Here is a 72,089-nt window from a genome sequence, read left to right as displayed (position 1 = left end):
ATACTGTGATTCATTGGTTGAGCCAAAATGGGTACCAAATAGAAACATTTTCTTAGGAAAACCACCCAAACTACAGGAAAACAACACTATTTAGTTCCTTTATTTTCAGTACTTCATTCCTTTAGCTTAGGACTCTGATCTCTCATGCTATCAAGGGAGACCATCTTCTAAACATTTATCATAATTGTCCTTTAGTATAAATGAAGGCTCTAAAGGAAAGTTTTGATAAAGGAGGCTGGCAAGAAAGTTGATGCCACTGAATGGCTGAGTGGAAATTTATGGATGGAAAGGATGGACATGGGACAAAAGAAGAGACCTGAAGAACACACATATAAATCGCCTTAAGTATTGGCCTTGAATATCTCATTTATTACTTTTCAATTATCTGTCTGACATCTGAAATTACAAGCATGTGTGCTAACGTTATTCTTAAGGAAAATGTAAATATTGTAGTCCCTAATTAGTCCCTAATTCTTCTATGGGGAACACCTTCTATAGGGTGTTCATGTATCACACACTAATTTCATAAAAGATAAATTTGGTAATTAGAAGTTATCTTTTTTATGAGGTACTTTTTAAACAAAGGTTAATTCTTAACTAGTTTCATTTATAATTAAACTGAAAATGTCACAATTTCCTTCTAAAATAAGTACACATATTCAAGTAATCACAGTAGTTGACTGAGATTAATAGAGATCAAGTTGTGGTCTTTATTATACCTGTGATGGTTAATTTTATGTCTCCATTTAGCTAGGCTATGATGTTCAGATAGTTGGTCAAACATCAGTCTACATGCTTCTGTGAAGGTGTTCTGTTAATGTGATAAACATTTGTATTAGTACACTTTGAGTAAAGCCAAATTTTCCATAATGTGTGTTGGTCTCAAGCATTCACTTGAAGGTCATAAGAAAAGAATACTGAGGGGCTAGGGGAGATGAACAAAATGGGTGAAGGGGAATGGGAGACACACACTTTCAGTTATGGAATGAATAAGTAGCTGGAATAAAAGGTGCAGCATAAGGAATATTGTCAATGGTATTGCATTAGCATTGTATGGTGACAGATGGTAGCTGCATTTGTGGTATAGCTTGTGTGTATACACTTGTCGAATCTTTACATTATATACCTCAAACTAATGTAACATTGTGTGTCAACTATACTCAAATTAAATTTTTAATGTTTATTTATTTTTGAGAGAGAGAGACAGAGCATGAGCAGGGGAGGGGGAGAAAAAGACCGAGATACAGAATCTGAAGCAGGCTCCAAGCTCCGAGCTGTCAGCATAGAGCCTGATGCGGGGCTCGATCTCAGGAACAGTGAGATCATGACCTGAACCAAAGTCAGATACTTAACCATAACCAACTGAGCTACCCAGACACCCCAACTATACTCAAAAAAAAAGAAAAGTAAAAAAGACTGAAGTTACCCCAAGAAGAAGGAATTCTGCCTTTATGCTTCCTTTGAACTTGATATTGCCACATCAAATTCTCCCTGAATCTCCAGTCTGCTAGCCTGCCCTGCAGATTTTGGAATTGCCAGTCCCTACAATTGCACAATCAAATTCCTTAAAATCTCTATTTCAGTAGATGATAGATAGATGATAGATAGATGGATAGATAGATAGATAGACAGATATAGATATGGATCTCTATAGCAGAATAAACTATTTGTACTCTTAGACTCTATTTCTTCTATTTAACAGAAAAAATAACTCCTTCCAGAGTTTTAATTTTCAACTACAAATAAATAGAGGGACAAAAATAAATGCACCCCACTATCTTTCAGATATAAAACACATACACACAACATACACACACTGAATACAGTGTTAGGGTAAATACATGTCTCGGCATGACTCTTATGCAATAGGAAAACTTTAAAAGTATGTATTTTATAATTCTTTTAATTAATTAATTTATTTATTCTGAGAAAGAAAGCACAAGTGGGGGAGGGGAAGAGAGAGAAGGAGAAAGGGAATCTCACGCAGGCTCCACACTGTCAGCGCAGAGCCCCATGAGGGGCATGAACTCACAAGCCATGAGCTCAAGATCTGAGCTGAAGTCAAGAGCTAGCCTCTTAACCAACTGAGATATCCAGGTGCCCCAATTTTATAAACTTTCTTAATGTTTATTTATTTTTGAGAGAGAGAGAGAGAGAAAGAGAGAGGGGAGAGGTACAGAGAGAGAGAGGAAGACACAGAATCTGAAGCAGGCTCCAGGCTCTGAGCTGTCAGTACAGAACCTGGGCTCAAACCCACCAACCGTGAGATCATGACCTGAGTCGAAGTTGGACGCTTAACCAACCGAGCCACCCAGATGCCCCAAAAGTATGTATTATTTTAAATGTACTTATTTAAATAAAAATAAGTCAAGCAAATAACAAAAATGTAAATTTCTAGATAGATGCCTAAAAGCAAACATAAAGTCCACTTTGCCATCCAAACCATTTCCTCCATTTCCTGGAGATGCTCCCATTAGAAAATTTTGGTGTGGGGCGCCTGAGTGGCACAGTCGGTTAAGCGCCCGACTTCAGCCAGGTCACGATCTCGCGGTCCAGGAGTTCGAGCCCTGCGTCAGGCTCTGGGCTGATGGCTCAGAGCCTGGAGTCTGTTTCCGATTCTGTGTCTCCCTCTCTCTCTGCCCCTCCCCCGTTCATGCTCTGTCTCTCTGTCCCAAAAATAAATAAACGTTGAAAAAAAAATTAAAAAAAAAAAAAGAAAGAAAATTTTGGTGTATCATTCAAAGAATGTGTGTATATGGATGGTCCCCAACTTATGATGGCTCAACTTACAATATTTAAACTTCAATTTAACATTTACTGCTATGTTGTAGGACCCTCTCTCATGATTCTTCAATACTTTATGCTAAAATAGCCTTTGTGTTAGATGAGTTTATCCTATTGTGGGCTAACGTAAGCATTCTGAGTATATTTAAGATGCTAGGCTAAGCTATAATGTGTGGTAGGTTGAGTGCATTAAATACATTTTCTATTTATGATATTTTCACCTTATAATGAGTTTATTGGGACATAACACTTTCAAACAATGTAGTTTTACAACATTGTTTTAAATGTCATATGGTTTCAGAGATATTTTTAAGTAAATCATCTTTTCATAAATTATGGGATGAGTATTTAAAATCGATGTCAGCATCCCTATGGCAGAGCAGTAGGAATGAGATACCAGCCAATAAGCATATCAAGTTAACCTTCTATCTTTGTTAAAATTGTTCTTAGTTAAATCTATCATCCAAATTAATGAAATTTCTGAGGTAAGCTCTCTCCATAAACTTTTTAAAAATAACGGAGTTGAACAAGATTTGTAAAATAGCAAGATCTGCCTTGAGTCTTTCAAGGTATACAATTGGATAGTGGGTCAGTGCATCCACACTTGAAAGTGTATACCTTTCAAGGTATACAATTGGTTGGTGTTGTATTACTATTGTTGTGGTTATCACACTCACCTTTTCAAGCTAATATAATAAGTCTATTTCAAATTAATCCCTTTGGCCGACTGTTAGCTCTTTCTGAATGAGATCTCCGGACCAAAATCCTAGCTATGCAGTGACAAATTGTGGATAAAGCTATTCTGGACATCAGGATTTTTCTTCACATGAAGGCTTTAAGGAATGACTATTTTTAAACATTCTGTCAAACATTTCAAAACCAAGTCCCAAGGTTACTCTCCCATCTCTAAAGATACTTACCGTATCAGTGATCTTTGTTCTGATAAGAAAATGGCATTTATGTTCCTTTTCCTCTACAAATGAGAACAAGCCAAATGTTACCTTAAAATTTACTTACAGTAAAGAAAACAAACCTTTAGGCAAAATATCATGTGTATAATAATGCATACTGCCAAGGCTGAGATAGTTCTAACAAAGCCAAATGGATTCCCTAGCCTGTCCTCTCCTGGATGGAGAGGGCTACAGGCATCTCACAGAGGAGCTGAGGAAATAGACCGTTATTGCCAATTACCACTTTCCATGGTTCATTTAATTACTACCAGATTTAATAAAGGAATAAAGGAAAGTTACTCTCCAAATTGAGATTTAAAAACAGTAATTGTATCTTATATTTAAACCCTTGATAAGTTGAATATTAAATGTATAAACTTTTGTCTGCATTCTCCAACATTTACTTCCCTAAACATATATTACTTTCATAATTAGAAATACTCACCTCCACACAAATGTTTTCAAGTGTTTTTTTAGGGGTGCCTGGGTGGCTCAGTCAGTTAAGCATCCAACTTTGGCTCAGGTCATAGTCTCATGGTCTCGTGGTCCATTGAGTTCAAGCCCTGGTCCGTTGAGTTCAAGCTCCGTGCTGACAGCTCAAAGCCTGGAGCCTGCTTCAGATTCTATATCTCCCTCTCTCTCTGCCCCTCCCCCGCTCTCACTTTCTCTCTCTCTCTCTCTCAAAAACAAATAAACATAGGGGCGCCTGGGTGGCGCAGTCGGTTAAGCGTCCGACTTCAGCCAGGTCACGATCTCGCGGTCTGTGAGTTTGAGCCCCGCGTCGGGCTCTGGGCTGCTGGCTCAGAGCCTGGAGCCTGTTTCCGATTCTGTGTCTCCCTCTCTCTCTGCCCCTCCCCCGTTCATGCTCTGTCTCTCTCTGTCCCAAAAATAAATAAATGTTGAAAAAAAAAAAAAAAAACAAAAAAAACAAATAAACATTAACAAAAAACTTTTAAATTAAAAAAAAATGTTTTTTTAAGTGATATGTCCCATGGTTAATAAATAGTTTAAGAATGTTTAATTTTGCCTTGTAAACAGCTATAGGGATATCTAATAAGCAAAAGCATATTTTGATTTTGATAATAAATTTAATGCACATACTCCATAAGTATAGTTCAAAGCTGGAGAAAACATGTTAATTTTGTTTTTATTTTTAAAATGTTCAGGTAATAGAAGTCATTATTCTAGAAGACACACTAATGTTCCTTCTACTTCTCCTATAGTTGTGTATAAACTTGTTTACTTATGACAGATGAATATTATGTAGGAAAAAATTAATATTTAAAAAAATTCTTTCAAGTTAAGAAAAATATTTTTAAATACTTTTGAGTATGACTTACACACAATGTTACATTAGTTTTAGATGTACAATAAGTCTATTTGTTATGCTATCCTCACCACAAGTGTAGCTACTGTCTGTCATTATACGACACTATCAAATTACCATTGACTATATTTCCTATGCTGTACCTCTTATTCCTGTGATTTATTCACTCCATAAGTGTAAGCCTGTATCTCCTACTCCCCTTCACCCATTTTGTCCATCTGCCATCCCACTCCTGTCTGGTGACCATCAGTTTGTTCTCTAATTATAAGTCTGATTCTGCTTTTTGTTTGTTTATTCATTTGTTTTGGTTTTTAGAGTCCACATATGAGTGAAGCCATATTGTATTTGTCTTTCTCAGTCTGACTTACTACATTTAGCATAATACCCGCTAGGTCCATCCATGTTGTCACAAGTGGCATGATCTCCTTCCTCTACAGCTATATAATATTCCATTGTATATATATATATATACCACATCATCTTTATCTGTCTGTTGATGGACATTTAGGATGTTTGAATATCTTGGCTACTGCAAACAATAGTGTAATGAACATAGAGATGCACATATCTTTTTTAATTAGTGTTTTCAGGATTTGTTGTTGTTGTTGTTGTTGTTGTTAAAAACCCAGTAGTGGAATGACTATATTGTATGTTATCTCTATTTTTAATTTTTTGAGGAAATTCTAGACTGTTTTCCACAGTGGCTGAACTAGTTTGCATCCCAACTAACAATGTATAAGGGTCCCCATTTCTCTACATTCTCACCAACACTTGTTATATCTCAGTATTAGAAAACACGTCTTTGTGTTTAATCTTTGTGACTGGTGTGAGGTGATATCTCATTGTGATTTTGATGTGCATTTCCCTGATGACTAGTGAGGGTGAGCATCTTTTCATGTGTCTGTTAGTCATCTGCATGTCTTCTTTGGAAAAATGTCTATTCAGATTTTCTGCCCATTTTTAATCAGATTTTTTTGTTATTGTTTTTTGGCATTGAGTTGTACAAGTTCTTTATATGTTTTGAATATTAACCCCTTATAGGATATATCATTTGCAAATATCTCCTCTGATTCAGTAGACTGCTTTTTGTTTTTGTTGATGGATATTCTATACTCATAGATTGGAAGAATTAATATTGTTAAAATGTCCATACTACCCAAAGCAATCTACAGATTTGATAAAATCTCTATCAAAATACCAACAGCATTTTTTGGTAGAAGTAGAAAAAATCATACTGAAATTATATGGAACCACAAAAGATCCCAAATAGCCAAAAGAATCTTGAGAAAGAAAAACAAAACTGGAGGCATCACAATGCCACTTTTTAAGATATACTACAAAACTGTAATCATCAAAACAGTATGGTACTGGCACAAAAATAGACACATAGATGAATGGAACCAAGTGGATAATAGAGAGTCCTGAAATGAAACTACTTTATGACAAAAGAGGCAAGAATATACAGTAGGGAGAAGACAGTGTCTTTAATAAATGATGGTGTGAAAACTGGACAGCTACATGCAAAAGAATAAAACTGGACCACTTTCTAACACCGAACACAAAAATTAGCTCAAAATGATTAGAGAAGTAAATATGAGACCTGAAATCATAAAAATCCTAGGAGAAAATACAGGCAGTTATTTCTCTGACATTGGCCATAGCAACATTTTTCTAGGTATGTTTCCTGAGGCAAGGGAAACAAAAGCATAAATAAACTGTTAGAACTACATCAAAATAAAAAGCTTTTTCACAGTGAAGAAAATTCCTTATCCAATTCTCATGTATTCTTGAACTTTCTGAATGCTATGCATTTCTGTATAAAATTTAAGATAACAGATAAAATACATATTAATGGTACACTTTCCCTTTCAAAAGACTTTGTATCTGAAAGGAGAATATAAGACTTTCAAAGAAATGACATTTTACCAAAAAGCTTGATCCTTCATGACATGTCATCTAACTCTCATAGTGGGTGTAATTTACCAAATTGGTTTGAAGGCATTTCAGGAAACTACAGGAGCCATGGTCTGCATTACTGATAGATTTATCCAAGTACTTGATAGTCCATTAGGAGAATTATTTATCTGAAAGCAAGCAGACCAATATCCACACAGTGCTCCAAACACACAAACCAATTTGAAAAGCAACCAGGCAGCTGTTACTTACTTAGGGTCTGCCTATGGCCACATAAGTAATGTCTCAGCTTCCCACTTCTAATAAGATTATATTTGCTACTTAAAAAAATTGCTATTTTGTTTTTGCCTTTGAATAGATGAATGCCACATATCCTATAATTGGAAGGCAGCTAAAGAATATCCAATTCAATGAAAAAAGGTATGGAGGTGGGGAAGAAGAGCTCTATTACAAACAGGAATATTTGAACTAAAGAATCAAAATTCTTAGGTGTCATTTGTTACGTGTCTTAAATTGTAATATTCTAAAATCTTTGTGCCTCCTTTTTTCCTGTTCCGTTATCCTCTAATGTCCCTGGTGATTTCATATAGAAGCTCAAACTTTCACTTTTCTAATATCCCATGATCACATCCCATGATCAGGTGAAAAACACTTAGGTGTTTTCGTGACTTATTTTGTGTTAAGTGCCAAAATATTCTTCAGGCTCAATGGTTACTAAATCATGACGATATAATGTAAGTACCTTCAAATTTCATTTTTCTCTTTTTAATTCCAATTTTCAAAATAATTTATAATTATCCATTTTTATCTTAATGATCTAATTAGCTTCCTTTTTTTTTTTTTTTTTGCAAATTAATAATCCCTAGCTCTATATCCTAAAACCTCATACTACAGGTATTTATGGACTCACTTCCCACATTTTCTCAAGTAGTTACAAATAGCTTGACTACTTACTTTCAGCAGAACCCTGGACTGCTGGGTTGCACAATCCAATAGGTTCATTCATGTAAGCTATATGAACAATGCCCCCTGGACTTTTGCAAGGCATAGTTGTTCACGTGGACTACAATGGGAATTTGCCTTTTGGAATTATGCACTGCAGTAACATGGCTAGACCCATCACACTTTTTAAATTATCTGTTCCTTTGCTTTTGTTTCATGTTAGGTGCCAGTAAGCCCCACTCCTAACCTCCAGGCTACCTAAACGAGATTAAACCCTCTTTGTATTTCAATGCCTGATTTAAAGGTGTCTGTGAACCTGGTGAATTTAAAGTTGGTATGTCCTCCCCTGTGTCCCCATGGACAATTTGTTCTTATAAGAGGTCAGCATTCTCTATATTGCTTGTGTGTTTGTTTGCCTTTCCTGCTTGATAATTAGATATTTAAGGACAGGGATCATGATTTGTTAATCTTTGAATAAGTATGCCATAGTGCCTGCTACACAGTTGGGCTAGAAACTGCTGAACTGATTTCAAAAAGCTAGAATTCTTATATAACTCCAGAGAGTACTTCAAAAAACCTATTACCTTTTAGGGTTAAAAACCAACGACCCCAAACCACCTACCTAAAATTTTATTTTTAAAAATTATTCCAACTTTAGAAAAAGTCAAATTCCCTTTTATATGTTTTATTGAAATCACTTCTTGTACAATACCAAATACAGAATTACCAGACTCATAAGCAGTTTCCCTGAAGCAATGCCTTCCTATTTCCCTGCTTGATTATTCCTCTAAGCAGTCACAGCAATACAAAACAAAACCCACAAAACTTACATGTTTCTCTTTTTCAGTAATCCTTTCAAAGCCTAAGTCTGTTCCTTGTAATACAAATTAAAACCTGTACATGAGAAATTCAGAAGATTACCTTGAAGACTGAAAAAGCAAAGAAAACGATGTTACCTTCCACTAAGTATAGATATTGGCTCCTGTTTTAAACAGTTCTCTATGATTAACTGTAAGACATACAGATACCACTATCCTACTTTATGCAAGAATTTCACCACGGTGAGAGCAAATAGACAGTTCAGGTAATGGGCCATTTTAAAATTAAATTATCTACCGGACCAGGCTGAGAGTAGCTCTAAGAAAAAAAAAATATGCCAGGACAAAATACCTAATTGATCTTTAATTATCAGACATCCAGAAAGATCTTAGAAGTCCATATGAGTACACTTCAGGTTGCTGGCTCCATAAAACTGATACATGGACAAATGTATACAATAAAGAAAAAGCCAGGCCTGAGATACAGGTAGGTTACAGGTATTTAACAGATATTTACTGAGAACCTATTATACACCAGCCTTCATTATAGAACTACAGCTAAAAGTGAAGAAAATAGACAAAAATCTCTTCCTACAGTTAAGTAGGAAGAGAAATTAACCTGAAGAAATAAGCTTGATTATCAGAGGGGATTTATGTTACATGTAATTTTGTTCCTTCGAAGCCAACCACATTTCCATCCTTTTAACAGAAGTTGGCATTTATCTTATTCTAAGGAGCTGTCAACCGGGACTAGCAGAGGTGCCCATGCTTCCTGGCACGACAACACTAAATCTGGCTATGCTGTTCCAACTGTAGCAGCATCATGTGACAGCATGTGACGGAAGTGCTGGTAGACCCTGATAGTTTGTGTACACTGTGGAAGCCAGTGTCAACATTTAGAAGCTGATCTGGCACAAGATCCTTCCCTAAAGACCCCTTCCAACATCTGAACATGCAGTTTTCTAGATGCCTGCACCTTTTCACACTACAAACACAAGCTTTCTGTCAAACACTGGTGTTAAATAATCAGCATCCTTCCCCAGCCAACACTTACGTGTAGAGCGGAACATGCCAGAGAATCTCCCAACACTGATTACTAGCCAAACCACTTCCAAAGAAAACAGGGATGTTAACCCTTAGAATTCATTACTTGTCTCTTAATGCTGAATAAGCTTCAGAGGTTACCGTGGGATTCAAACTCAAAGACACTGTCACTAGCATACAGAAACCACTTGGGTTATAAATTCAATTAAATAAAAATAATAACATTCTTAACAAAAACTATATTGAAATTGCTTCAGGGTCTGTTTCTGCATATGTAAAGAACAAAGGGGAAAAAAAGATTTGTTTTTCAAGAAAGTGTGAGCTAATTAGATTTAACTGTTTCTGAAGACACTGAAAGTTTCACTCATTTAAGTAACATACAGTAAACAAAAGTGACGACAAAGCACCAAAAACCTGGTTACTGTTCCATAAGTTTGCATGACTGCTTAGACTTGCCGTGTTTCAGCATCCCTTGTTACCTACTTTTTGGAACATAGCTAGGACTAGAGATATAATTATCTTGATCTTCCTAGAAAATTTTCTTCCTCTTATGAGATTTCAATCTCTTAGAAATATAAAGCAAGCCATAAATGCATTTTTAAATAGGGTAATGGCCAAATAAAAGTAACATACATTTTTGAAATATTTTATTTAACCCAATCTACCCAAAATATTTTCATTTCAATAAGCATTCATTTAATGAGATTTTTTTTTCGATATTGCCTTTTTAAATTCTGGGGTGAAATTTATGCTAACGTCTAAATCCAGACTAGCCACATCTTAAGTGCTCACTTGCCACATGTGACTGGTGGTTACCATATTGGACAGCTCAGTCTTACGCGGTGAGACTATATGTCACTGGGTGGCACTATGCACTGGACAAGTTTGTGTGCATCTCAGGGCCTAAAAATAATATATTATTATGTTAAGAGACGTTTGTAAACTAATATATAATGTAGAAATATAGGAATTCATCACATCATACCACAGTGTTTGAAAGTATTGATTCACATTCCAACAGTAAGCAATTGACTCCTTGTTTATGTTGCCAAAACTACTTGTTAACAATTCAGAGAAAATGGTCCTCTCCCTGGTGGCTACACGCCCTAAGGTGATGTTGACTCTGACTTCTGTCTAATACAATTCCTATCAAAATGGCCACTTTAACTTATGTCCACAGCTTCTCAATAGTGGGTCAGATCAGTTTCCTGGGGCCAAACCAGTTATCACAGATTCTCCTGTCTTCCATTTCCCAAGAAAGCAGTCTATGTCCTACATGCACAGCTTGCTAGGTCAGTGCCAGCAAGGGAGCCAGACTTAAGAGTAGGCAGTTAATATTTTGAATGAATAAGTGTTTTACTTTTTATAATTCCGTTTTTATATTCTATCATACAATAATTATTTAAAATTTGAGAATTGAAATATTTTTAAATATTATTTCACATAAGTGGTTTGGAGGGGTTTTTGTTGTTGTTGTTGTTGTTGTTGTTGTTGTTGTTTGGGAGAGAGAGAACACAGGGGAGGAGCAGAGGGAGAGGGAGAGAGAGAATCTTAAGCAGGGTCCACACCCAGCGGGGAGCCCTAGGAGGGGCTTAATCTCATGACCATGAAATCATGACCTGAGCCGAAATTAAGAGCTGGATGCTTAACCAGCTGAGTCACCCAGGTGCCCTAATCATTTTTTTTTTCTAAATAAAAACAATTTTGTTATTTATTCTGTCTATAAAAGTAATAGAAATTTATTGTAAAGAATAAATCAAGCTATAAGGATTTCTATAAAATTTCTTGTAAACCCTAATAGTGAAAATTTCTGCAGTGGTTTGTTTTAAATCCTTTCAAAATTCTTTGTGCTTCCTGTTTCTCTCAAAACTCATATGATACATATTGTATAGCAAATCATTTCATTTATTTATATATACTGGATATAATATCTACCTTGGAGTTTTTATTAGATGTATAATATTCCATTTCATGTGTGTACCATGATAATCAACCAGCTCCTATTGGTAAATAATTTAAATTGTTTCTAATTGTTTTTCATTAAAATCTTACTGTAAGTGATACATTTTATATATAAGTTGAAGTTTGTTTGCAATTATATTCTCTTGAGAATTCCTTCAGTGTGAAACTCTTGTGATAAAAATTATCACATTGTATTTATTTATCCCTTCCTTTTAAATATATTGTTTAACAAAACATTAAATCACATTGTATTTATTTACCCATTCCTTTTAAATATGTTGTTTAACAAAATATTAAAATAATACTTAGATTTTGTCATTCAAAATGGCAAGCTTAGAGTATATATTTACCCATTTTGGTATCTTAGTCAACTAAATAATTAACTCTTAAAAATAACAACTAAAGGAGTGCCTGGGTGGCTCAGTCGGTTGAGTGTCCAACTTCGGCTCAGGTCATGATCTCGTGTCTCATGAGTTCAAGCCCTGCGTCGGGCTCTATGCTGACAGCTCAGAGCCTGGAGCCTGCTTCAGATTCTGTGTCTCCCTCTCTCTCTGCCCCTAACCTATTTGCATTCTGTCTCTGTCTCTCTCAAAAATAAACAAACGTTAAAAAAAAAATAACAAGTAAAAAAGAAAAAGAAAAGTATGCATACCCTCAATAAATTTAAAAAATAAGCATTTGAGTAATATTATATATATATATATATAAGATAATTTATTGTTATCTTATACATATAATAAATTTATATAATAAATACTATAGACTGGTCATGTCTCAATATAGACACTTGTAGATCTATCTAATTCTTTTTGATGACTTCATGATATTCCATTCTATACATCTAACTTATCTCCTAATAATTAACTTTGAAAAGATTTCTATTTTATAATCTGTTAAAAACAATAATATCTCAATTTACATATATTTATTACTTTGGGTAAATATAACTGTAGGATATATACTTAGCAATACAATTGTTATATCAAAAACATAATGCTTTTTCATTTTTTTCTTAATACTTTTTCATTTCTAATGTATATTGCAGACATGTCCAAAAAAAGTACTCACTTGCCAAAAACACGAGTGCCTATTTCTGTGCACCTGAAAATTGAGAAAATACCAACTTTTAAAAATATTTACCACATAGGTAGGTGATAAATAATATCTCATTCTGACTTTGGTTAACATTTCTGGATAGAGACTATTTTAGTGTATTTTATATTTCTTTCCCTAGTTTTTAAATATTATATATGCCAATATTTGTATTATTTAATTTTATAAATTCTTGAAGTTTAAATACTGACATCATACTAAATTAATTCTTCTGTGATTTGCTTTATTTGGGCAACATTTTGCTGGTGAAATTCAAACATGAAGTACGCATTTGGATAGTTCATTAGTTTCCCTGTGTCATTCTGCCTCATTGTTGTGTAGACTACACTGGGGTTAATACATCCCCTTGGTGTTTTACATTTGGGTTCTTTGCAGTTTTTAGCTACAAGAGATAATTAAGATGTGAAAATTGTTTTATTCCCTGGTGCAAGTATGTAAGTAATGTATCAAATAAATATATATTTATGAGTAAATAACTGGTTCTTAATATAAGCACATTTTAAAAATGGGTACATAATTCTAAGTTGTTTTATAATTGGTTGAAAGGAGTACAAATTAGTAGTAAGAAATAGCCATAACTATTTTCTGACTTTTCAGTTTTTTCCAATTAAGTGATTGAACTGGCTCATCACTACCTTAAAACAACAACAACAACAACAACAACAACAACAACAACAATGACAACAATTATTTAAATACAGTTGACATAACGATGCCATATTAGTTTTAGGGGTACAACATAGTGATTTCACCATTCTGTACATTATATAATGCTCACCACAGTGAAAGCAGTCACCATGTGTCACCATACAACATTTTTATAATATTATGGACTATATTTCCTATGCTGTACTTTTCATCTTTGTGACTTATTTATTTAATAACTGGAAGTTAGTACTTATTAATACCTTTTACTTATTTCAGCTATACCTCACCCTCTTCTCTCTGGAAACTACCCGTCTGTTCTCTGTATTTATGAATCCATTTCTGGTTTGTTTGCTGTTATTGTTTGTTCATTTGTTTTGTTTTTAAGAGTCCAAAAATAAGTGAAATCATATGGCATTTGTTTTTCTTTGTCAAACTTATTTCAGTTAGCATAATATCCTCTAGATCCAGCCATGCTGTTGCAAATGGCAAGATTTCATTCCTTTTCATGGCAGTGTAGTATTCCACTGCATATTTATACCTTATCCATTCATCTATTGATGTGCATTTATGGGTGCATCCATATTTTGGCTATTGTAAATAATGCTGCAATGAACATAGAGGTGTACATATCTTTTTGAATGTTTTCATGCTTTATTTGGTTAAATAACCAATAGTAGAATTACTAAATCATATGGTATTTCCATTTTTAATTACTGGAGGAACTCCCAGACAGTTTTCCACAGTGGCTGTACCAATTTACATTCCCACTAACAATGTAGAAGAGTTCACTTTTCTCTACATCTTCATCAACACTTTTTTTTTCTTGTCTTTTCCATATTAGTCATTCTGACTTGTGCGAGGTGATAGTTCATTGTATTTTCGATGTACATTTCCCTGATGATTAGTGATACTGAGCATCTGTTAGCTATCTTTGGATAAGTCTACTTAAGTCTTCTGTATGTATGTCTGTATGTCTTCATTGGAAAATGTCTATTTAAGTTCTCTGTCCATTTTGAATCAGAATATTGTTACTTTTTCTTTTGGTATTGAGTTGTATAAGTTCTTCATATATTTTGGGTATTAACCCCACTGTCGGATAATTATTTTCTGGTAACTTCTCCTGTTCAATAAGTTGTATTTCCATTTTGTTGATACTTTTCTTTGTGGTGCAAAGGTTTTTATTTTGTGTAGTCCCAATAGTTTATTTTTGCTTTTGTTTCCCTTGCCATAGGAGATATATCTATAAATATATTGCTAAGGCCAATGTCCAAGAGATTACTGCCTGTTTCTTCTAGGTATTTTATAGTTTTGGGTCTCATATTGATATCTTTTATCTTTTTGGGGTTTATTTTTGTGAATAGTGTAAGAAAGTGGTCCAGGTTCATTCTTTTGTATGTAGCTGTCCAGTTTTCCCAGTACCACTTTTGAAGGAACTATCTTTTCCTTATTGTATATTCTTGCCTCCTTTATTTTAGATTAGTTATACATATAAGCATAGGTTTATTTCTGAACTCTATTCTGTTCTATTGATCTATATGTCTGTTTTTTGTGCTAGAACCATACTGTTTTGATTACTACAGCTTTGTAGTATATCTTAAAGGTAGAATTGTGACACCTCCAGCTTTGTTTTCTTTCTCAAGATTGCTTTGATTATTTAGGGTCTTTTGTGATTCCCTACAAATTTTAGGATTATTTTTCCTAGTTCTGTGAAAAATGTTGTTGGTATTTTGAAAGGGATTGCACTGAATCTGTAGATTGCTTTTGGTGGTATGGACATTTTAACAATATTAATTCTTCCAATCCATGAACATGGATTGAAATCACATCAAATCACATCACCTACCATGGGTTTTTGCAATGCTTCATTTAATGAAAGACTCCCCTGCCAATTCTAATCTGTACCAATTCAAATCTGTACCAATTCTAAGTTGGGTGCCTGTAGGAAATGCCTCTTTTTTCATGTTTTGTTAAAGTGTCTTGAATTTTTAAATTTATTTTTAAATGTTGTACATGCTGTATATTGGCTTATTGATAATATCTGGCAAATATCTTTTCCCACTAAGTTACTTATCTTTCACTTATTTCTATTTATGAAAAAATAATATAATCAGTTTTATTAATGTTTTACTTTTTTCTCTATTTCATTTAAAAGCATCATAATATTATTTCTGACAAAGAAGTATTTACTTCACATGGAGAATGTTATATAATAGAAATTCTATTTCATTGTTCCATGTGGGTAAGCACTGCACCAGTACCACTACTAAATATATCATCTTTCCCTACTTATCTCACTGCTGTCAATATTGAGTCTCCTAAAGTTTGCATTAATTTGCTGGTAAAGTTCTATTCAATTCTGCTCTCTTGGTTTTTACTTGCCAATACCTACCTTAGAATACTTGTTATATGACATTTGCTATTTGATAACCATGTGCCAATACCATCCTATGTTTATTAATTTAGTTTTATTATGATTTTTCTATTTGTTAAGGCAATGTCATTTTAATCTTTTGCTTCAAGAATATTTTGACTCTACATTGCCTCTGCTAACTCCACAGTTACTTTGGAATTAGTGTGTCAAGAGCCATAAAATTATTTTGGAATTTTAAATTGAATTTAATTGAAACTATCAACCTATAAATCAAGAACAATTAATATATTTACTGATGCATCATATCCCCCATGTACATGGATATATGCTTTCATATTTTTAGCTCTTTTACAATTTTACTCATAAACATTTGACATGTTATTTGTTAGATTAGAATTTTTAAATTTCCTTTTTATACCTTCTGTGATTATTAAATTTTATAAAAATAATATCTGATTTCTAAAATTATTGAAGTTTTAATTTTTTTTTATTTTATTTTATTTTATTTTTAATTTTTTTTTTCAACATTTATTTATTTTTGGGACAGGGAGAGACAGAGCATGAACGGGGGAGGGGCAGAGAGAGAGGGAGACACAGAATCGGAAACAGGCTCCAGGCTCTGTGCCATCAGCCCAGAGCCTGACGCGGGGCTCGAACTCACGGACCGCGAGATCATGACCTGGCTGAAGTCGGACGCTTAACCGACTGCGCCACCCAGGCGCCCCTGAAGTTTTAATTTATATTTTAATTTAACTAAAATTTAATTTTTCAAATTAGATGTGAATATTTTCTTTGTGTGACCTTGCATGCTTTCAGTATTTTTCTTGATAATATTTGGATCACTTTTTTCTAAAATAATGTTCTCTGATATTTTAATGAATAGAAGTGAAAAACAATTAATAATCAATTATTGAGCATCTGTTATGTTTTGAACAATAAATTTATTACTTGATTCATCTTGGCTAAAATTCTCCAAAATTAAAGTAATTATTTATTTTTTAAATGGAGTGATAGGAGACAGCAGAGGCAAGACAAGTTAAATAATTAGCAAAATATCAAACTCATAGTATGTAGGATAGCCAGAATATAAAGCCAGGTCAGTTTGATTTCAAAATCTGTGCCCTCATCACATGCTATGATGAACCTATAACAAAATTATAGCAAACATATAGCAAAATAAACATATAGCAAAAATATAATATTAAAATTCTCAGTTTTACCAATGATACCACCCGAAATGAAATTAGAGCCCCTTTAATTTTATAAATTCAATATCATATTTTATGAATCCTTGTGAATACTTGTGATCATGGACACATTCTGTTTTCTTGTCTGATTTCAGAAAAAAATTTATCATGTAATAGAAGATTTCTATGTGGACTTCTAAACTGTGGTATACAATGAAGGATACTTGCTTATAGAATATTTTTGTTAAGTATTAGAAATAAGAATTTGGAGCCTAAATACTTTGTTACAACTAATGACCTCGGTGATGTTGCTTATTTTAATTTAATGGGATATTGAAGTGAGAATAAATTAATGCAGTAACAATGAAAGAAATAATTTTCAATTAATCATATATGATGATAAAAAGCTGAAACAAACTCTCTATTATATTTAATTTAATCTCATTGATTAAGTTTAAATATACTCAAAATTCTTTCTTCTTCATTTAGTAGCAACTCAAGAAAGTCACTAGGCATGTTGTTAAATGTGCCGTTAGATATACAGGATAACATCAGAGATGAATCAATGATGTTGTTTCTCTGGGGAAGTTCCTTGTTTTTGGCTACTGTGATTTGTCATCTGTAACACTGAGTTACTTTTCCTTGATAGAGCCTATTGTCAGACATGAAAAAGTACTTAAAAAATAAGTGGTTTGCCTTATTTCTTATGAGGTAAATCCCAGGGGATACAATTATTCACTGAAGTTAGTGTTTAACAGTAATAAAAAATTCCATAAGATTTGTTCACAAGTTAATTAAAACCAGAGTGTTAAAAAATAGCATCTCACACAACAGTAGTAACACTAGTGAACAAGAGAATATCACTGTTTAGTAGTCCATAAAGGGAGAGTTTTATTCCACTGGCACCAGAAAGCTCTGAAATAAAATGACTCTATGTGCCATAATAATTTCTTGGCACAGGGCACTAGTTCTTTGCCATCTGTACAGCAAACCAACACTATATAAATCAGGTATCACAAATTCAAATGCCTTTGGGTCCTGGCCTATAACATAAATGAGAAAGCATCCAGGTATGAGACAAAGGAGGTAACTTCAGAATGCCCTGTTTAAAGGAGCTGCCACAGTTCAGCCAGAGCAGATGGTTATCTTGCAGAAATGTGGGTCTGGTGTTGTCAGACCTTGTCAATCTTCAAGAGAAGTTGCTAACCTGAAATTTTTAATAAAATGTTTAATTTTGAAAATGATCTGCTGAAAAAATAGACATCTATAGGCTGTATGATATTTATATATACTATATAATACTATATATATAATACTATTTATACTATATATGTTTTTTAATTTTTTTAATGTTTATTCATTTTTGAGAGGCAGAGAGAGACAGAGCATGAGCGGAGAGGAGGGGCAGAGAGAGAGGGAGACACAGAATCTGAAGCAGGCTCCGGGCTCTGAGATGTCAGCACAGAGCCTGATGCAGGGTTTGAACCCACGAACTGTGAGATCATGACCTGAGCTGAAGTCAAATGCTTAACCAATTGAGCCACACAGGTGCCCCTATACTACATTATATATATATAATGTATAGAATACAAGTAATGTGGTATACATAATATATAATTTATATACTATAATACTTATTCATATATATAATATTTATGCATATAATACTAGATATACTATATATACCATATATGTTATGTGTATACACTATATATAGTATATATATAATGTGGTATGCATAATATATACTTTATATACTATAATACTTATGCAGTCTATGGATGTATTATATTTCAAATACAAATTCTTTACATGAGAATAGGGAGTGAAAAAAAAGGATATAAGAAGAAGAGAAAGAAAATACTTATGGCAGAGGAGTTGAACTCAAGGATTTAATATTTGTAGTGAAAAATGACAAGAAAAAATAAGAATAGAATTTTTGGTAGAAAACCTAAGTTAGCACTCTGTATAAAATATGAAACATAATTTTCTAGTAAGGTTGGTTATGTTATTATTATTCTCAGGTGTGATTTTTGCTTGGTTTCATTCACATATTTATTCTTTCACTTATTTAAGCAATATTTTCTAAGTTTGTATTACTATGCTAGATTCTGGGATATAAAGACAAAAAGAAAAAGGAAAAAAAGAAAACCTAAGTTAGCAGATAAAAATGCAATTCTTGAAATTATACTTTGGTAGATTTCAGGGTCTAATAATTCTGGCTTACAAGACTCACTGGGATTTTTTTTCTTGGACACCTTAGCTCTATCACCAGAGGATTTCCTTATCTTTAAAATGAGAATGATTACTACAACTTCATTGGATTTATGAAATTATTAAAATGAAATGTTATTAATACCTAAAAGTAACAAAAAACATATCTGCTACAGAAGATAGATCTTATGGCTTTCAGTTTCTCTTTCTCTTTCTTTTCTTGTTTGTTATTATTTAAAATATGGCTGGGATTATGGAAGGTGGTTTGCAAGAGGAAATATAAATCAAAAATTTAGGTTGTACTCAAAGAGGAATAAGACTTCAGAGGGGTTAGCAAGACAATATTCATATCTAATCATACTGTTACTTTCTCACACACAGCCATTCAAATAAAGAAAGAAGAAACAGACGTTCAAATGATAATCTCAGTGTTAACTATTTGGACAATAGCAGTAAGGACAGGCGATAGGAAAATTAAAGTGTGAATTCTGACTGTTTCTGAAACTTATTTCAAGCTTATAGTGCTATTTTCACTAAAACAAAATAAAATAAATTTTAATTTAGAGAAGTTATTTGTTTCTTTTTTCTACATTCTGGAATATATGTCTTACATTAAATACCAAAAACTTAGAAGATTGTATACAAGATTACATGAGCGTTCATAATAAACATGAAATAGTCAAAACAAGAAACCATAAAGTTCTACCTCCTAGCTTTGAGGTTCTCCCCCCACATACAAGGCCTCATCCTCTTATTGGTCATAGGCAAGACCTCCCAGGATTTGGATTTAACTTTGTATGTACTTCTATTATAATTCAACTGATGATCGACATACATATATAGCCCCTTTCCTTGACCAGAAGGCTCTGTGGACCAAGCACTTTGCTGAGTTTAATGTTTACTCTTTGATGCTATGCATGGAATCAGAAAGTAGGGACTAAAGAAATGTTGCTAAAGAGGTTTATGTCTATAAAACATATGTGATATTTATTTTTCATTGTGGAGAGAGAAAAATATGTATTGAGAAATTCAAAATGCTACAAATACTGAAAAGTTGGTACATTTATCTTAAGATAATTGAATTATTTATTAGAGAATATTGGGGGACATTACTCAGTTTATGCATGTATTGCGCAGGCTCTATCACGTTACTGCAAATCTTGTGAGGCACTGACTCTCTTTATTTTGAGTATATTTTCAAGAATGTTTGTATAGTGAACAGCTCTGGAAGATAGAGATAGTCTCTCCCTCTGGTCAAAGGGCAAATATGTTTACTGTGCAGTATAATAAAGATAATGCCTCCTCTTAGGGCAAAGTTCAGAGAGGTTACTGCCCATTATAAAAGATTTGGGTCCCCTAAATTTGGGCTTCTTATCTTGTAATGCAGTCATTGTGTGTTCATGTATTACTTGGTCCACTTTTCCCTTCATGTATTATTAAAATGAAAAAAAAAGTAAAGTAGTAGAAGTGCTCAGTTTTGCTTGGGAGGTGTCTAAGTGTACCTTTACCCAGTATTGCAGACTCCAAGTTTCTCAGAGGAAGTGAATTTTAAACTGTGTTTTGACAGATAAGTGAATTTTTAATAAGTAGAGACAGAAGGAGAGAGTAGAAGAAGATACAGGCTATGGAAATAGATAAGTCACTTGGTAAGAAAAATCCATGGCATGCTAAGGGATATGCAAGTATCTACTGTATCTAGAACATAATTTAGATGTGAGAGAATAAAAATGTGGAAAAATATGCAAGGTAAAATCATGAGTGACACATTCCATTCTAAGGATTTGAGCTTAGTTGCAAGACAGTAGGAGCCAATAAGAATTAGGAAAATATATTAGCACTAATATTTTTTTGTTCCAGGAAGAATGCTGATTCCTCTTTCTTTATATGAGTGGCCCTTTACCCAGAAACATACACTTTAATAAAAATTATAAGCAAGTTTTCTTAATCTTCTTGGCACCCACTCTAAGAACGTTATAGTGAATTCTGATAGCCAAGGAGAATGAGAAATTTGCTTGCAATTGTCTCAAAACACTGATTCATTCACACATGGGCAGAAAAGGTGCAATTCTTTTGATTTCTGATAATACAGCAATAGCACTCTCTTGGGATGGGAATAGGGGTGGTAAGCCCAAGAGTAGAGTCTAATTGCTTCATATGGGTAAAGAGTCTATTGTCAGTTCCTCCTTTCTATAGGGTTATCTGAGTGTATTTATGCCTCCTATATTGGAGTGGCCAGGGAAGCTAGGGTTTAATGGTATCAAGAGTGATAAGGTGTTTAGAGTTTCTTTACTCAAGTACATCAAGTGTAGGCAGACATTCAGGGTCTCAGGTTCTTCCAGGAAAGAAGAAGAAAAGAAAAGAAAAGAAGAGAAGAGATGAGAAGAGAAGAGAAGAGGAAAGGAAAGAAAAAACACAAGAAAAAAAAGAAAAGAAAGGAAAGGAAAGGAAAGGGAAGGGAAGGGAAGGGAAGGGAAGGGAAGTGAAGCGAAGCAAAGCAAAGCAAAGAAAAGAAAACTCACCCTTTAAAGCACATCCTTAGAAAAATACTAGTTACCATTTTTGAGTGCATTGAATGTTCCAGATATTGGTATAGGAGTTTCACATGTATTAAATTTAATTATTAAAATGACCCAATGATGTAGGTAGGGTTTTGTTTTGTTTTGTTTTACTTCTTTGTTTACAAATGAGGAAATGGAGACACTGATGTTAACTTCTTCAAGGTCTTAAAGGGACAAAGTCAATATTCGCTGAAAGACAGTCTACTTCCAGAAGACATACTCTTTTTTTTTAATTTTTATTTTTAAGAGAGAGAGAGAGAGAGGGAGCGCACAAGCAGGGGAGGGGCAGAGAGAGGGAGACAGAGGATCTGAAATGGGATCTGCAATGACAGCAGCAAGCCTGATGTGGGACTTGAACTCACAAACCATGAGAATGAGATCATGACCCGAGCCACAGTCCGATGCTCAACCAACTGAACCACCCAGACACTCTAAGAGGCCATAATCTTGGAGGTAGTTATATACTTACACAGAGGACAATTACCAATTGGGTTTTAAAAAACAGGCTTGATACCTGTATTACAATCACGTTGACCAGCCACTTTATTTCTAAACTCTATAATCTTTAACTTTTGTAAGGCAGAACATAAGAACATGAGAAAAAAAAAACATCATTTGAAAAAAATCATTTAAAAGTGGCTTTTGCTTGGGTATTATATGGAGACCTCATTACCAAGATGAGTGGGGATATAGTGAGCTGTTTGATTTGGGGAAGATGTCCCAGCTGTACTGTGGAATCAGGTTTGATAGGGGTGAGAAATATTAGACACAAGGAGATAGGATGGTGTCAACTGAGTAAAAAGAATGTGCATTTAAACAAATTAGTGGTAATGAAAACAGAGAGGGAAAAATTATAATTGGCACTTTGGAGCTAAAGCCAGAAGATTTAGTGATCCATTAAGTAATCAAGTTATAAAAGGAGTAGGTTGATTGTAAAATGACTGGGGTCTTCAATTTACAGAAGTTTACTCAAAAGACAGAATAATCTTTAGGGACAAAGTTTTAGGTATGCTGTATTCTGTTGCCCAAGTAGAGATCCAAGTAGAGATGTCCAGTAGGTAGTTTTGAAACATGTGTTGAGTTAGGAGTCAATTCTAGGACAGGTCTGGAGTGCATAGTTGCAAGCCTGTCTTGAATATTAAGAGCCATATGAATGGAAAGATTAGGAGCCCTGGGAAATATCAAGTGGCCAGAGAAAGATGGAGAATAATCACTCATAGAGAAGGGAATGAAGACAACATACTCTCTTTGAAAATGGAGGTGGCTCAGTGGCAAGAGTTTGAATCTGATAGATAAAAGGCAATCTTTTTCTACAAGTTATGTCAAATAAAAGATTTTTAGTAATCTTAGCAAGAATCATTTTAAAGGAATAGTAGGAGATGAGCTCAATTTGTATAACTATGATTAAGACAGTAAGAAGAAATTAAATGACTTTTTTCAAGAAATAAAGCTATAAACTGAGGTAGAGAGGTAGACAGCTGGTGGGACACAAGGTCAAGGAAGATATTATGTTAGTTTTACAGACAAATATGTCTTTGAATATTTTCAGAGAGGGGGAAAGGAACTAGTATAAAATGTTAGTTTCAAGTTAGGAAATCTGTGATAATCTTTGAAGCCCAAAAAGTCTGAGGAGAGAACTAGAACACTAATATTCTATTTTTAAAAGACTTTATAAATTATTATTTTTAGTTTAAAGATGGGAAAATAGAGAGATGGAACACAAATCTCTAACTACAGAACACACAAAAAAAGGAGGAAAAAGAAACCAAGTTTGACTTAAATCATCAGGCTTTGTTTTTCCATTGTACAATGTGGCTTCAATAAAAACATAAGATTGCATGAATCAAGATTCCTATACTGCTATATTTGCATGCTCACAAATCACAAGGTCGCTATAAAAGTTCACTTCAATAAACAGTATTTTGTTCAAGCCATACTTTAAGAGGAATCAATTGTTTCTCCCTATTTTTTTATGTAGCCCACTATGCTTTAAATTTTCAATCAACTATACTTGCTCAAATTCAAGCCTTTGGAATTTAAACATACTTAAGATAGTTTGCCTCTGTGGACTCAAAAAACAGATTTTTAAGTGATCACTATTTATTTTAGTTCATTTGCAGTAGAGATATTTTTATTGTATCATAGTAATTCACCCAACAACAAAAAATATATGTAGATGTGTATAACACTACACTGAGAAGTGTAAGGAACAGAAAGAGAATAATACACTCCCCTCCCCTCAAATGGCTTGCAAACTACTTTGAAAAAAATCAGCCTCAGCATTTGTAGTACATTCTTTTCATCCCATTTTGCTTGCAAATAAATTTATCTGGGTGACTTACTCAACGCCAGGTGTAAGCACTGCTGATGGATTTGCATTGATTTATTTAAAGCACCTTTCCTTGTGATCAGATGCAGATGTTTGCAAGGAGGCTAGCTGAGATGAAAAATCTATTTGTAGCCATGGAACAAAGTGAGGGAAGCCCACATCCATGACTTTGACCTTATTAGCATGATGTTCTAAACAACTCCACTAACCAGCCACGGAGAAGATATTGATATTTATGCACATCTATAAAGATAGAGTACTTAATGCAACGTGTCTTATTCATGCGCTCAGATTCTCTTGTGAAGCTATTTGCATTTCCTAAAATACATGAATCCATTGTTTTGTTTTTTTTCAGAATTGATAAGAAGAGCACCCCCCTTAACTTTCTACCTAGTTAGAGTGCAAATGTAAATAAAGTATGGGATTAAAATAGAATTGTAATCTATGTTCTTTGTATAGATAAAATTTCATCTCCATTACAAAACACAAACACCAGATTGCTTGTGAATTATTTAAATCAACTGATCAATACAAGGGTCAGAGTTTCAGAGTCTGTCAAGCCCAAATACCAGAGTGATAAATGACACCAAGCATTGTCAAGAGGCAGAATGAGTTGCTTCTTCTTGAGACTCCCCTATCACTTGGTTTGCATGTATGCTAGCAAAATTTTCAAGTTGTGATATAATTTACCTGCTTGCTTTTTGCTTCATCAAGGCATGAGTCCCTGAAGAGTAGTATCATATGTTTGTCATCTTGATATTTCTGTGATTAAACAATGTTCCTGCTCATAGTGCACTTTCAGGTAATATTTATTTTATAAGGTGGTGGATTCAGTGTTTATTCTTTCTCTTTATTCCAACTATCTTCACCTTCAATTAATGTGTACAGGTATTACAATATATCTTATATTTATAGAAATTATTATAAAAATGTATTACATAGAGTAAAGATATATTTATAGGTCCAGTTTCAGTTACTAACCTGGTCTGATTTAGAAATTAATAGTTGTTTAGAGGTGACTCCAGTATATTGTTTTTTTTCATGTTAAGATATCTAAGAACAGGTATTCTGTTTGTTGTACCAGTTGATAAAGTTGTTTATTTATTGCTGTCCCCAGAATATAACAAATTGATAACTGAATACTTATCAGTTCTATATTTTTCCTTCCACTGAAGGATTAAGATGCCTTACTAAGGTGCCCTTGTTAAGATGTTTCTAATTGTTGCTTTTGTTTCTTTTCTGCTTTTTTTTCACCTGATGTAGTAACATGAATCAAAAACAGAAATACCTAACTATTGACATTCACCTAACCAATTCGTGTAAAGAAAAGAAATACACTTCTGTCTTACTTTAGTGATTAGAGACATTGAGAAGAGAACAAAGATTATTTCATTTAATTTTGGTTAGTACACACGAATTACTTTTTCTTAAGGCATCAACTGTCATAATAAGATTCTCATATTGCCCTAAAACAAGTCAGAGTAATTCCATTTTGTGCCACAAATGACAGGAGATTTCTTAGATTTATTTTGATTTCTTATGCACATAAGATCCCTGTACGTTTAGGACACAAAATACCCAAAAATGAGTCATGACACAAGGCAAAAGAAAAAAAAATAATACATCAGAACAATTATTTGCATCTCCATGAAACCCCAACGTTGCTTGGTCTTACAGGGTTCCTGCAATGGATAAAGAAATTAAACTAATTCTCTAAATAAGCATACTTGTCAAAGAAGTCAATTTACTCTGCCTCCAGCCCAATTATCTAGCTTTGGCTTTCAGGAGCTGATGATCAGCTAATTAAATTGCCCTTGAAAGATCAACAAGAAAACAGCTTCCACCACATTAACTCACCTCTTCTTCAGCAACAGTAATGCCTTATGACCTAACATTGATGTAATGGCAAGATCAGAGAAAATCCCTAAAACGGTCTCCACTCAAAGTTCATTACTATAGATTTTTCCTTTTTTTACACTCCTGAAGCAAGGATAAAAATCATTTCGTTAGATTCACAAGGTGAGTGTGAGGCCAACAGAAGAAGGCTTTCAGAAGGAAAGGAGCCATCCAAATTGAAATGCATCTTTGACCTGAGAAGGGGGAAATGATAGAATAATGCTCACTTTTCCTCTCTTTGGAAATCAATGAGAAGTGAAAGATAGAAGGGTTATTTTTCCCCTTCTACATAGTAAAAACAATACACTAATCATGTTTTCAGCACTCTACCCAGATCAAAAAGATCGAGTAACTAGGAATCTATGATTCTTAATACTATAAATCCTTTGCTTTTGGTTGCTTTATTTCTGTTCACTTTTAGGTATTGTCACCATCATCATTATCATCATAATAATCAATCCAAAATATAATATTTATTTTGTACTTATGTGCCAAACTACGTATGCTAAATTATTCAAATGCACTGACTTGGTCCCTACTTTACCATTGTTTTCTCTACATTTCTCTACATTCTGAAGTAATGGACACATATGAAGAATAAGTCATAAATCTAGAAAATGGTAGAACATGACCTTGAACTCAGATCTGTTCAAGATCTTGCTATTAACCACCTTGCTATAAAATGGTTTAAATGGCTAGGCTATATCATGAGGGAAGAAAGGAAGTTGCAATTACACAGCTAGAAAAACCGTGTCTTCATAATAAGAACTTATCAGTAATAAAAGGAGCAATAATCCATTCTGTGTGTCTTTGTTTCAGCCTGTGTAATGGCGTTATGCATCTGTCACTTTTGGCCAATTCTAATGAGAAGTTAAAATGATCTGCAATAGTAAGAAGTCACTGGTTAACACAGATTTCTTTTAACTACAGAAGATAGAACTCTCTAATGCTTTGCACTATTATAATGTGTACCCATATGTTATTTTAAGGAGGTTTAAAGGATAAAAACTGATTTGCTAGGGAAAAGTACATAAAGATTGCTGAGCAGGACACACGTGCCTTGACTCTGGAAGAAAGCATTTCCCAAGATATGTTTCTGCTTTTTAGCTAAATGCTAAATATTCTCTATATATTCCTCCTAAAAAGGGAGATTTAAGGTGGTAATTAATGTCTATTCTAGATCACATAGTGTGGTCTATAGCTCCCAGGTGATAGCCAGAAAGTGCAAAATTTATTTCTGCAGACCCAGAACACACTGAAAATACACTGATGATTGCAAATGTGTCTAGAGGAATGTGGGCTAGTTGTTTAGAGTAGCAGGAGAAGTGGAGGAGTATCTGAGATGATCTTCTATGTGGAAAAGTTGTGTTCTTTCTAGGGTAGAGCTGGGATAATTTTTTTTCTTCTATAATTTACTTCCAAGTTAGTTAGCACATGGTGCAACAATGATTTCAGGAGAAGATTCCTTAAGCCCTTTACCCATTATCCCATCCCCTCTCCCACAACCCCTCCAACAACCCTCTGTTTGTTCTCTATATTTAAGTCTCTTATGTTTTGTCCCCCTCCCTGTTTTTATATTATTTTTGCTTCCCTTCCATTATGTTCATCTGTTTTGTATCTTAAAGTCCTCAAAGGAGTAAAGTCATATGATATTTGTCTTTCTTTGACTAATTTTGCTTAGCATAGTACCCTCTAGTTCCATCCACATAGTTGCAAATGGCAAGATTTCATTCTTTTTGATTGCCACGTAATACTCCATTGTATATATATGCCACATCTTCTTTAACCATTCATCCATCAATGGACATTTGGGCTTTTTCCATACTTTGGCTATTGTTGATAACGCTGCTATAAACATTGGGGTGCATATGTCCTTTCGAAACAGTACACCTGTATGCCTTGGATAAATGCCTAGTAGTGCAACTGCATGGGATAATTTTCAATAACAACCAGGAAAACTAGTAGAAATTGTTAAATCTAACAGAGAAGTCACTCTAAGAAACAACGTTTATGTGGCATTTAGTTCATTTGCATTTCTAATAGTTTAATTATAATTATTTATGATACTCTTCATAATGTAGTAATATAGGTTCATCAGAGTATTGTGTGAATCAAATCAACCCTCAAAACTAGGAGTAGTTTATTTAATAATTATATCTGAAATTGAGTTAGCATCTATTAGCAAATAGTCAAGCACTTCACACACATTTCACATGCACTATCTTGAAACAGTTTCCACATAGGTGCACATACACACACACACACAAACTCAAACTCCCACAGGTACACACTCACAATTTAAGATAAAAAATGCATATATAATTCCCATGTTTCAGATTAAGATATTAAAAGAAGAAACACAAATAAATACATAGCCATCTGGTAGCAGAGTCAGTACTATGACCCTAGGTATGCCCTGTTCTTTGGTCTATGTGATTAAACCACATTTTTTTTCTTTTATTAGTTTCAACTATTAAATCTTTCAAAACGGCAACAATAAATGTATATGTTTAGTTGAGAGTAGTGTTATTTTGTTTAGAAGAGTGAAAGCAGAGAGGTTTTATCATGCAGAATTAAAAAGAGACAGACTTGAAACTTACAGGAAGTTAGCAAAGAGCTCTGTTTTAGATAAACTTCTACTAAAAGAGTGTACAGAAATGGATGCAGAAGATTTCTCAATATACATGGGACATATTCTTTCTTGTTATTTCCATCCTTGACAATTCTTAGTGTTTCTGAAATCTCAAATGTAGAAATGAGATTTTTAGTTATGTAGTGTAAGTCTCAAGGAAAAGTATCATTTAAAATAAGGGAAGATGACAGGGAAGTATAAAAATAGATAAAATATAGCAAATTAAATACTTCTTAATCTAGCAGCATCCATAGGCTATATTAAGTCTCCCTAATTTTACTTTTTTTCCCAATGATTTATGTATTAACTGAGTTATATTTGAAAAGTCATTTCCTCCATTTTAATTTTCTTCCAAAAAGTCCATGGTCATATTTATTTATCTATAATCAGAAACATTTTACTTTTGCCTACTAGAATTGGGAAATTCTCATTATTTCTATAAGTTGCTTGGAAAAAAAACATTAATGAAGAAAAAAGCTGGCTATTGGCCTAAGTATCTGTTAAACCCCAATCCTCAAGAAATGTCCACACATCCTATAGTAGAGTTAAATTTTTAGTCCAAAGAACATGAAGGAAACCAGGGGGATGCATAATCAAGCAGAGGTTGGAGTCTGATCTATGAAAAAATGTACACCCACAGGTACTTGTGAACACCCAAGGTAAATCTTAGTTCTGAGTATTTCTCCTTAGAATTATTTGGGTCTCTTATAGACCCAAACCCTAGACAACAAATTAAAATTCACACACAGTACTTCTTATTCATAAATCAGACTTACAGAATCTCTGACCCAGAAGGATCATCAAATAAATCATAATTCTATTTTATTCACTTACTGTCAATTTTCCCTTACTTTTGAAAAATACATTTCCCAACACCCTTTCTATCCTTTCCAGGTTCCACTGATTAATTCCAAATTATCTTTCATTCAGAAGTCCTTTTTCTTAAATTTATTCTAAAAAAAAGTGATGGGGAAAATATGTAGTGATGTTTCACAGTGAGAAAGTGACCTTGAGGAAGTGCCCCTGTGTCTGTGTCCATGAGTAGGGAGAGCTAAGCTTGAATAGGTAGGAGCTGAAGCCCAAAATTCATTTGTTTTTAAAAAGTACCCTTTAGCCCAATGTCACTCCACTTTCCCACCTTTCATTTCTTCATAATGTTTCTTCCATAAAAATCACAGTTGCTCAAAACACTGTTATACTTCATCTACACTAATTGCCAAATGAATCAAAAAAAGACATGCTATTGACTGTAACCTGAATTCTGTACTTTTTATAAGAGCCCAAAACTTAAATTTACTCCAGAACTCCATGTCAAATAAAATGAACTAAGAAAAGAACCTATAAATTTGACATGATTTTCAGGTTATGGCAAATACAGAACTGGTTATGCCTGGCAAATTGCTAAGCGTATTTACTCTAAGATGTTTTCCAGAGACTTTCAATGTAATACTGCATCTTTTATTTATATTTCATAATATTCTATGGTATTTTATTCTTTATAAACGTCAGTAAATATTATATTGCTAGCTACTCAAGGATGTTCTCATTATCTAATGACATAAAATATATATAAATGGATGAGTATATATAGGTACCATAAATGATTTTTGTACATTCTCTAACACAGTTTATAAATTATTTTTTAAATTGTAACAACAGAATGGAAATAAACTAGTTTGAGCTTCACCAACCAAATGCCAGTTTGAAGAGAATTTGTGTTTTCCATAATAAAGGCAATGACATTCATTTATGATTTTAAAAGTATGTCATAAACTTGTGAAATCAGTGAGTTCTCCTTGAAACCTACTCAATTTATTATGGTGAGCTCTGAACTATTTTATTAACAGAACAATAATTATACTAACATTGAATCATTTTACTTTTATTCATGTATTTCAAAGCACTTAGGAAACATAAAAATGTTTCCCCTATTTATAAAATACATATAAATAAATAAATGTGTTGACATATTGAGTATAAAAGACTGCCTCTGACAGAAGCAAAGATCACTAAAATGAATTATCGCTTAACTTGATATTCAAGACTACTCATTGACTTATCCATTGACCTGCTATCTCTATGGCAATGAGAGCAGTAGCATAGCATTATGAGCAAGTATCCGTTTAGGAAAATGCTTCTAGCACAAGAAATCACACCCAACTCCTATACATATTCTGATAGAAGGGACCTCAAATGCTTCTGAAAATTGCCTTGTTTACATTAAGTCAAACCATCTCTAAAGTCGATTCACTGAACGCAATAAGACAACTTGTACCCAGATATGGTGTTTCCACCTTTTGAAAAGTACATCTAGGGCCTTGTAAAGTATAGAACCATATGAAAATGGTTCACTTTTATTCCTATGGAAAACTAAGATTGAACTTTAATGAAGGTTGCAAAGATACCAGTAAAAGTGTTCATTGACACGTTTTGCTATCCTGAAAGACATATAATCTTTGAGGAGATCGATCAAAAGACTACAGTCAAAATGAACACTTAGGATCAGCTCAACTACAGCCATTAAAAATACATATTCTCAAATCTTCAAGTAAGTAAATAGCAAATATTTCACATCTAAAAATACAGAAAAGCAGAGATTAACCTGTTGCATACACAGTAAGCTATGCATTACCATAAATAATCTCATTATGCTTTGAAAACTTACCATATCGTAATTATATTTAAAGACTGTCACATATTATGTATTTTTCAAAAATCCAGCAACAGTAAAATTTAATGTTGTATAAATTAACAAAAACATATTTTAGTATTATTGTGAACTATCTGATGGTGAAACAAACACTGTCTTACTTATGTATCTTCAAAGTAATTGTTTTCTCTTTTTTTGGTAAACAATAAATTTTATTTCAGCCAATAGGTTTAAATGTAAAGCACACACGTAATTTCAGAATGTTCTGGTGGTTTTACTTGTTTAAATGCTAATCTCATAAGAGTTAAATATGATAATTATTAGAGAAAACACCCTTAAGATTTTCAAGTACATTCTAAAATTCTTAAAATTTGTATATAAGCTTACCTAAACAAAAGGTATAAAAGTTGGTTTAAAGCTATTGAAGTACCTGAATGGGAAAGAAGGGTTATATAAGCCAAATTTTAAATGATCAAATAAATATAGAGACACACACACATACACACACAATCCACACATATTTGATATCTAGGTAGCCATTTAAAAGTCTGTCAGAGAGATATTCATGATACATTGTTAAATCATAAAACATGTTACAAAAGGCCATGTGCAGATGGTCTTCCATAAATTAAAATATTTGGCATATATAGAGACTAATCACAGGTATAATATTTTTAAATACTTTTTAAAGTGCAGTTCTTTGTTGTCTAATTCAACTCCATGTCTTTCCATACAAGCAACAAAACTGGAAGCTAAAAAGTTTTGGAATTTTAAAAAGATTACAAGAAATAGGGGTGCCTGGTGGCTCAGTCAGTTGAGCAGCCAACTCTTGATTTCGCCTTAGATCGTGATCTCCCGGTCCATGAGATTGAGATCTGCCTCAGGCTCTCCGCTGGCAGCACAGGACCTGCTTGGGATTCTCCTTTCCCTCTTTCTCCGCCCCAACCCCCCTTCCCAAAATAAGTAAACATTAAAAAAATTGCAAAAAAAAAATATTAAATAAGTAAGGATGTAAATAAAGAATTTTAAAAATTGGAAGTTGATGCTGAGATATTGCAGAGAAAGGATGATACATATGAGGTACTTGTATGAAATAAGTTAATTGATGGCATTTAAATTCTAGGTATGCTTTGGAATTCTAGTTATTGTTGAAAGACAAAAATTTGTACTGTAAAAACATGAATTTTTTTTAACTTTAAGATTTAAAATGTTGCAAAGTGAATAGCAAAGTCTATATGAAGATGTAGTATATGCTACCACATAAAGATGTTCTTTTTAAATCTGGATTTAGGAGGAAGGAAAGAATGAACTGAGATGTCCTACACTCTATGCCCATCCCCCACTTCCATCTCGCTTCAGATATGAATTACTGGGGGAAGGATTATAGAACAAGTAGATGTGTTTGAATCTCTACACACAAAAGAGATGTGCATCTCACTTCTTGAGGAAATGCATGTAATTAAAGTATCCAGAATAATCTTCCTCTGCAAAGAGTACCCAACAATCTAGTTGATGTTCTATGAGTATAATAGACATAGGGGCATGGAGTACCTAGATAATTAGGTCAAAAATAGTCCCCTATGACTTTAGCGTCCTTGAGTGACATAGGCCAGAATTTAAAATTTTTATACACTGAAGAACGAATGGAAAGCTTAAGACAGAAATTAATCCCTGATATGGAAAAATAATAAAAAATAGACCAGTTGCCTTCTTTAGCTTGTGACATGAGAAATTAATGTTTGTGTGTGTGTGTGTGTGTGTGTGTGTGTGTGTGTGTATTTAGAAACCTGGAAAAGCTACTGAAAGGTAAATACTGAAATATTAACAGTGGTATTCTCTGGAGAAGTAACTGTGTATGCTTTTTATTTTCTGCTTGTTTATATATCTGTATTTTCCTATATTTTGTCTGTAATAATTATAAGTTGATATGAAGCTAAAGAGAGAGCTGCAAAGATTGACTTTTTGTGCTCCTTGTTACACACACTTCTTTTTTGATAAAAACAAATTAACAAGTAAAATTAAAAGGAAAACCTGCAACTGACATGAAGGAAAACAGAAGGAATGAGCTTCTTTTCTTGTAATAATTTACCAGAGCTTAGATAAGTTTATCTTTTCCTATCATGTGGGGAAAAAGAGAAAAAAAGACTGGAGTAAGTTTTTACAATGTTTCACTAATTAATAAGGAAAAAATAAAAAGCTCACCCAATGAACTAACTTTTTCTTTGGAGCAGTCTTTAGGAAGTTGTCAATGAATAAAAAGTAACAAGTGTGGGTGATAACAGAATAATATCAACATTTTAAGGATAGGGACCTAAACAAGTTTATAAATTAATGCAGGTTTAAAAAAAACATTTAATAAGTATTAACTTCAGTCCAATAGTAGTAACTTACTATGTTTTAATTTTCACAGTATTATGCAACTTTCTATATCTGTAATGTCTGGGCTTTGTCAAGTCACTGAGTACACACATATGGAGTATCAACATATTTTCACATATTTTTAAAAGATGAGACATTCTTTATTCCTAACCTTCTCTAGTATCGTGTTATGCCCTCATATATCCTTTCCACAGAAAATAAGAAATCTTATTTCCTGTCTAAATGGTTCATATTAAAATCTTTATGGTATCTATTATTCCCTTTTAAACTCAATTATCTCTTTTTGGTGATTCCTGATAAATTCATGCTTTCTCTGAATAAAGAGGTTAATGTTCTTATACATTAAAGTAGAAAACATTAGAAAAGCATAGAGAACCCATGGTTTTTATTTTTTATTTTTAATGTTTATTCATTTTACTTTTGAGATGGAGAGAGAGAGCAAGAGCAGGGTAGGGGCAGAGAGACAATGCAAGTCTGAGAATCCCAAGCAGTCTCCGGGCAGTCAGCACAGAGCCAGATGTGGGGCTCACACTCACAAACAACAAGATCATGATCTGAGCTGAAATCAAGACTTGGAGCTTAACTCACTGAACCACCCAGGTGCCCTGAGAATACACAGTTTATATAAGGTCACTGCTGAACAAAAATGAAAAAAAAGCCTTACTGATAAAGAACTTTGTTATTTCAAGTTTTCTGATTATATAGTAGCCAAGATATGTATGTGGTCAAGGTATAAATTTGAGTGTTCACACACCTTTTGGTGGAAATGTTTCAAGAGGATTTATGAAGATAAACATGGTTATAATAAATAGAGAAAATAGGAAAATATGGAATTTAAGGCTTTTTACACTTTGTCTTTGTGAAAATAATTTAATTTCTCTGTCTCAATCAGATACAATGTAAGTCATGAAAATATTGTTGGCCTTAAAGATCTCCCTAGGTTGACCCATGGTAATATTCATGAATAACATAAATAGACATACACAGATTATAACCACCAAATGTTCTCCATTTTGAAATGCATACATCAAGTGTGCTGAAATACTGAATGAAACCCTTTGGGAGCCAAAAATAGAATCATCGTTAACTCTGCTTTGTTTTTATCATGCCACTCTGCACTTGTTTTGGTTTTTTTTTTTTCAGAAAAGACTCAGAAAACTGTTCTCTGAATAGCCAAGAGTCATGAGGAAATAAGAAACAGAAAGATCACCAGAATATCTGTTTTAGTGGCTCTTGGTCATTTTTTTTTCTCACTTGACAGCTTTGTTGTAGATAAGCTCTAAGTTATCCAACACTTTATTAGGCTGAACTGAACTTAACTCAGTCTATAGATTGCTATGTGCTATCTGAAATTTGTTTATCTAGTAGATAAAATTTAAGCAGAGAATATATATAGAAAAATATCAAGAGGCTGACCCGAATTACTTATCACAAAGAAGAATGTGCACCATATGGCTGCTTTGTTCTAATATGTTAGGATTGAATCACCTCCTTGTCTGATGAAACAGGAGGTCAAGATGATCACGTATATATAAAATTTAGCAAGGATTAGGCTTGCATAGAATATTGTATGGTGGAGTTGGGGAAAGAATAGTGAGAGTTTAAATTACACCTGTTTTCTTTCAGGAATAATGGTTCAAGCCCAACCTGAGTTTCTATGACAAATCAGTGTAGTGACAAATCAATGTAACTTCAATATAGAAACATAAAAGATGGAAGATCAGTGCTAGGACACATATTGAAATCTCTTACAAGATTAAGGTCAGACAGCATAGAGAAAATTATAATATGATTAGGTACATTTATTGATAGTGAATAAATGGCCATCTTTACTAGAGTCACCATAGATATTATGGTGGTTGACATGAATTTTATTTCGCAGACTATGACTATTAAACTTTAAGAAATGTAGAGATCAAGTCACTAAATCTTTCTTTTTAAAATTTTTTTTTAAGTTTATTTATTTTTGAGACAGAGAAAGACAGAGCATGAATGGGGGAGGGTCAGAGAGAGAGGGAGACACAGAATCTGAAACAGGCTCTGGCTGTCAGCACAGAGCCCAAAGCGGGGCTCGAACTCACGGACCGTGAGATCATGACCTGGGCCGAAGTCGGACGTTTAACCAACTGAGCCACCCAAGCGCCCCACTAAATCTTTCAAGGTATACCTATACACATCTCCAAAATGGAAAACTAAATAGAATGGTTATTCAGGCAACTGACTACTATCACAGAAAAGCCACTATGCTCAAGGTGTGTATAAATGAAATATACTCTATATTATCATGTTAAGCCTAATAAACCAATATGGAGCTGGGACCATATGTAACCTGCTGTGACTACTGTTTTTTCTTCTGTCATTTTCGTAAGCAAGACACCAACCATCTGGTAATCAAGGCACATAGCTTAAAGTAAACATATATAAAACTGATATTCCACCCAAACCTGCTGTGTTGTTAATTTTATGTGTCAACTTGCTTGGTCATGGGATACTCAGATTAAACATTTTTTCTGGGTGAGTCTGTGAGGATATTTCCAGATGAGATTAGCATTTGAATTGCTGGATTTAGTAAAGTAGATTATCTTTCCCAATGTGGGTTGGCATCATTCAATCCTTTGAGGGACTGAATAGAACAAAAGGCAGAGGAAGGAGGAATCTGTCCTTTATGTGTCTTACTAGTTAACCTGGGTCATCTCATCTCATCTTCTCCTGACCTCAGCTAGAATTTACAACTTCAGTTCCCAGGGTTCTCAGGCCTTCAGATTTGCACTGAATCCCTCCACCAGCTTTCCTGAGTCTCCAGTTTATAGATGGCAGATTGTGGGATTTTTCAGCCTCCATAACCACATGAACCAATTCTTCACAATAAATCTCTTTGTGTGTATGTATCATGCCTTTTCTTGGGAGAACTCTGATTCAGTGTATGAACTGCCTCACTCCTTTACTTACGTCCTTCAACTTTCTGATAACTATTCCATCCTTCCAGTTATTGAGGTCAAAAAACTCAGGAGTCCTTCTTGATTCAGCATTTTATCTCACATCTTCCATCTCATCTCTCAGGAAGTCCTCTTGTCTCTATTTCCAAGATACAGAGAGAATAAGGCCACTTCTAAATACTCCCATTGTTACCTACACTTCACCTGGGGTCTGCAGTAGCATATCCTAATAGGCCTCTCTGTTCCTGCCTTTCTCCTTCCAGCCTACTCTCCACACAGCAGGGATCATTTAAAAACACAAAGCCTACGATCCCTCTGCACAAAACTTCCCATTGCTTCTCATTTCACTTAGAATAAAGGTAACATTTTTAAAATGAACTATAACGCCCTACATGAACCGCATTTCCTACTCTGAATCTCCTTTTCTACTATGTGCTTGCACTACTCCAACAATATCGGTCTCTTTGGTTCCAGTCCCATGGATTTACATACCTTTTTTCTGTCAGTGACACATTTTCATCTCAGTCGTGGTTTCATCCCTGAGTTGCAGACTCCACACTTGGCTTTTTTTTTTCTTCTTGCAACGATACCATGTTTCCTCAAATCTCAAATGTCCACAACAGAATTTTGATTTTTTTCTTTCCAATTTTCTTCTTCTCCCAAGTTTCCCCATCTTGGAAAATGGTGCCATCATCTCCCAAATTCATCACAGTGTAACATTTGGAGTCATCTTTGATTACCCTCTGTATCTCATTCTTGTCGGTTCAATCCTCTTGATGTTTCTATAACTTGTGTTCCTCCCTCCATTTCTACCATCAGTATACTACCTGGATCTACCATGTTATCTCACCTGGAGAGCTGCAAAACTCCCTCATTAGGTTTTTGCTTTTACCTTTACCTCACACAACCAATGTGACTCAGTGAAAATACAATCAGATTATATTATTCTTTTCTACTTAAAACCCTCAAATGGCTTTCTGTTTCCTGAAAATAATATCTGAGTTCATCTGTATATAGGCCTTATATGTCCTTGTCTTGCTGACTACTCTAGCCTCATCTTGGGTCACACTACATGTTTTTTGTTTTGTTTTGTTTTGTTTTGTTCTACTTGTTTGTTTATTTGTTTGTTTTGGTCTCAAACTAAGAATACAAACTGCCAAACTTATTCACATCTCAGGGATGAGTCCATGTTATTTGTATGAAATATACTTCCCCAGATGATCATATGCTTAGTTTCTTTTCATTTGTACCTTAGCTCTGATCATTCTTGCCAGCTCCTTAACCACATATCATGTAGCTTTCCTTCCTTCACTTTCTCTTACTTCACTCTTCTTTTTACTTAGCACTTAACCATAACTGTATTTATTATTTTATTGTTTTCATTATTTCGCCCATCTTCACTGCCAGTTCCAAAAGAATAGGATAAGAATACTATCTTTTGGGGTGCCTGGGTGGTTCAGTAGGTTAAACGTCCAACTCTTGATTTCGGCTCAGATCATGATCTCATGGTTTCATGCGTTTGAGCCCTGCTTTGGCCCCATGCTAACAGTGCAGAGCTTGCTTGGGATTCTCTCTCCCTATCTCTGTCTTCCTCTCCCTGTACACACGTGTGCACAATCTTTCTCTCTCCCAAAAATAAATAAATCAACTTAAAAAAAAAAAAGAATAGTGTCTTTCTTACTTGCTCTCTTGGGTCTCCAACACCTAGAGCAATGCCTAGAACATAGCAGGTTCTCAGTAAACATTGCTGGCATAAAAATGAAACTTCAAAAGATGGGTTAAATTCCATAATTGCTTAGTTTTAAGCATGTCTTGTTTTGGAGAAGTAAACATTGAAGCAGCAACAACCAGTTATATATTTGTTGTTTGTGATTATCAACTTGTAAGACATATTCCAATATTTTAGGGGGAAAGGAATTTATGTTGGGGCTGATTTATACCTACAGGGTTAATACTTTTTTTGTCATTCATTTTAGGTTTAGAGTAGCTGATAGTCATGAATACTGGACGAGACTCCATAAACATACTCCCTGCAGTGCATGTTTTATTCCTGAAAGCCTGGGGAAGAGTGCTTTGTAATTAATGTTTATTTTGTCCTTCCAATTATACCATCTGTTGCAATTTATAATATAGTACATAAGACTATGATATTGTGCAGAACACTCTGTTCATCTGGGTACTGGTTCCTACTTGGGTTAAGAATACTCTCCCTTCCAGCTTTTGTCAAAAGCCCATGTTCCTTATATCACTTCTGTATGGTTTCAGTCACAGGGTAAAGATGTAGCTTGTGATATTAGCTGCTTTGAATTTACCAAGTTATTTTAATAAAAGTAACTATTTAAAACGTATTTAAAAACTATTTTAAAACCCTTCTTCAACTCTACTCACATCTTGCCTCAGTAGATCTTACTTATGACAACTGGCAAATGTTAACTTTTATAGCAATCTGATAGTGCCAGAAAGTTTTTATTTTACAATAAAAAATATGCAAAATTAAATATTACCAGTTATAGACAGTTGGATTGATACTGCATATGAATTTGGTAAGAATTAGGGGAAAATACTTAGCACTACTTTCTATCTCTATAGTATATTCATGCTACAATTCCCCAGTTTTACAACTCTCCAAATGAGTCTATACTAGTGACATGCTGGAGAAGTAGCTCTATAACAAATACACATTAGCTTTGCACAGTGGCAGGATCATAGCCAACAAGGTTTATCCAAGGCATGATTATTTCTAATATAACAGATACACGTTGACTCTGGAATAACATGGGTTTGAACTGTGTGGGTCTACTTATACATGGGTTTTTCTCAATCAGTACAGTAGAGAAATGTAAGTGTATTTTCTTTTCCTTATGATTTTCTTAATAACATTATTCTTTCCTCTAGCTTTATTGTAAGAATACAGTGTATAATACATATAAAAAATATGTGTTAACTAACTGTGTTACCAGTAACATCTTTGGTAAATAATAGGCTATTAGCAGTTAAGTTTTGGGGAATTCAAAGGTTATGTATGGATTTTTGACTGAGTGGGGTTCAGTGGCCCTAATCCCCTTGTTATTCAAGGGTCAAAAAATACTTATTTTTTTCACAAAATATTCACATCCACAAATAGCCAACCACACTAAAGTATAACTTTTATGGGGCACCTGTCTGGCTCAGTCTGTAGAGCATGTGACTCTTGATCTTGACATCATCAGTTCAAGCCCCAAGAGATTACTTAATAATAACTTTTAAAGTATAATCTTTTAATTTTATTATTTATTAACAACCTCAAGCCTCTCAAAAAGGAGGCATCAAGTTTATATATGTGACTGAATCTCACAAAATATTATTTCAATATTAATATCTACCAAATTCACAGTCCATTAACTCAGGCTCAATATTTCACATAGTATTATCAGTATTGTCATAATGATGATGGTTATCATTATCATCTTTTAAATTAAAGACTCCAGTCCTACAATTGGTGTGTATTTGTAGGCTACTGAGAATAGTACAGTACAACATTGTCTTAGTCTCTCAGCACTGATAACTTTTTGTTTGGAATTCATTTGTCCAGGAATAAGGACTTGGAGTAATGTTTTTAAAAGACAAATATGATTGACATTTGGCCTTTGGATCAGCTCTTCAAGGTCAGAAAAAAGGTCTGACTATCATGATTTATTTCTACATAGGCTTATTTTGTAGTATCTATAATTTCACGTTTATATCACATGCAGGTGTATTTGTACAAGAATGTTCAGAGTCCTCAAACCTTAAAATACAATGGAAATAAGTTAAACTGGTGGTAATTAAATGGTCAGAAATTGATAAATATGTATTTGCATAGAAAGATATTTGCCCTAAATTGTTAAGCCAAAGAATAATAATGAATTAACGAAATTGCTCGTAAAATTGGAGCCAGTTTATGTTTTAAAAATAGTATGTATGAACATGTATTTGAATAGCATGTTAATAATGGTTGTTTCTGAGGGGTGAGAATGGAGATTGTAGTTGTTAGAAATAGACATAGGCAAAGTATAGATACTGTTCAGTACATCACAATTTATCCATAATGAAAATATAATGTGTGCAAAGTTTTAAAAACCAAAAATTAAAAACAAGACAAAAACCCAACTCTTTAAAGACACAAAGAACTAATTCTATTCTCCATCTTCCTTATTGTGCCTCTAAGAAACAGACTGTCTTTGGTGTAATGCTGAAAGGTTTTTAAAATTTGATCAGCAGTTTCCCTCAGTTACCAGAATCCAGCAGAAGGCTAAGGCCTAACATCATGACTGAAAGATGACACCACTAAAAGTGCAGTGCTCACTCCTGCTTGTACAAAGGTGCTGCAGTGTCAGCATAAGAATGACAGAGAAGAATGAAAACACAGGGACTTGATTCACTGGTCTGATATCATGTTCTATTCGGCCCTTACCTTTATAAAATTGCTTTTAACTGCATTGCAGACAGGAAATATAGTGAAATTGCATATACTACAGTAGCTCATATATTTTGTTCTGTTCATATAGAAACAAATACTTGCCTTGAAGTTTAAAGAAAGAACATTTATGTAATTTTGTTTTATTCAGTCTGCATGTGTTTTCATTGTTTCAACTTTAACATTTATATTCTCAGTCAAAGACATTTTTAATTTTTAAGAAAAACTATTTATAGATTCTTCTCATTAAATTATTTTTGCAATTGTTCTGATAAAGGTTGAATTTGGAGCATCTGGTTTATAAATGTCTCTTGAAATGACCGTTAGTAGAATACGTATCAGCACTAAAATTCTTAGACTTTCTGGAACCACAGTTTCATTTCCTGGCAAAACCAACATAGCTCCCTAATTTTCTGAGCGATAAGATACATTCCTTGTAGGTCAGCTTATTTGAATCTTTGGAGAAAAGAAATATTTCTATTCCCAAAGGTTTGTGTTAACCACCTAATTAATGAAGAATTCCCCCAAAGGTTTGTTTTTTTTTTTCCTGAGAATTATTGTTTGTAAATTCTTATATCTCATTGTAGCTCAACAATTAATTTTTTTGAAATATTTTAAATGCACAGAAAATAATATAACACACACTTATGCAGCAACCAATACCAACACAGCAATGCTAATATTTTATTACATTGGTTTCAGTACATTTTTAAATTATTTTTTCAAAAACATAAAATATTTAAGATACAGGTTAAGTCTCATACCCCTAATCAGCCCTACTAAATCCAGTGTCTACTATTTCTAAATATGGTTTTAACTTTTACCACACATTTCTATCCCTGAACTGTATAAATGAAAATACAGTAAGGTTTTTTCTCTTACTTTTTGTTTATACTCATAAATAGTGTTTTGTATGGTTTATGAAATGTATATACTGTTTAATTTTATATAATGGAGTCAACACTAGCTGAATCCTTTTGACACATTATTAAACGGAATAGCATACTTTTGAAGTGTATACATACTTGCTACACCATTTAAACTGTTCCATTGTATGTGTTACTTTTTTGCTTATATCCTACTTGGTACAGTTACTGAATTTGAAGGTTTACGTTATTTCATCATCTCAGTATTTATTTCTAATTATTTCTCTTCACTTCATTATCCCTATTCTCCCAGTTTCCTTATTATGGAAATCTTACTTGACATTTGTTAGTAATTTATTCCTTTATTTCTCAGGCCTCTTAACCTCACTTCCTTACTTGTCATTATTTTTTTGTTCTGTGTTCATGGTAGTTCTAGCCACAGCTGTATCTGTTTTGCTGGCAAATACATCATTGTGTTTTGATTATATATGTATACTGTTATAATAATGTACTGGCATATATATATTATGCATATATAGTACATACATATAGTATTGCTATAATAATGTACTGATATCATCTATAGGTACTGATATCATACATATGATATCAATACATTATTATGCATATGTATATACATATATCTTTATATAAAACATCTAATAAAATGAAGAATATTATTTATACTTTTTTCCTTGTTTTTTATATATTTTTTAATGATTTCAATTCATTTTTATGCTTTTAGGCATTTTAAACTAACATCTTATTGTCTAGCACCTTGAAGTCTGATCAGTACTTATGTTTTTCTTTGCTGCTCCAATATGGAGTTATAGTACTCATGATAGCAATAATATTAATAGAGTGGTATTAACGTATTTTTATTGATCCCCTCCCTATTCTATGCAAGGTGTCTTTCTAAGTGCTTTAAATGTATTTAGTCTTGCAATTCTTACAACTCTGTGTGGTAGCTCTTATGATCCAATATTATAGATGAAGAAACTCAAGTTAAGGAGACCCACATAGCTGATAAATATGAAATGAAACATATCCTCAAAGTCTAAAGTCCTTACTCTTAATTAGTGTGAAATTGTCTCTCTTAATAAATGTGTATATGTAGATTTTATTAGTTAATTTAATAGTCATTTTCTTGACTGTTAAGGATGAATCCATTAATCAAAATACATTCAGCTGAACCAGATAAAGCCTCCCTCTTTTTCTCTCACTCCATATATGTAAATAACACATACAGAAATTGTATGTAACAAATCATGAAAACATTCTGTTCTATTCCTTTGATTCTAAGCTGACTAGCACCAGAGGAAACATTGTGTACACCAAGGAATAAGGTCCAATTATGTGGTATTTCTATTTAATTTACTTTATAAAATTGTATGTATACATCAGATACCAGATTTAAACATAATTTGAATTATACTCCTAATGAAAATGTTCATATGCTTGTGAATGTTTCTTCATTTTTAGATAAAGTTTTGGGAATAATCCAATAGAATAAGGTATTAGTCATATAAATCATTGTTTTGGTACTTTCTACTAATGATGTACTTTCTACTAATGATGACTTTGGGAAGAATCTGGATTGTAACACATATAATTCATGAAAATTAATCCATAGAATTATGTAAGTCTCAAGGAGAAAATTCTCATGAACTTAAATTCATTTTTCATAATCCATAATTTTCTCTTTATTCCCTAAGTGAATATAAGATAAATATAAGAATAAATAAAGTTTATCTTGACTCCAGAAGAAACCAGGGGAAGGTATCCTTGGCTGTCTGAGTTCGTTCTTGAATCAAATCATAGTTACGTATTTTAAAAATTTTAGAAAAATAACTAGAAGCTGTAAACATCGAGGCCATTTGTTTTATCAGAAACTAAAAAAATATATGACTATGACTCATTTGCCTCCCTTTTCATTACTAAGGGAAAATCTTTTGGCTGAAGTAGCTCACAATTTTAAGTTTAAATAACTCCAAAGAAGCTTTACTTGATAGGCGCCAGAGAAGGCATATGACTTGAAGTGTCTCAGAGAGTGCTCTGTGACATGAATGCAAATTTGGTCCTATGTATGCAAGAAAACAAACAGCCCAGCCTCTTTAATAACTAACCATCATGTGTGACTGGACTTACACATTTTTCATAGAGACTCACTGATGGCAATGCCAAAAGTCACAGGGATGATCTGAGGACTAGCTGAAAAAATTTGATGCCTTAATGCTCATGTCATTTGTTCAAAAGGGAAGTTGAGAAGTTTAAGCCATCTGCTAGAAATGTACATGCTATTACATTTTCACCTTACATAAACAGACTAAGGATGATCTTAACACCATTTGGCAAATAAATTCACTAAAGCTAGTTATGCAGCTAGGAAACATGAAGGGAGAGATCCAAACGCTGATCTATCTGAGTGTTTCTGGGCTCTTTGGCAGACAGGTGGATGTCTATCCCGCATCCATTCACTAACTTGTTCTTGCTGACAGAGCACTAATTGCATACAATTGATTATCTACCACCCTCTAAGTCCATTATGGTAATTACATTCTTCTAGCTTGTGTTTTATTTAGGTATGTTTATGTCACTAAATAGTTTCCAGTGGAACCCAAAGTGAGTTTGCTGGAAGCTTCTAGGAAGAAGTTTTTCTCTCTGATAGAAAGAACTCACCCATGCACATCAAAAATAAAATACTTTTCTTCATAATTGGATATTATATGGTCTATATAAGTTGCCTTAAATAATTAAAATCATCCTGTGACCATGTACAGAAATATCACAGACCAATTGGATTCTGAATGATATCACTGTGACACAAAATTATTCATTTAAGGTCCACCTATCTCAGGTTGTGTAAACTAACCAAACCATCAGAGTTAAAGTGACTTTCAATTGAATATTGTGTTTCCAACAATCTAAAACAGGAATGAGCAAACTTTTTTTTTTAATTAAAGACCTTCTAATAAGTATCTTAGCTTTTGTGGCTCATATAGTCTCTGCCACAACTGTTACACTACTCTGTAATACAAAAGCAGCTATGGACAATATATAAATGAATGAGCATTGCTCTGTTTCAATAAAGCTTTATTTATAAAAATATAGGAGGCCAGCATGTTTTTCCTGGGGGCTTCAGTTTGTTGAACCCATGTTGAATGCGCTACATGTTACACAGTTTGAAAATATCATTATATATCTGGTTATCCAAATAAGGAAGCTGAATTGGAGTTTAAAGACTTTTTCACAGATACAAGTGTATGTATAAATGGTGTAGAAGTTATCTCTTACATTGAAGCTAATCATAGTTACCTGAGCTTGCACACAATAAAAGATTCATACCCAACATCCTACAGGATGATCAAAAAGGCCATGGATTTTCTAACTAAATATAAACTTTTGTCATTTTCCTATTAAAATGATTGATGTATACATAGGTATATTAAGACTTTGCATGTTTCCCTTTTCTGAAGCTGATGAAAATATCTTCATTGTGCTTAACAAATAAAAAAAAAGAAAGAAAGAAAAGAAAAGAAAATATTATGTATTCTTTGGTTACCAAAGGAGGACAATTTTCACTGACACCATCAAATTTGGTTCAAAAGAAGTCAGTGAGTGGAGCTCTGAATTGCTGTTTTGCCACAAGCATTTTATTGCTCTTTCTCCCATTATAAAAATGGCAAAGTGTTTGAAAATGAAAATTTTTCCTCAGGGACAAATTCATAAAGATTTATTATCTTGACTCAAAGAGATGGGATTGAGCCATTTTTACAGCCAAAAGTTACTTTTATTTTCAGCATTGGAAGTATTTATCTGCAGAATCTTACAATGTGCAAAAGGATCATTTTGCTAAGCACTTCTGCCACTGATATAGCCACCAACAAGCCATTAGTGATATTAGCCAAGTGCTTTGATAGCATTCCAGTAATTCCCAGCCAGAAATATGCATTTGACATTTGCGTGAAACATTTAAAAATACAGAGTCCTGGGCCTTACTTCAGTAAAACTGAGCTGCACTTTCCAGACATGGCTTCTGAATACCTGTACATTGTATACTACCCTTCCAGTGTTCAGAACCATTGCTAAAAGAGGGGGAAAAAAAGTCAATTTCCTTGATAACATGCAATTTTAAAAAGTCAATGTCTAAACAATGGTTATTTATCAGCTCATAAATAATGCTGCATGTCTAGAAAATATGCAAAAATACACACCTTTATAGCATTCATCAGACTCTCAAAGGCAGCATCTGAAACTGATGGCATTGGTCCTGTCAGACCTTTGTGAGATCTGCCCTTGAATCATTCATTCCTTCAGGCTATCTAACCCAGTGCTGATTTCATCTTGTTCTGGGAAGGCTAGTGTCAGAACAGTCTTTTGTTTACCATGCTGGGTCAGTTAGGGCTACTTTTAGGAAGGAAGAATTTGAGCATTTCCAGAAAGTACCCCACCACACAAGTACACACTAGCCAACAATAAACAAAATGCTTTGCCAACTGCCTATTGTGTCTAAATTATCATTAGAATATTTTTTAATGCTGAGGATAAATTTGGACTGTAAATGTTTCCTCTTAGAAAGCAAGAGTGTCCATAATATAAAACTGTTTTAAAGCCCAAGGCATCCCATATAGAAGGTGCCTAACCCAGTGGTGACACTCACATGGAAGGATGTGTTATAGATTTATCAGACACGCATAAAGTGGTAGTTTATGTTTAGCAGTCTCATCTACCTGTTTCACTAATATAAGGGTATTGTGTGAACTGGTAAGCTTCAAGTGTTTAACTAGTTGCCTCTTTCCATGGCTGTAAGAGCTGCTGGATGTTATTGTAATAAATTTAGATAAAATAGCAATTTAAATTGAAGCTGAAAGTAATCATATTAGAAAACTATGAACACTTAGGAACACTTAGGAACACTTAGGAAATGATGAGGGATTATCTTTGGAAGAAGTGAATAACTACTCATTACTAACTTCATTGGCTGCCGATCAGTCCTTACATTACTTGGCCTTTCAGTACAGCATTACACATTGAAAACTATATTATTGTAACACTCTGCCTTTATCTTTCATATACTCCTCTTTTTCCTTCTTACCTCTTTTCACTTCTCAGTCTCCTTTGAAGAAAAACGTCCTCTAAGCAACACTTAAATGTTAAAGTTCTATGCATGAGGTATTCTTCTCTTCTCCTCATATACTTATTACCCAGAGAACCTCATCATTTTGTAGTTGTTCAGTTTTTATCAGTATACTGATGATCTCCAAAAACATGCAGAAATTACATGTTTATTGAACTCTAGACCATTATAGACAAGTTTTTCAATTGTATCTTCACTTGTAAGTCTTTTAGACATCTTGAACACATATCATAAAGCAAACCTATCATCTCTTCCCCAGAACTACTCCGCCTTCAGCATCTCTAAACTGAGTAAGTGCCACCACAGTTCACCTAACCACTCCAGCCAGAATCCCATGAGTGGCTCTCAATTTCTCCTTCTTTCATCTTTAATAATCGATTCACATCTCACTTATCTTCTGTTGCTCCCTTCAATATTGTGTGATTGTAGTTCAAACCACTATCTTTCCTTCTTGGATTATTGCAATAACCTTCTAATAACCTTTCCATTCTTGTTCATCTCTAATCTCTGTTCCGCAGCTGGGGTGTAAATTGGTCATGGTCATCACCACTTGCAAGCTTTCAAGTGGACCCCCATTCTCAAAATATTTACCATAGTTTGTTTAATTTTTTATTTATGTAAAGTTTATTTATTTATTTTGAGAAAGGGAGAAAGAAAGAGAGAGAGAGCAAAAGTGAGAATGAGTAGGGGAGGGGCAGAGAGGGAGAAAGAGAGAATCCCAAGCAGGCTCCACACCGTCAACACAGAGCCGGATGTGTGGCTCAAACTCACGAACTGTGAGATCATGACCTGAGCCAAAACCAAGTCAGATGCTTAACCATCTGAGCCACCCAGGTGCCCCTACTTACCAAAGTTTAAAAGGAATAACATTACTTAATTCCTGCTTTCCTTTAAAGCAGTATGGTTTGCATTCTTCTCTAACTGCCTCGACTACAGCGACCCTATATTCTTTCTGTACTTCCTCCATGACTACACAAACTGTGTTTTTCTGCCTGTATCATTTTCCCCTCAATGTTTCTCTTTCAGCGCTCTATTTATATTCTTAGGTTTTCAATTTCAATCTCATATTCTTCAGGGAAGTACTCCTTGTCTTCCCAGAGGAGCTTAGATGGTTCTGTTTTTTTCCTCCCAGAGCATTATTTACTTTCCTTTTTGTTATATTACATGTGTATTTACTGGTAAATATTTAAGTACACCAGTGGTATCAATGATACCCATTGAATTTATTTTTATAAGAGTAGTGGGCTCTGTGAGTGTAGGGAGCAGTTTTGCCTTGTTCTCTGCATTGTTTTGTGGGTCAACCTTTATCCTCAGCTCAAATTAATATTTTTTGACTAGATGAATAAGTGAAAAAATGATGTTTCAATATTCACTGGTTTATGTTTACAGGACAAGTATTTATGCTTTTTTGACTCATTATTGTTAGGAAAAAGAAGTTTATGAGTGTATTGACTCTTACAGGACACCACTGTCAGTAACCTTTCCCATGAAACGTTTATGAGAGATTGTTTTGTGTTTGGAGAATATGAGGAAGAAAGAAGATCTGAGAAGTACTGAAACGGGAGATGTGGGAGGATAATAGATGAATAATCTGCTGTATGATCATCAGTGAATGCCAGTTAGTTTACTCTTCCCAATTCATGTTTCACATTATACACATGGTGTGTGTGTGTGTGTGTGTGTGTGTGTGTGTGCACCTGTGAAATCTGCATCAGACATAACACTATGGTCAAATCAACTATATTCTTTCTAAATCTATTTACTTTTTTAATAAAATGAAGTGTAATAGTACTACTTAAAACACAGGTTTATTCGTTATGGTTAGAGCAGATATCCCTGTGTTATTCCTGTGTGTAGAGAAAAAGCTTTCAGTTTTTTTCCAGTGAGGATGACATTAGCTGTGGGTTTTTTGTATATGGCCTTATGATGTTGTATATGTTCTATCTGACCTTACTTTGTTGAGGGTTTTCATCAAGAATGGATACTATATTAACTAACATAGTACTTGAAGTCTTAGCCTCAGCAATCAGACAACAGAAAGAAATAAAATGCATTTAAATCAACATGGAAGAAGTCAAACTTTCACTATGTGCAGATGACATGATACATAGAATGTAGAAAACCTGAAAGATCCCACCAAAAACTTGCTAGAACTAACACATGAGCTAAGCAAAGTTGCAGAATATAAAACCAATGTACAGAAATCTGTTACATTTCTATACACCAATAATGAAGCAGCAGAAAGAGTCAAGGAATCAATCCCATTTACAATTGCACCAAAAACAATAAGATATCTAGGAATAAACCTAACCAAAGAAGTAAAAGATCTGTACTCTGAAAACTATAAAGCACTTATGGAGGAAATTGAAGAGAACACAAGGAAATGGAAAGACATCCCATGTTCATGGATTGGAAGAACAAATATTGTTAAAATGTCTATACTACCCCCAAGCAATATACACATTTAATGCAATCAATTATCAAAATACCACCAGAATTCTTCACAGAGCTAGAAAAAATAATCCTAAAAATTTGTATGGAACACAGAAGACCCTAAATAACCAAAGCAACTCTGAAAAGGCAATGCAAAGCTGGAGGCATCAATATACCAGACTTCAAGCTATATTGCAAAGTTGTAATCAGCACAGTATGGTACTGACACAAAAACATACAAATATCAATGGAAGAGAATAGAAAGCCCAAGAGTGGACCCACAACTGTATGCTCAACTAATCTTCAACAAAGCAGGAAAGAATATCCAATGGAAAAAAGACAGTCTCTTCAACAAATGGCATTGGGAAAACTGGATAGCAACATGCAGAAGAAGGAAACTGGACCACTTTCTTACACCATACACAAAAAACAAATTCAAAATGGATGAAAGACTTAATGTGACAGAAAATTATCAAAATTCTACAGGAGAAAACAGGCAGAAACCTCTTTGACATTGGCCATAGTAACTTCTTAGTAGACATGTTGCTTGAGGCAAGGGAAACAAGCAAAAATGAACTATTTGGATTTCCTCAAGATAAAAATCTTCTGCACAAAGAAGAAAACCATCAACAAAACTGAAAGGCATCCTACAGAATTGGAGAAGACATTTGCAAATGACATATCTGATAAAGGGTTAGTACCCAAAATCTATAAAGAACTTACCAAAATAAACACCCTAAAAATAAAAATGCAGTTGAAAAATGGGCTGACGACACGAATAGACATTTTTCCAAAGAAAACATCCAGATGGTTAACAGAGACATGAAAAGATGCTCAACATCACTCATCATCAGGGAAATATAAGTCAAAACCACAATGAGATACTACCTCACACCTGTCTGTCATAAAGACTAAAATGAGCAACCCAAGAAACAATGGGTGCTGACAAGGATGCAGAGAAATGGGAACCCTCTTGCACTGTTGGTGGGAATGAAAACTGGTGCAGCCACTCTGGAAAACAGTACAGAGTTTCTTCAAAGAGTTAAAAATAGAACTACCCTACAATCCAGCAATTGTACTATTAGGTGTTTACCCAAAGAATACAAAAATAGTGATTTGAAGGGGCACATGCACCTCAATGTTTATAGCAGCATTATCAACAATAGCCAAACTATAGAAAGAGCTCAAATGTCCATCTACCGATGAATGGAGGAAGAAGATGTGGAGATCTCTCTCTCCATAGATATCGATGGTATAGATAGATAGATAGATAGATAGATATGATGGGATATTACTCAGACATTAAAAAGAATGAGTCTTGCCATTTGCAATCACATAGATAGAGCTACGGTGCATTATGCTAGGTGAAATAAATTAGAGAAATACAAATATCATGATTTCACTCATATGTGGAATGTAAGAAACAAAACAAATCAATATATGGAAGGGGGAGCAAAGAAAATAGACAGAGGGAAAGAAGCCATAAGAGACTCTTCACCCACCCGGAACAGAGCCCAACATGGGACTCAGTCCCACAACCCTGGGATCATGACCTGAACTGAAATCAAGAGTCAGACACCCAACTGACTTAGCCACCCAGGCACCCCAGAGACTCTTAAAGGTAGAAAACAAACTAAGGTTGATGGAGGAAGTGAGTAGGGGACAGGCTAGATGCATGGGTGATGGATATTAAGGAGGGCAGTTGTTACGATGAGCACCGGGTGTTGTATGTAAGTGATGAATCACTGAATTCTACTTGTGAAACCAATAGTGCACTGTATGTTAACTAACCAGAATTTAAATAAAAAATTGAAAAGAAAAAAATCTACAGGTTTGTTTGATTAAGTGAAATAATTCACATAGTGCACAACATGGAGCATGGAAAATTGTAAGCATTAAATAGATACTGTTTCAATAATTAGGATAATGTTAAAAACAAAAATATAGGCTCCAAATACTTTACTAGTTTTTATTCAGAGATAGTATATTTAATAATAAACCATTTCAGAAAATATTTAGATGGAGTTCTCCTTATAGTCTCTAATAGGTAATATAACTGGGAGTGAACATTGTTTAGTCTACTATATTTCTGTGGTCTCTACCCATATTTATCAGTGATACCCATTGAATTCATTCCCATTTCCTCTAGCTATTCCATGGAGAATAAGTATAATGTTATGCCTTTAATAAATATAGAACATGTTTTACTAAAGAAAAATTTAAAATGAAGCTGATTGAGAACATATCAACTATGTGTTATGTGTGTTTTAACAGACTTACTACTACAGATATCTACTCTGTTAATTCTCACCAACTTAATTTTAAATCTCTAGTTGTATCAAATTCTGCATGCTTCAGGGGGATACACTCAAATGTGAAATCAAAATTGGAGTAGCCCACAAACACATTACCATTTAGGTCTAAAATGTGATTCTCTATTTTGAGCAATCTTTTTGCCCTTTTATTCACCCTAAGACTTTGGTACAAAGTTCACAGCTTTTTTTAGCTGTTTTTGAAATAGATGGGTTTTGGATATTTCTGCTACCAAATGTATTTTCATTTGGAGAATTTTTAAATTTGTCTGTTTATACTACACTGTCTTGTCATCAAAGGACATGGGCTGTCAACACTCTTATATCAGAACCTTGCTGTGGAAGCCTTATGTGGTGCTTCTTCACTTGAGCTAAATACAAAGATGGATTGGATGCTTTTTTGGGCTCCAAGTGTTAATTGCATCCTAATAAAACCCTCTAGTTAAACTGTCTTCTTTGTGGTGCAGTGCCATAGAGAAGGGATTTCTAAAGGAAACCTGCTAAGTTGATTGTGGTTCTAGATAATTAATTGAAATGAGAAAAGCAAGCCAAAAATGAGAATTCTATAATGTTGGCTTTCACCTCTTATTCATAACAAAGTGTCTAAGATTACTTGCTACAGAGAGAATTCCTTTAGCTGAATGTGTGCCATTTTATTCAACTTAGCAGCTATTGCCTTTGCAGTTGACAGCTTTCAAGGAGTGAGGAATGAGGTTAGAAAAATCACTAATTGACTTTAACTAATTGATAATATGTCTGTAAAAAAAAAGTAATTATTATCAAGTTCAGGTTGTCCGTGGTTTATTGTGTCTGTTTCTGTGATTGCTGTGTTTTATTTTAGTTGTTGGAGTCCCAACTGTATGCATCTTCCAGAGATAATTTTTTTTCATATTTATTTTTTTGGAAACAGACGATCAATGTGCTATTTTTTTAAAATCAATGTTAATATGTCATCAGTGTTTCGTGCCCTAAATTCCTAGTATTCTAATATTGATTTCATTTTTTCTTTTGATCCTACTTACAAATTGAAATTACACTTTTCTCTCTTAAGAGTTTTTAAATGATTTGTTCTATTAGCAATGGATCGTACTCCAGGATAAGCCTTTCTTCAGTCCTGTAGTATCTCTCTCACTTGTTTTTCTCTGATGTGATGTGGTCTTTAAAACATTGCAGTCTTGCTCTGATAGGGTGACTTTAAAGCATATGTTTTTGAAGATAATAGCCTGTTATTAATAACAATTCACCACACTTCTTACTTTAATTACACTCATCTGTATTCACACAGGTATCAGTGTAAATTCAGACCATATACTTTTATATGCTTTACAATTCATATTCTATCCCAGGTAGAAAAGTGCTATGGATCAAATTGTGTCCCTCCAAGTTTTATTTGTTGAAGCACTAACCTCCAGTGTAATGGCATTTGGAGATGTATCTTTTGAGAGATAATTAGGTTTAGATGAGGTCATGACAATGGGCCATCATGATGGAATTTGTACTTTATAAGAAGAAATACCAGTGATCTTATTCTTTCTCTCCTTCTTTGCCAAGTGAGGACAGGAGAAAGCTTATAAGCCAGGAAGAGAGCTCTCACTAGAACTGAACCATGCTGGCACCCTGCTCTTCAGCTTCCACCTCCAAAACTGTGAAAAATAAGTTCCTGTCATTTAAGCCAGCCAGTCTATGGTATTTTGTTATGGCATCCCGAGCTAATTCATGAAAAATGTATTATCCTCAATAGGATGTTTAAACAATGAGAAAGAAAGGGGCACCTGGGTGGCTCAGTCAATTGAACGTCTGACTTGGGTTCAGGTCATGATCTCATGGCTCATGAGTTCAAGTCCCACACCAGGCTCTCTGCTGTCAACACAAAGCTCGCTTTTTTTTTTTCTGTCTCCGCCTCTCTCTGCCCTTCCCACACTCATGCTCTCTCTCTCAAAAATAAATAAACGTTTAAAAAATGAGATAGAAAACCTACAAAGAAATGATACATGAATTCCCCTCTTTGCTTCTTATGCACATCAACTACCTCAGTTAAATATATGACAGATAGATACATGACATTATATATATATATATATATATATATATATATGATTTGGCGCACAGGACAGATAAAAATGTGATTTAAATGCTTTCAGATGTAAGCATGAATTTGACATATCCAGGCATAGAATACTATTATTCTGGTTTGTCATTCACTATTTTTTGCAACAAATTTTGCTATTTACTTTTAATACAATTTCCTCTAAATTTTGTATGCAATGCTATTTTAATAAATTTTAGTATACTCTTCAATTGTTGTAATCTTCCTTTATTACCTTTATCTACATTAAGCAAGACTTGCATTATGCTTCTCAATAATTTCTCTCTAAAAGGGTTGTTAACATAAAATGCAGCCCCAAAGGTATTCTATTTATATAAAGTAGCTTTCTCAGAAACCTAGATTAACAAATATCCAAGTGAGATGCTTACTGGAGAGATGAGACTTATTATTCAAAGTGTGAACATTGAAAAAGCATTTAATTTTTCTTAATTTTTTAAAATTTTTTTTAACATTTATTTATTTATTTTTGAGAGAGAGAGAGAGAGACAGAGCATGAACGGGGAGGAGCAGAGAGAGAGGGAGATACAGAATCTGAAACAGGCTCCAGGCTCTGAGCTGTCAGCACAGAGCCCGACGCAGGGCTCGAACTCACGGACCGTGAGATCATGACCTGAGCCGAAGTCGGACACTTAACCGACCAAGCCACCCAGGCGCCTGGCATTTAATTTTTTAGACGGTCTCACATCTGCTAAAAGCACATGGGTATACTTCCTTGTTTACCCCTCATCTTTCTAGAAGCTCCACATTTAATTCTACACGCAAATCAATCATTTGGTTACACGCAATAACTCATTTGGCAATCCACTAGGCTATATTCTCCCATTTATAGAGAAGAGCGAATCTCATCTTTTTTGTATCCTCAGTTTGGCCTATAACTGGTACTGAATTACTATGTTAGAAATATAACCAGTTCACAGTTACCTTAAATAGCCTAAAAGAGTTAAAGAAATAGACAAATAAGAACTAATAAATTGTGCTCAGTCTTCTCTGTCTGGGTCCTATTATCTTTGCCTAATTTTTAGAAAAAAAGGTCATTTACTATGATGCTTCTCTGAAGAGTTAATTGCATTGTAATGATTATCTCCTTTAGGGCCAAGAAAACAAAGCAGTGGTGCTTCAGTTTTTAATTTGAAGATGAGAAATTAGACATACAATAGATAACTTATATTTATAAAGTTATTTGGTAAATAGTCATAAGGGGGCTGGTGCTTTAACATGAAACGTCACTGTCTTTCCATAGGTAATAATAGTCATTCTTGGTTTCAATATTTCTATCACCATTGTATAAGTTGTTAATGTAGGGAACATTTGGTGAAGGATATGTGAACCATGCTGAACTATTCTGCAACTTTTCTATGACTCTAAACTTGTTTCAAAATAAAAGGCAAAAAATAATAAAATGATAATAGCAAACATTTAGATAACATTTAACAGGTCCTAAGGTTATTTTTCTAAATGCTATACCTATGTTAACTAATCACACGGAGATAAGTCTCAAATTCAAAACTTCAGATTTCAAAGTCTAAGCAACTCATTTAAGATACCACCACTGTTAAAACATAAAATAGTGCTTTTAAACATTCTGATACATAAAGATAATATTTGTGATCAATTTGTACCAAAGAAAATGAGACATACATATTTATTTATATTCACATATTTATCTTATATCATACATAAAGGAAATAATATAGAGAGATATGGATATATTCATATTATGACTTTGCTAACTTGCAAAATTTGAAAGGATAACATAATGAGATAATTATGGGATTTACAGCTATATAAGGAGAAGACTAAACATCAAAACCTGATGTTAGAACATGACAATAAAATCCATTTTTTCCCTCCTCAGGATATGAAAAGAACTTCAGGAAACTTGTCAGGGGAATGACAACGTTAAAATTAACAGATACTCGTCCTTTTAGCATTGTCATTCTTGACTGATAACTTCTTTGAATTAGGACATTTTCTATATTCTCCATTTTATTTTAAATTTCTTAAAATCATAGTAATGATAGGGAAAGCCTAATCAAATTTAAAGTTTCATATATGACCATTTCTTAGATTGATCAAATAATTAATAGATTGGTTTGATCTATCATTCATGTAAACCTCATGCAGTTAGAGTTGTACATAGACAACAAGGTACTCTGAATTATGACTGAGTTTAAAAGTATCTACATGTCTCCAAAGGCAAGGGAAATAAAGGCAAAAATGAACTATTGGGACCTCATCAAGATAAATGCTTCTGCACAGCAAAGGAAACAATCAACAAAACTAAAAGGCAACTGACAGAATGGGAGAATATATTTGCAAATGACATATTGGATAAAGGGTTAGTATCCAAAATCTATAAAAAATTTACCAAACTCAAAACCCTAAAAACAAATAATCCAGTGAAGAAATGGGCAGAAGACATGAATAGACACTTTTCCAAAGAAGACATCCAGATGGCCAACAGACACATGAAAAGATGCCCAACATTGCTCATCATCAGAGAAATCCAAATCAAAACCACACTGAGATACCAGTTCACACTGGTCAGAGTGGCTAAAATTAACAACTCAGGAAACAATAGATGTTTGCGAGGATGTGGGGAAATGGGAACCCTCTTGCACTGTTGGTAGGAATGCAAACTGGTGCAGCCACTCCAGAAAACAGTGTGGAAAAAAAAATTAAAAATAGAATTACCCTATGACCCAGCAATAGCACTACCAGGAATTTATCCAAAGGAAACAGAAGTGCTAATTCAAAGGGCATGTGTACCCCAATGTTTATAGCAACACTATCAACAATAGCCAAATTATGGAAAGAGCTAAAATGTCCATCAACTGATGAATTGATAAAGGAAATGTGGCTTATATATACAATGGAATACTACTTGGCAATGAGAAAGAATGAAATCTTGCCATTTGCAACAATGTGGATGGAACTGGATGGTATTATGCTAAGTGAAATAAGTCAGTAAGAGAAAGACAGATATCATATGTTTTCACTCATGTGGAATTTGAGAAACTTAACAAAAGACCATGGGGGAAGGGAGGGGGAAAAATAATTTCAAAAGAGAGGGAGGAAAACCGTAAGCGACCCTTAAATACAGAGAACAAATTGAGGGTTGATAGGGGGTAGGGGGGAGGGGAAATGGGTGATGGGCATTGAGGAGGGCACTTTTTGGGATGAACACTGGGTGTTGTCTGTAAATGATTAATCATAGGAATCTACTCCTGAAACCAAGAGCACAGTGTATACACTGTATGTAGCTAACTTGACAGTAAATTATATTCAGAAAAAATAAAATAAAATAAAATAAAATAAAATAAAATAGTTCTTTTTCTGTTTGAGGAGATCTGATTATTGAAAGGGAAGTTGACATGATGCTGAAGTCTGTTAGCATCTGAAGATAATGAACACTTAGTTGCCTAAAGAAGAGCAAGGAGGTATTTCATTCAAATAATAAAAACACTTAAATTAGAAATTAATACTTTTACCAACTCATTATACATAGCACTTTTAAATCTCATTAGACAAAGTCAAGTATAAGAGAAATAGCTCTTTCTTCTCAGTAATCCAGTTTAAGATCTGATCACTGAATCCATAGGACTGTAACCTTAGTCATTCTTGGTTTTGATTGTTCCCTTTTCTTGGGTCATACCAGAGATTTAGAATCCCAAAAAATACTAAAGTAGAGGGGAGACATATGCCAGAAGTCTGGGTGGGGCTCTCTGGATGCTGATATTAACTAGCTTTTAACATATATTGTTACAAGACATCCACTATTTCTAAACCAGAAGTATTCAGGGCCTTAGTGGCTTTATTATCATGTGTGCAAAAAGATCTATGATCCAGTTTTCTTAGAACCATAAGTGTGCAGCCATCGCTTTCCCCCCCTGTTCTCAGGGAACTGCACTAAAGCTATTTCAAATTGCCCCAGGAGTTCAAGATCTCTTTTTATTCTGCATAGCCACAATAAATTTCTTTTTGGCTTTATAGAGAATCTTTCTCTCAGCATGCTATTTTTCATGCTAAACATCCTCCACACATCATATTTCACTTGTATATTCTCAACTAACTGAAGAAATTCTACTAAAAGCTCAGATTTGGAAGATGGCATGTTCAGGTGAAAAGGTATTAAGAATTTCAGGTTTTCAACCATTGCTATTGGCTTTGCTTCATATATTCTTGAGACCTGCCATGTATTTTTCCTAAGGAAGGAAAATGTTCAAATAGAGAGAGCAAAAGCATGTAAGTTCATATTTTAAAATACTTTGAATACTATCATCCACTTGTGGGCATTTGCCAAATACAAAATATTCATTTAAATAAACTGTGTAAAAAGAAGAAAGCAAATTAGCACCAGTATAGTATGGGTTAGCCAAGTACACCCAAGCTTGGATTCTCTTTATTGCTAAATTATATTGCATATACAGATGCCTGAGGAAACTCAAATGGTGATATTAATAATCCCTTCTTCCTCTGAAGTGCAACTAAGTCAGCACAGGCATCATTATGTTCTGTTGCTATGAGCAAGAGAAAATTCAGAGAATTTTCAGGGAGTCTTAGAATTCTTTTTCTCTCTTAGTTCTGCATTTTAAAACCATTCAATATGTAATGGCCACTTTTTCTAAACAATGTCATGAAAAGAATGGCATCAATTGTCCTGATAAATTGTCTATGCCTTTCTCCCCCTCTACAATATGCAACTTTATGATCCTTTTGGAATAAAACCTCAAGGTTTACAAGCTCGGAGATTTGAAATGTTCAGAATAGAATGTAAAATGTACAGATATAGTTGTTTATGTTTGTGAGGATTTCAAGGCTATTTGTTCAGTAAAATAGTTTATGAGCCAATGGTTATGATTTTGAAAGGCTTGATAGTTAGGTATATCTTCCCAAAACAACATGGCTCCCAAGACTCTGAAAGGGAAGTTGGGTACAATTAGATTATCACAAAACATCTAATTTTAAATTTAGATGGAACTTTTGAGACTTGTAATTTTTGAAATAAGAGTAATAATATCCTAAAGGAAGTTCTCTTACATGTTTTCTAACTCAGAAAAGAAAGAGAGAGAGAGAGAGAGAGAGAGATTCCCTTCACCCTAATATTCTCTTTCTTTTCTTAAGAAAGCTATAGAATTCAGAGGCAAATACTTTTTTGACACCAGTCTTCAGGCTATTCTTTTCACACAAGAAGTTATATGTACCAGAATAAAGGTGAAACAGTTTTGAAATGTTAGTTATAATTTGATTCACAGGATCAATACCATCATGTTTTTTAAATTAATAAAGTAAATAAATAATTTTTACTTTCAAGCCACTGAAATGTCTGGGGACATTCCTTTCTTCCCTCTTGTATTACCATGAAATAAAATCAGTTATCCTTTGAAGCTCTTCTCACAAAAGGGTAACTGCAACAACTGAAAAAATGCAGCTCTTGACAGACTGTTAGCTAGAGAGATGACAGAACACTGGGAAATTCCAGGACAAATATAGATGATCTCAACTAAACAAAAAAATAGTGTAAAATAAGGAAAGAATTCATTGTTTGGGTCACTTACCATAAAGCAAAAGAAGTAGAAAGATCTCCTAAGGGGTAAAGTTGGCATTTCTGCTCTAGGGAACATTAGATGAAGGATTGCAAGCTACAAGGGTTCATCTGTGTCAGATTAAATAGTAATTTTGACTTACAACAGGACAGCAAATGCTCTAGAGAAGAAAAAAAGTGCATGTTAGTTTGTAATGGAGAATTGTGTTACAACAATAAATATGTGAAGACCATGTGAGAAGAAATCATTATAAATTAATAATTGAATAAAATAAGTATTAATGGTTTTCTACCCAAGTGAGGGAATTTTAGATAGAAATTCAAGGTAATTTGGCCTTCTAAATTTAATCATCTAGTTTATTTATTGGCTTTTGCAATACCATCTGTTTTAACTAAGTGACCTAGAATACTTTATATATTCATCATTATTCAGAATATTAAGTGTAAACATGTATCCATTTCTATACATATAACATGAAGGAACTTCCTCAATATCTTTTTAAGTATAAAAACGATAGCACAGTAAAAATATGCAGTTACCTCGTTGTAAAATTAGCTTCACAACTCAATCAATTCACACAATTGAAAGAGAAAATAAAGATAAGGTAAACATAGTTTTAAAGAGAAGATTAGGGGGGCGCCTGGGTGGCGCAGTCGGTTAGGCGTCCGACTTCAGCCAGGTCATGATCTCGCGGTCCGTGGGTTCGAGCCCCGCGTCGGGCTCTGGGCTGATGGCTCAGAGCCTGGAGCCTGTTTCCGATTCTGTGTCTCCCTCTCTTTCTGCCCCTCCCCCGTTCATGCTCTGTCTCTCTCTGTCCCAAAAATAAATAAACGTTGAAAAAAAAATTTAAAAAAAAAATAAAATAAAATAAAGAGAAGATTAGATTTCACTTTCAGCTTGGAAGATAGAAAGTTGCTAAGAGTGTTACTCCCAACCTAATAATGAAAACAAGTCAGATAACATAGAAACTTATAATTTTGTTAAAATCCATCAGGGAAATGAGGAAAAATAAACCTGAACGAACTAAAATCCAAAAAGTTATAATACCCTGATAGAAGAAAAATAAGATTAAAACAGAGAGGGAGGCAAACCATAAGAAACTCTTAAATACAGAGAACAAACTGGAGGTTGATAGAGGGGAGGTGGGTGGGGGATGGGCTAAATGGGTGATAAGCTTTAAGGAGGACACTTGTTGGGATGAGCGCTGGGTATTATATGTAAGTGATGAGTCACTGGGTTCTACTCCTAAAACCAATACTACACTATATGTTAACTAACTTGAATTTAAAAACATAAATTAAAAAAAAAACCTTAATCCTCTTCATCTGTGATGAAGTATTGAGAGGGAGAGAAAACTGTCACAGACAAGAGGAAGAAGAAACTAGAATTTTTAAAGGCCAAGTGTGATGTTTTAAAATTCTAAGAATCCCCATCAACAAAGGTAGTCTACATCCCCTTCCAACTCTTTCTCATGCTATTACTAAATTTTTGTGCAGAAACGTGAAAGCAGAATGAGAGAGCTGAGAGCTGTCACCCAGTGTAGGCATAAATGTGCAGGAATGGCTATGGATTAAGGGCATGGCAAAAGAATCTAATTGAACTATCTGAAATCTCTGCTCTCACTGAGAACTAAGGGAAAGATTGCTTAGAGAAAGCCCCTTGAGGCAGAAGTGCACAGAACTAGAAGAGATCTGTGTGCAGAGCAAGAAAACTAAGAAAAATCATTTTGAGACCCATACTGACCCATACCTTGTTTCAGTCCCTCCTCACTCTGAGTCTGGGGAAGGGGCAGCAAAGGGGAGATCTTCTGAGGGACAGACAGCCAAGATAAATCCTCATCAGTCCCAAAAACTGGCAACCTGACTCTCAAGCAGAGTGGGGACTCCCATAGTCCTGAAAGCTTATAGTTGGGCTGCAAAACATAAAGAGATCTTTGGAGTCTTCCCAGACTCAAATCCCAAATCCTGCTGAAGGGAGATCCCAATCCAGTGCTAAAATTACTTGAATGCAGTGGCGAATGGTTCTAGCTAAATGAATAACAAAGCCCAGATCCAGATATCTACAAAATAAGACTCTGTTCCTCACACCAGAGTCCTGACAGAAAGGTGCAAGCTTTTCTATGTGAAAATATATTTATTTCAATTTTTTTCTTTTACATCTACTATTCACAATACAAATATTATTGAATGCATGGGAAAATAAAAGAAATGTGACTCAAGAAAGAAAATTGCCAAAAGAACAAAACTTGGAGATGGGCCATTTGTGTAAACAGCCAGAAAGGGACTTAGACAATAACTATCATGGTGTCCAGTAGAATAAATGGACAATGTCTGTGTGTAGACAGGAATATTCAGTAGCAAGAAGAAATCTATTAAAAAGACCCAAATAAGAATGCTATAAATGAAAAATACAATAAGAGAAATGAAGAATTCATCTGACAGATTAGCAGATGGGATATAGAGGTTGAAATAATTTGTGCACTGAGGACACCCAATTGAAATGATCCCAACTGAAACAGGTAAAGGGAAAAAGAAGCTTAAAAACAAAATAAAACAGAGTATTCAAGGTCTTTAGGATAATATTAAACAATTGAATATATGTGTAATTTCAGTCACAAAAGAAGGGAGGAAAGAGAATGAAGCAGAATAAATATCTGAGAGACAATGGTAGATAATTTCCTAAATTTTTTAACGTTTATTTATTATTTTTGAGACAGAGAGAGACAGAGCATGAATGGGGGAGGGTCAGAGAGAGAGGGAGACAAAGAATCTGAAACAGGCTCTGAGCGGTCAGCACAGAGCCCGACCCAGGGCTCGAACTCATGGACCGCGAGATCATGACCTGAGCTGAAGTCGGATGCTTAACTGACTGAGCCACGCAGGCGCCCCAATACTTTTCTAAAATTAATGAAAGACATCAACCCACACATCTGAGAACTTAGTGAATCCCAAGCAGAATAAATGCAAAGAAAATCACATTTATGCACAGCATCGTGAAAGTGTTAAAAACCAAGCACAAATGATCTAAAAGCAAATGGGGAGCAGAAGGTTGGCAAACTTATTACATATGTGTATATAACACTAAGAATAATGGTTGACTTTTCTTCATAAACAATGAAAGTTAGAAGAAAATATGGACCATCCTTCAAGCCTTAATGAAAAAATATATATATATATAAAGAACATACTATACTGGAAAAATGTCTTTCAAAAAAGAAAAGGTTAAAAATATTTACAGGTGAACAAAAGCATTGAGAATTCATATTCAGTAGGTTAATCCAAAAAGTAGTAACTAAAGAAGTTCTTTAGACTGAAGCAAAAAGATCCCTGACACAAATGCAGGTCTCTATGAAGAAATGACAAGACCAAAACCAGAAGTTTGGTGCATATAAAAGTCTTTAAAAAAATTATTACATATTTGTGTATTTGTTTTCTGTTGCTGCTGTAACAAATTACCATAAACTGAGTGGCTTAACATGACACAAATTTATTACATCACATTTCTCTAGATCATGAGGACAATATTGATTCTACTGGGCTACAATCAAGGTGTTGTCAAGACTGTTCATTTCTGAAGGTTCCAGGGGACAATCCATTTCCTTGTCCTTTCCAGCTTCCAAAGGCCTGCCTACATTCTTTGGTTCAAGGGTTTCTTTCTACATCTTGAAAGTCAAGCAACATTAGGTGAAGCCTTCCTCACATGATGTCGCTTAAATCTTCCTCCCTCTTGCACTTTGTCGGAGCTGGTGATTACACTGGTCCCATTCAGATAATCCAGGATAATCTCCCTACCTTAACTTCAGATGTTAGCTACCTTAATTCCCCTTTGCAGGTAACCTAACATACTCACATGTTCTGTGGATTAGCACGTGGCATCTTTTGGGGCTATTATCCTGCTGTCACAAAATTCATACATTTTATATATTTATTAGATATTTACTAGATATTAGTTTACTTAAACTCTTTTAAAGATTATTGACTGTTTAAAATAAAAGTAACAAAAAATAATAACATCTTATGGGTTTATTGAATATGTAGAAGCATAATATATGACAATTAGGGTTAAATAGATTTTTTTAATCATTCTGTCATTCTTTATAAGGCAGGTGACAATTTTTGAAACTAGACTGTTATAAATTAAAATGTATTCTGTAGTCTCTAGAGAAACTATAAGAAAAAGCATACCTAAAAATGTGATAGGAGTAATAAAATAAATCCTTAGTTTTATTTATTTATTTATAAAAGTTTTTAATGTTTATTTTTGAGAGAAAGAGAGATAGAGTGTGAGCAGGGGAGGGGCAGAGAGAGAGGGAGACACAGAATCTGAAGCTGGCTCCAGGATATGAGCTGTCAGCACAGAGCCTGACACGGGGCTCAAACCCACAAACCATCAGATCATGACCTAAGCCAAAGTCAGATGCTTCACTGACTTGAGCCACCCAGGTGCCCCTATGAAGCTTTTTAAATAAGTCACATCTTTTTTTTTATTATTTAAAAAAAATTTTTTTATCATTCATTTATTTTTTGAGAGACAGAGAAAGAACAGGAGCAGGGGAGGGGCATAGAGAGAGGGAGACACAGAATCTGAAGCTGGCTCCAGGATCTGAGCTGTCAGCACAGAGCCCAAAGTGGGGCTCAAACTCAACGAACGTAAGATCATGACCTGAGCTGAAGTCAGATGCTTAACCAACTGAGCCACCCAGGCGCCCTGTAATAAATCCTTAGTTTTAAATTTCAAAAAAGGGGCATTAAAAAAGATGGACACAGGAATAAATGATAGATTGGACAAATAGAAAACAAACCAGTATATCAATTGTTACATGAAAGCAAATGGTCTTAAAAGATAAACCAATAAAAAACAAAACTCAAATATATGCTAGCTCCAAGTACTATACTTTAAACATAAAGTCAGAGACAGGTAAATAGTAAAAGGTAGCTGAAGGTATTTCATAAAACCACCAAACTTAAAATATCTGTGTGGCTATTTTAATACACAACAAAATAGACTCAGAGAATGAAGAAGAAGAAGAAGACGACGATGAAGAAGAAACACATTAAGTTCCATGTGCTAAAGTGTACATAATCCATCTTCCAAATACTTAATTATTAACTTTAATTTTATATATATAAAGTTTATATATATGTAACTTAAATCCCTTAAATTATATATTATATATATATTTTGCATATATATTTTTACATATATAATAATGTAGGGAAAAAATAGAAATAAAGAGTAACACAAAGAAAACAATTACCTATAACTCCACCATCAGAAGAAGTAACGATTTAAATTGCTTTGTATATCCAATATATATATATATATATATATATAGTATAGTATATAGCATACAGTATATAGTATATATGGAGATAATAACATATAGAGAATAATTATATCAAAAATGAATCCATTAGGATATATATAGTGGAATGTGTTCACTACGTATAGAATAAAATGTATATAATGTATACACATTATAAAATATATAGACAGACTATGTAAATAACGTTATATATAGAATATATATATTATTCTATGTATATAGAATAATATATATATTCTATATATATAGAATAATATATATAGAATAATATATATAATGTTAACTCTTCTAAAATCAAAATACAAAATTTGTAAATTTATAAATAGTATATTAGGCAATGGTATTTTGAAATGATTGTAGTTCCTGGAGTTTCTCTTTCATGCAAGACATTCTATCAGTTGAACATGTTGTAAAATTTATATTTAAGAAATATTTTATATCTGCCACTGTGTGGAGCATACCTTTCCCATAATTTGACTTGAAGTATCTCCTAGATACCAAGTAATCCTACATGGATTTTGACATATGTTTCATTACTAAACCAACATCTATTATTCTGTCTTGAAACATGTCTTTGTGAATTGAAACATACTCGGCTCCACAATATCAATGCTATTAGACTTTTTATTCACTCATTTATTTTGTCAACTTCACAGTTCTCTTACTTTTTTATTAATTTAAAAAGTAACTTATATCTTGTGTCTCTATAAAAGCAGATGATCTTTGAATAATAATTTATATTTAATTAAAATAGTCAAAATTTAAGGAGGAAAGAAAAATGTTTCTCTCAACAGTCTAATTTACTACTAAATTGAATTATGTCAAACAAACAACAAAGACTGATTTTGGCCATATTTCTCTCCTCCTCTAAATATGCACAGCACTGTTCTTGTTAGTAGAAGCTTCTGTTATCAAGTCCTCCTAACTATAAAATATTAGCAAACTTCTACAAGTTTCCATACATGGCACTGAGCAGTCTTTTGTTCTCTAATGAATAAATAATTTAAGGTCATTGTGACCCACACTGAAGATAAAGATCTCTTCTTTTATAAAAAAAAAAAAAAAAGACCTCTTTGTTTTAAATGTTGAATAAGAAGATAGTTGGAAAAAAATTCTAGTTAGCTAAAATTAAATTTCTACTTACTTATGAGAACCATGCAGAATATGCTTTGTTTTTGTATCTTCACAATGTTAGTTGATGAGAAAAAGATACGTTTTCAATTCTCTTTAAACTCAGGTTCAGCATTTTCTTCTTCTGTAGTTGGCAAACAACCATGAGTTGTTTTGTTTATAGTTGTTTGGAAATAGAGTTATATTAACTAATTGTTTTTAATTTTTTAAATATTTATTTTGTAATGCCTGAAGTTCCGAACCCTCCCACAAAAGTCCACCAAAGTCCTAAGTCAAAGCCAAGCGGCAAGGGTCGTTTATTGCAGGTTCGAACCTGGTCCTCTGCGCACTCGTCGCCGGTGACGCAAGAGGCCACGATCAGGGTTGGTACAGCGTTTTTATAGACAGAGACAAATAGCACAGGGGAGGTTTCAAATTATGAGGGGCCTGATTAGTTGATTTTAAAGTAAGGACATTTGTTGTTCTCTGATTGGGCGTCCTTTGTCTGTCCTTTGGCGGGAAGGCTTTGTCCGTTACTTGTGGCGGGAGAAAAAAGGGGGAAGGGGGTAGGGTAGGTGAGGAATGTGCTAAGCAAGCAGGTTTACAGAAGCGAGAAATGCCGGTTAGTTTATGTACAATCACTCATTCCATCACATATCAGACTACATTTAGGAAGGTTTACAACCCATTCTACTACACAGCGGGTTACATTCAGGAAAGGCCTCACAATGCTTGTAGCAAACAGCAAGCAAAACAGACTTCTCAGCAATTGTATTTCTTATCAAAGATCCATAATAAGCAGAAAAGAGAACTTTAGCTTTAAACTAAGGCAGGGCTGTCATTAGGATTTAAAGCTGTTCTTTTCAATTTATTTTTGAGAGAGAGAGCGATAGCACAAGCAGGGAGGGGCAGAGAGAGAGGAGACACAGTATTTGAAGCAGTCTCCAGCTCTGAGCTGTGAGCAAAAAGCCCAATGTGGGGCTTGAACTCACAAGCCCTGAGATCATGACCTGAGCCAAAGTCGGCCACTTAACCCAATGAGCCACCCAGGCACCCCTATATTAACTGTGATTTTTAATGACATTGTTGCTCATGAAACATATCTCAAATTTTCTGTTACATCTTCAGAAGAGAAATTTTTTCTCATAAATGTTCCACTTTGATTATTGGACTTCCCTTTTCTGTATTGTACTCTTCAAATTTCACTTATAACCTGCACAGAGGTATGTTCCTTATTCCTGTCTAATGCAATAGGTTGCTGCATAGAAACAAATTTTGTGATTCCAGGCTCAGGCTCTCTGCTCCTGAGGAATAGGCCATTAGTTCCTCATGCTTCACTGAGTGTTCTGTGTATGTTTTCCTCTGGTAAAGCTAAGTAGTTTGGGGTTCTGTTTTTTTCCTAGTAGGTTCATTTTCATGGATGCTGACTTTGGTATCCTGTTTTTCTCTGCATCTTTCCTGAATCTTCTGTTCAGCTTGATTCTGCACTGTTTCTCTCTGCTTCTTGATTGGCCCTTCACATCCTAGTTTCCAAACCTGTCTCCTCAATCTCTTGTGAGCCAGGCAGCACATATTCTGTCTCGAAGTCATCTGAAAACAAACACTTTCCTACTTTGCAACTTATTAATAGTTGTTTTAAAAGGGGGGGGGGGCATTATGAATTATGGAATAGTGTTTGTTAACCTAATGCCCCATCGTGAAAACTACACTTTGGAAATAGCAATATTTATTGTAAACAGATGATTCAGTTTACATACTATATACATTAATGTGTGCCCTTGAGTCGGTCTTTGACTTCAGCTATTTTGCATCAGTAGCCTTCTCTCCAGTCACCATGTTGTTACAGCAGACTTTATTTGGGAATCCTGCTTATCAAACCATGAGCTTTTTTGATGTTTGTACATGTCATGTATTCCCCTCTCTTCTCATGTTTTCTATCATCTTTCTGCTTTAGCTTCTCCTGTCCTGCTGAGTAATCAAACAAATCTCTAGACACTGTGGTCTTGCTGCTCATTTCAGTAACGAAAAAAAAAAAAAGAAAACAAACAAAAAAAAACCAAATAGCAGCTGCTGAAATTGTGAACCTTCCTTTCTGGCTGTCAAATTTAGTGAAAACAGATGCTTCAAGGAGTTGTTTGTAATTCAAGCAGGCACAGAAGAGAAAAAGAAACCTCTTATTTGCTGAAACTGGAGAAGTACTGCTAGGTCAACTTAGTTTCTATCTTGTGCTCTGGAAGAAGAAGCGTACTGTTAATGTCTTGCAAGTACCCGGCACTACTTTGCTAAAATAAGGTCATCACTTAAACTGACAATACGTAAAATGATGTTCATAAAATGTATGTGTCCTGAGAGAAAAAATGACTCAAACTGATTGTAATGAAATGAATTAAATGTTTTAAAATGTTAAGTGTTCCTCTGATGAGGTCAACTACTGTGATTTCTATATGCCTGGGCAAGAACTAGAATACCTGTCACTGGAAAGAAGACAGAACCAGCCAATGAGAAATGTCAGATCCTGTTAAGTAACTGTTGACAATCATTTACACCTCTGATCCTTATTTTTCCTCAATGGTGAAATGAGGGGCATTGAATTTGATGACACATAAGGTTCCTTATATAACCAAGTTAACATGATAAAGTGACTTGGATGTCACTGCCTATACTTTACTAGAAAACTATTGCCAAATTAAGAGTCACTCTAATCAGGTCAAAAGCTTTACAATATGTGTTAATAGAAAATGTTATTCAATTTACCAAAATATTGCTTGTGCCCAGTTTTTTAGTAACAGATCTTTAGCATAAAGCCTATTATGTCTGTAGTTATTCTTGTGACTAAGTCAGTCTGTCAACCTAATAGTAAAGGGGGAAACATAGCCAAAAACAAAAACGAAAAACTAAAGATGTCTACTACCTGATTCGTCTTTTAAGGATAGGAACATGAGCTCTATGCGTATTTGCTCCTGTTATACAATTAGGGACTTGTAAAGAAGCTATATGAGAGCTTAGCTTTTGGGGAAGTGGGAGAACAGAAAGGGCTGGCTGTGATTCCACTGAGATTATTTAGGAGGGAAAAAAGTGTTGAAAAATGAAGCAATCTGAGCCTGGATGGACCCTGGGGCAAAAACAGATTGGGATTGATGGGGAAGGAATTAAAATGATGGAAAACGAAAGAAGGGAAAAGAAGAAAAGATTGGGGTTACCTCTGAACTACCGGTAGAAACTATTAGTAAGTTTTTTCTTAATTCATATACATTTGTTGAACCTTGGGGAAAGTCACTTCTAGACTCCCTGTCATCCTCAACCCCCATTCCAGGTCCCAAGAAGTAGTAAGATTGAAATGGATAAGTCATAATAATTAAGGACATTTGCTGAATTATATTGCTAGAAATTGAAGCTTAAGTGTCATTTAAAACCTCATGCTTCCATAAAGCTGTGCTGGTGATATTTTTTCATAGAATCCAGCCTCTGAAATTCTGGAATTTGGGGCTAATATCCTAGAAGTTCTAGCTCCTTAATAGTTTAATGAAATTAGATGGAGTCTTAACTCTTTTTTCTTCTAAAAGAAACATCTTTCTCCATCCCACTTCCTATTAAAAACAAAACAAAATAAAAAACAAAACAAACAAACAAAAAACTTGATAGGAATCAGGATAAGCAACAGGATAAATAAGCTTACATAGACTTCTACGTCTTAGGGGGAAACTCAATTTTCCACCAATTTTCCTCTGTTTGCTTTTCTTAGTATTACCTACTGTCACCATTTATATTAAACCAACTACAAAATAGCAAAGGATACTGCTTTCCTTTCATTTGTAAAGGATTTTATTTAGCAGAGGCAAGTATTTTGCTTATATCTTCAAGGATCCTCCCTAGATCACCAAGAGATTCCTTTGGAGATAGAGTCAACAAACAGACAGATAAACAAAAATAAAACACAATTCTTATGGTAACAAACAGGTTTTATTTTTCCTACAGTATCACATTTGCATATTCCCTTCAAAAACTTGTGGTCATAATTTCTATTTGAAAACTACATTCAGAGATTCTAAACGACAGCCAAATGCCATCCCTTTACAACTAACATCTTTCAAAGGAAATAAACAAACGTCTCTCTCTGTAGTTTCTCTCTTAACTTAGATTTAAGCCAACTCCTTAAAGACAAAAAAGCAGACACAACTTTAAAAAGTGCAACCCACTACAGTCTGGCTTTTGCCTACAAAGCTTCACTGAAATGTGGAGATTACATATGACCACCAATTTACTAAATCTAGTGGTCAATTCGTACTTCTCATAGTATATACCCTATCTGCACTATTTGGCACAATTGATTACTCTCTACTTCTGGCAACTCATTTTTCACTTGTATTCCAGGACACCACAACTGCTGGGTTTTCCTCTTAACTAACTTTATTAATATGCCTTCCTACTTTGTTCTCTGTTCTTATTTTCCTCCCAACCTCTTAACACTGAAGTATCCCATGACTCAGTACTAGGATCTCTTCGGTAATTAGACTCACTGCTTATATCTTTATCCCACACCATTCTGAACTTTAGACTTGTATATTCAACTGCCAGATCAGTATCGCCACTGGGTGTTTCATATGTCTCAATTTGAATCTCAGATTTAATATCTCCAAAAGTGAACTTGTGATCTTAATTCCCAAACCTGTTCTACCTGTAGTCTTTTACGTATCACTTAAAATCAGCTTCGTCCTTCCTGCTGCTCAGGCCAAAAAAACCTGAGAGTCATCATTGATTCATGTTATACTCTCACATACCACATCCAATCTGTCAAGAATTCCTATGGGTTTTACATTCAGAATATATTCACATTCTGACCCTTCGCCAGCACCTCACTGCTATCACTTTAGACCAAATGACCTTATCTCTTCCCTGGATTATTGCAATAGTATCTTAAGTGGCCTCTGTTTATATCTTTTTTCCCATCTGGAATCTATTCTCAACATAGCAGTCAAAGTAATCTTTTCAGAACATTTATCATATTATGTTCTCCTCTGCTCAGAATCCTTCAGTGTTTTCTTATCTCATTAAAAATGAATGGCAAAGTCCTTACAATGGCCTGTAAAGTGCTACACTATTTACTCAGCTAGTATTTCTCTGAACTTAATCTCTTCTGCCAATTTTCTTAATTTCTCTGTGTGGAGTCATCTTCTATACATCTACATGACTAACTCCTTCATCTACCTTAAAATTTTGTCTACCTTCTCAGTGGGGACAAACTTGACCAATTTATTTACAGTTGCAATCCTTTGGATACACCCTTGATTTATTCTTCTCCAAAGACCAAATCCAATAACCTTCTAACATATAAAAATAATTTGCATATTGATTATGTTTATTGCCTGGCACCCGCTATTAGGGCAGAGATTATTATCTGTTATAAGGCTGTAATGCCAAGAACAAAGTGGGCACTCAAAAATATTTAGAGAATAAATGAATAAAGAAATGAAACAACCCTACAGGAAGACTAACCAAATATCTGACACAACAACACTGACTTAAGAAGGAGACACAGAATAATTCCATTGGGAGTGGCTCATTATAATCCCAATTTGCTGCATCAAATTCAATAAGCAGTAGGAGTGGTAGAATTTTTCTTTGCTAGCTAGTTGCTTAGTTTTCCTGGATGCCCTCTGCTTTTCATCATTCCCACATTCATTGCACTGTTCATTTTCTTCCTAGGTATAAATGTTGCCTAACAGTTCCCCTGCATTCCAGCCTATCTTGGATTTGTGCTTTGCTGTTCCTTAGTTCACTTCCCTAACTTAAATTTACTTTGTCCAGCCTGCATCAGTATCTACTTGGTATTTCATTCCTTGCTTCTTATTTACTTCTGATCACTTCCATCTTGAAAAGGACTTCCTTGACTTTCTATGGCTCTATTTAGTATATTCACACCTTAAAACCTCAGTAATCTACTAAGAAATTTATGGAACTGAGAAAAAAAAAAGAACACTAAAAATTAACACTGATTTTTAAAGTGTTATCTTCACTATGGGTTGGATAAAATTATCACCATTTTCCAGATGAACAAACTGAGATCCAGTTTTTAAATGACTTTTCTAGTCTTAGTTTGTATATGGTGTAGCCAGCCTTTGAATCCAGGTGTGTGTGCCTTCAAAATCACTACTCATTGTACAAT

At 34.1% G+C, this 72,089-nt stretch overlaps 1 long non-coding RNA gene across 1 annotated transcript; it reads right to left on the bottom strand.

The window, feature by feature from the left end:
• Window positions 1–16,792: 16,792 nt before the first annotated feature.
• Window positions 16,793–66,256, bottom strand: LOC125175662 (uncharacterized). Its single transcript, XR_007155918.1, has 3 exons — window positions 65,961–66,256; window positions 59,503–59,650; window positions 16,793–18,267 (listed from the first exon to the last, which is right to left on the bottom strand). It is a non-coding gene; the product is annotated as an uncharacterized LOC125175662 (long non-coding RNA).
• Window positions 66,257–72,089: the final 5,833 nt, after the last annotated feature.

The sequence above is a fragment of the Prionailurus viverrinus genome, chromosome C2, assembly GCF_022837055.1.
Source record: "Prionailurus viverrinus isolate Anna chromosome C2, UM_Priviv_1.0, whole genome shotgun sequence".
Lineage (NCBI taxonomy): Eukaryota > Metazoa > Chordata > Mammalia > Carnivora > Felidae > Prionailurus > Prionailurus viverrinus.
Note: the sequence above shows the minus strand (reverse complement) of the source record. Positions and strands in the feature narration are given on the sequence as shown.